The sequence below is a fragment of the Medicago sativa genome, chromosome 7, assembly GCF_051527215.1.
Source record: "Medicago sativa cultivar Bolivia chromosome 7, Bolivia_mono, whole genome shotgun sequence".
NCBI lineage: Eukaryota > Viridiplantae > Streptophyta > Magnoliopsida > Fabales > Fabaceae > Medicago > Medicago sativa.
In genome coordinates this window covers 93,063,465-93,125,116 of record NC_140755.1, presented here as the reverse complement: position 1 = coordinate 93,125,116, position 61,652 = coordinate 93,063,465, and the positions used below count along the sequence as shown (strand labels likewise).

The 61,652-nt window shown below is 34.1% G+C and overlaps 5 protein-coding genes and 1 non-coding gene across 9 annotated transcripts in view; 5 read left to right on the top strand and 1 right to left on the bottom strand.

The window, feature by feature from the left end:
• Positions 1 to 5,907: 5,907 nt before the first annotated feature.
• Positions 5,908 to 32,142, top strand: EMB3142 (nuclear pore complex protein (DUF3414)). 2 transcript variants are annotated; one of them, XM_085723126.1, is made up of 44 exons: positions 5,908 to 6,288; positions 6,370 to 6,444; positions 7,862 to 7,966; positions 8,064 to 8,174; positions 8,993 to 9,152; positions 9,300 to 9,385; positions 9,846 to 9,968; positions 10,064 to 10,291; positions 11,133 to 11,222; positions 12,187 to 12,348; positions 12,641 to 12,757; positions 12,850 to 13,056; positions 13,536 to 13,637; positions 13,767 to 13,907; positions 14,792 to 14,922; positions 17,976 to 18,095; positions 18,662 to 18,785; positions 19,108 to 19,305; positions 19,624 to 19,742; positions 19,832 to 19,994; positions 20,091 to 20,203; positions 20,281 to 20,362; positions 20,475 to 20,561; positions 20,675 to 20,752; positions 21,778 to 21,981; positions 22,623 to 22,691; positions 22,837 to 22,950; positions 23,147 to 23,293; positions 23,391 to 23,446; positions 23,559 to 23,631; positions 24,645 to 24,835; positions 24,923 to 25,049; positions 25,150 to 25,227; positions 25,696 to 25,860; positions 27,730 to 27,894; positions 27,974 to 28,111; positions 28,209 to 28,352; positions 29,388 to 29,516; positions 29,610 to 29,705; positions 29,831 to 29,968; positions 30,072 to 30,172; positions 31,224 to 31,343; positions 31,530 to 31,662; positions 31,793 to 32,142. In XM_085723126.1, exons 1-44 carry the CDS (start codon positions 6,052 to 6,054, stop codon positions 31,871 to 31,873), a joined length of 5,628 nt encoding a protein of 1,875 aa, XP_085579252.1. In that variant the 5' UTR covers positions 5,908 to 6,051; the 3' UTR covers positions 31,874 to 32,142. The 2 variants fall into 2 exon arrangements, with proteins under 2 accessions (XP_085579252.1, XP_085579251.1); XM_085723125.1 differs by having other exon boundaries at positions 22,623 to 22,714; positions 22,836 to 22,950.
• Positions 32,143 to 34,505: 2,363 nt separating this feature from the next.
• Positions 34,506 to 39,395, top strand: LOC146910382 (UNC93-like protein 3). Its single transcript, XM_085723127.1, has 10 exons — positions 34,506 to 34,992; positions 35,062 to 35,225; positions 36,924 to 36,987; positions 37,078 to 37,191; positions 37,306 to 37,350; positions 37,455 to 37,717; positions 37,992 to 38,082; positions 38,298 to 38,410; positions 38,526 to 38,649; positions 38,858 to 39,395. Exons 1-10 carry the CDS (start codon positions 34,828 to 34,830, stop codon positions 39,047 to 39,049), a joined length of 1,335 nt encoding a protein of 444 aa, XP_085579253.1. The 5' UTR covers positions 34,506 to 34,827; the 3' UTR covers positions 39,050 to 39,395.
• A 565-nt stretch (positions 39,396 to 39,960) lies between these two features.
• On the top strand, positions 39,961 to 40,770 carry LOC146910381 (uncharacterized). Its single transcript, XM_085723128.1, has one exon. It carries the CDS (start codon positions 40,102 to 40,104, stop codon positions 40,453 to 40,455), a length of 354 nt encoding a protein of 117 aa, XP_085579254.1. The 5' UTR covers positions 39,961 to 40,101; the 3' UTR covers positions 40,456 to 40,770.
• A 2,288-nt stretch (positions 40,771 to 43,058) lies between these two features.
• Positions 43,059 to 50,860, bottom strand: LOC146910380 (short-chain dehydrogenase TIC 32 B, chloroplastic-like). 2 transcript variants are annotated; one of them, XM_085723123.1, is made up of 8 exons: positions 50,476 to 50,860; positions 45,917 to 46,148; positions 45,216 to 45,295; positions 44,698 to 44,854; positions 44,520 to 44,598; positions 44,237 to 44,321; positions 43,530 to 43,576; positions 43,059 to 43,394 (listed from the first exon to the last, which is right to left on the bottom strand). In XM_085723123.1, exons 1-8 carry the CDS (start codon positions 50,594 to 50,596, stop codon positions 43,221 to 43,223), a joined length of 975 nt encoding a protein of 324 aa, XP_085579249.1. In that variant the 5' UTR covers positions 50,597 to 50,860; the 3' UTR covers positions 43,059 to 43,220. The 2 variants fall into 2 exon arrangements, with proteins under 2 accessions (XP_085579249.1, XP_085579250.1); XM_085723124.1 differs by having other exon boundaries at positions 43,164 to 43,394; positions 44,233 to 44,321.
• Positions 50,861 to 51,622: 762 nt separating this feature from the next.
• TRNAC-GCA (transfer RNA cysteine (anticodon GCA)) lies at positions 51,623 to 51,694 on the top strand. The gene has a single exon. It is a non-coding gene; the product is annotated as a tRNA-Cys (tRNA).
• Positions 51,695 to 58,327: 6,633 nt separating this feature from the next.
• The window catches only part of LOC146910378 (putative ADP-ribosylation factor GTPase-activating protein AGD6), a 4,448-nt gene continuing 1,123 nt past the window's right edge, over positions 58,328 to 61,652 (top strand). For both annotated transcript variants that reach the window (XM_085723122.1, XM_085723120.1), the window contains exons 1-3: positions 58,328 to 59,237; positions 59,352 to 59,408; positions 60,966 to 61,446. In XM_085723122.1, coding sequence (XP_085579248.1) covers positions 58,443 to 59,237; positions 59,352 to 59,408; positions 60,966 to 61,445 — 1,332 coding nt within the window. In that variant the 5' untranslated portion in view covers positions 58,328 to 58,442 and the 3' untranslated portion in view covers position 61,446. The remainder of the gene's footprint in view (positions 59,238 to 59,351; positions 59,409 to 60,965; positions 61,447 to 61,652) is intronic.

Here is a 61,652-nt window from a genome sequence, read left to right as displayed (position 1 = left end):
TTTTATGTAACCAACAGAGAGAGAGAAAGAAAAAAAAAAAACTCTAAAATGCGCGTTGTGTGTAAATTGTTTTAAAAAAACAACACATAAACTTGAATTTTATTCGAAGGTGTGACTTGTTCTTGTGCACATGTAGTATGTCAATCAGATACCGAATCAAATTGGCATGCCTTTCAAATTTGTGCGGACAACATTGCATGTTGGAGAAGGTTTTGATGATGTTCACAATCGATTTTGAAGTAGATTTTCCTTAGAACAAATTACAAATGTGTTTCTTTGTGATAACGGCTTGAAGCAGTAGAAAAATATAACAACAAACTGTGGGATGATCAGTGGACTCGTTGGAGCAGGTCGAATGCCACACAATGAATTGGTTGCTTGCGTGACAGTGCATGTGAACGAGTATGCAGCAACCTGACAAGATTCATAGACATCAATTGGATGGCGAGTGTTCCTCCAGCTGGGTTTCAGGAAGTGTAATCTTTATGCGACAAAGTTCGTTGAATATAAGTGTGTTGGCAAAGGTACATGCTTGAGGGACCATGAAGGTTCTTTTAATTTGGCTCGACTGGTTCGGTGTTCCACGGACTTGAAGGCGGTAACTACAGCCGAAGCTTGGGACTGTTTTGAGTTAACAAATGGATTGTCACTTTGGAGTATACATAACATGTACTCTTTCATATGGATTGTAAACTAGTGGCAGATGATGTGTACAAAAACAATTCAAATCGTAAGAAGTATGGATCTATTGTTGGGGAATGTAAATCTTGAGTTTGTACAATAGCTTTTAGGTTGTTTTTGCTAGGCGATCGGACCAATGTTATTGCTCGTTCTCTTGCAAAGACTATTTTTAACACTATTCGCAATACTTTTCGTACTATTAATGATTGCATAAATTCTATTGATATGAGACTATTTGAGTAAATAAATTGAATTTTAGGAGCCATTGTTAGTTGCAACAATATGTATCTAGATATTGTGTTTCACACTCTCTTTCCATTTGATGATGCTGAAGAATCCCTTAATCCCAACATAATAAACATATAATCGACTATGGCCCATTTCTTTGACTTGTATAGGATCACATGTACAAGAGTCATTGTGGGGTGGAATAGAGTAGAGGATGTTGAGGTTGACAACGATCACTGTTAATATAAAATCTCAATGAAATTCCAAAAGGCCAAGTATTTGTGGGGCTAATATTTGCCACAATGAATTTTGATTTTTAACGATTTGACTTTGTATTTATAGGCCGAGGACACACCATTGGAGAACGAGCTCTGACGATGAGGGTGAGGCACTCCCGGGGAACTACATGTCAGTGGAGGCTATGATGAAATCTCTACGCGAGACAAGAATTTGGTCGATGAATTGAAGATCAAATTGTGGTTGTTTTCTTGGTAGGGTTGTTGCATGTTGGTGACTCACATGAAGGTTTGTGGATGAGGAAAGAAAATACAAATATGACTCAGTAGAAATGATTGATAAATTTTATGTAGAAAATGTTATTTTTTATTTTTTCAATATGTTGAATGCACAATTTTTAAGGTAAAATTTATATTTTAAACTTCTTAATAAGTGCCTCAGAGACACCTGTTAGCATTTCCCTGCAAATATTCACTATCTTTGATTTCAATAAAAAAATTAGTGTAATTTTTATGAAAATACAAACAATGTAAATCAATTTTATGCTAATATTGTCTACAAATATTAGCATTTCCCTACAAATATTCACTATCTATGATTTATATAAAAATTAAGTGGCATGAGCTCAAGTGGTAAAAGTTTGACTCTTTGCATGGTTCAAATCTCATTTAAGACTTATAAAATGATAATTAGTGCACTCAATTTTTTTTTGAAGGAAGACAATCATTGCATTTCATTAGCTAAAATTTGCCAAAAACATGTAGGTACATCATCAATAACATGGGGGCTAGGATTAGACAGGGCTGCTTAAGCTAACTCGTGAGCTACCTTATTTGCTTGCCTCTTGCTGAACTCAACATGAGAGTTCTGAAATCCATATACTAGCAGATGTTTACAAACAGTGATAATACATCCAAACTCACTACTAGGGATGGGAATAGGCTAGGCCGAGCTAGGCTTTGCAAGGCCTAAGCCTTGCCTGCCATATTTTTTTAAAGCCTAAGCCTGGCATGCGGCCTGTCATAGGCCAACTTTTGAGGCCTGAGCCTGACCTTCTGAAAGCCTGATACGGCCTACTAGCCTGTTTAAAAGCCTATATCTTATGAACATCTTTAAATAAGCAATGTGATCTAAGTATAAATGGACTAGCGAACTAATAATTCAATTATATTATACTCTCTTTTGATAATTAACACGAAGTTTTAGGGAATTCAACTATATACTGTATCATATTTCTATTCTAGTTTATAATGATACATTTGTATATGTAAAAAATTAATGTATACTAATAAAGCTTAAATTATTGAAAAAGTTTACAAATTTATATTTTAATTCAAAGTACAAAATATAATATAATAATAAATAATATTATTCATATTACTTAAATAGGCCGGCCTAATAGGCTTAAGAGGCTTTTTGAGAAGCCTGTGGCCTGGCCTTTTAAGCTAAATAGGCTTAAAAAAAAGCCTAGGCCTTCTTTATTTGAGAAAAAAGTCTGGCCTGGCCTGGCCTGTCGTAGGCTAGGTCGTAGGCCCCTGTAGGCCGGCCTGGCCAATTCCCATCCCTACTCACTACTATCATCTAAACTAGAATTGACACAATCAACAATCCTTTTACAATCAAGAACAAAATCTACATTATCAAACTAGCTCCTCATCGTTCAACCCTCCTCCGTCGTTCTCGTCGGCGACTTTGCAAGGGACATGGTGGGTTGGCTTTCGGTTTCATGACGATTTGATCTGAGTTTTTGCTTAGATCCGGAGCTGTTTTGGTTCTCTTTCGCTTCATCTCAACGCTTTTTTGGTGTTGTCGTTGGGTGTTTGTTGATTCGGAGCTCCGTCGCTGCTGTTTCGCTGTTTGTCTTGTTCGTTTCTTTTTCTTTTTTTGTTATCTTTTTGCTGAGAGTTTGGGTGGCTTGGCTGGTTTTGGATTTTGTACGGGTATGTCGGGTGGTTTCGAGCTTGTGCCGTCAAGTGGTTTTGAGTTTGTGCCGTCGTTGGAGGTCTTCTGTCGTTTGTGTTTTTGGGCCGGTCTTTGCGTGTTTTCTTTCTTTTTGCAGGTTGCCGGACTTGTTCGTGTTTGTTGAATCGTCTTCGATGTTGTTTGTTTGTGTTGTATCCAGCTGTTTGTTGTGTTGTGGTTGTGTGTTACAGTTGTGTTTTGTCAAGGACTAGGGTTGAGGATGTTTTAGGTCTCCCTCAACCCTTTGGTGGTTCACTGCTATGCATTTTGGTTTGTTTTGTTTGTGTTTGTTTCGCTTTGTTTGTGTTTTAGGTGTTGTGTTCTGTCTCGGGTCTAGGGTCGAGGCTGTTTAGATCTCCCCCAACCTCTTGGTGGTTCTCTGTGTTTGTTTTGTTGTGTTCGTGTTTTAGGTGTTGTGTTCTGTCAAGGGTCTAGGGTCGAGGCTCTCTAGATCTCCCTCAGCCTTTTGGTGGTTCACTTTCTTCTCAGGGTCGATTTTTGTGTGTTATCGGGGCTGTGTTTTATCGGTGTTGTCGTATTGTTCCTTCGGAGCCTTGCCGCTGGAGGCCTCATGCTCTTGGATTAGGTTTTGGTTGCTAGGTTGTTGTTGCTCGAAAGAGCTAGGTGTGCAGATGTTTCTTGTTGACGGAGTAGTCTTTTGTTGCACCCTAAGCCTTCCTGACTGCTCAGTTGTCAGCGGGTGCAGGTCTTTCACGATTTATCCTCCTTCTTCGTAACTCCTGGATCGTTCATTGTCGTAATGATCGTGGTGGCTTGTGGTTGTCTAGCTGAGGGTTGAGGTGTGCGCCGGTCTATTCAGGTGGTGGTGATGCAGGTTGATTTTGTGGCTTGTTTTGATATGTTTGTGTTCGAGCTGGTTCGCTTTGCGCTTCTGTTCCGCCTTTTCTCTGTCTTTGGAATTTGGCATCAGGTTATTGGTGGGTCGATTTTTTGGACAGGTTAAGGTGTTTGCTCTGGTGGTTCGTGAATTGAGGGGTGCCTTTTTGGCTTGTGTCAGAAGTCTTGTGGGTCGATCGCTTTTGATTCGAGGTCGGGAGCAAGTTTGTGTCTCAGGTCCTTTTAGGCTGTTGTGATGTCTCCTCCGATAGACCGGAACTTGAGTGGCGGTCGAAGCTGAACGTTTGAAGCAAAATCACTATCGGGTGCCTAATTGGTCACTGTTGGCGGTGTTGGTTCTTTGAGGAGTTGCTGTTAGGGGACTCAGCATTTTGAGGGTGCTAGTGGTTTTTCTTTGGGGTTTTTTTGGTGTTTTTATTTTCTCTTTTTGGCGTAATGCTTGGGATTTAATCCCCTTATATATATATAATATATTTTGCCATTAAAAAAAAAAACTGTTGATTAGAGAGTCAATCCAAAGTTGTGTGTAGCCCAACAGCTTCCCCCACATCTATATCACAAAGAAGGGCAAACCATTATGTTCTTGCAAGAACAAAAGCACCATCATCATCTCTAAGAGCATCCACAATGGTGAGGTCTTCACCATTTAAGACCTAGTACCTAATAGGTACTCTCATTGTTGGAAATTTTTTTAGGGTCTTCTAAGACCCAGAGTCTAAGTTAAGACCCCATCTTTTCGTGGTCCCAACACACTTTTTTTATTAAAATAATATGTTAGTGGTGGAATGTAAATGAAGAAGAGTTAGTTGTAGGACCCATTTAGACTTTTTGCAAGAAGGTCTCCATTTGAGTGAATGAGTACATATTAGGTAATGTTATTAAAGAATAATAAAAAAGTTATGTATACAAGTGGGACCCGTTTAAGACATTCAAATTGAGGGTCTCCATTGTGGATGTTTTAAGACACATGCCCAAACCAACCCTGTTAAGAGAAGTGGAAAATGATACATCAATGTTGCATTTATACCTGCCATATATCTAGAGCAACATGTTTTTCCATGTTATACAACAATTTTAAAATGTTGTACCAAAATAATGAAATTTCACGAGATAATAGTACAATATTGCTAGCCTTTAATCCAATTCTTTATTAAAATTAAGGTCAAATAATGGTTTTTCCAATTTACCACTTTTAATTGTTTCTTCATTTATTTTTTTAAATCTCAACTTTGCAATTTTATAATTATTTGCTTTTAGACTTTCATTACATCAAATTTTTAAATTAAAAATAACTTTACCTCTTAAAAATTACAAGAATTTTGATTTATCCCCTGTCATACTATCTATTTCGAACCGTCATATTTCACATAGGTCTAAAAACAAATAATCTATAAACTACAAAGTTTCTGAAAATAATAATTTATAAGGATAAACCAAAATTCATTTGAAAATACCAATGTTTTTCCAGAACTAAAATTTTGGCCACCACCAAAAAGAACTAAAATTTTGGCTTTTTTTTTTTTGTCAAGAAAATTTTTGGCTTTTACTCTTGTGAAGAAAAATAATGGCTAAAGTGCACTTTTCCCCCTTAACTTTCAAAAAGTTGCGATTTTGGCCCCCTAAGTATGAAAACTACAATTTTGGCCCCCATGCTTAGGGAAATATGCTCTTTTAACCCCCTAACATAAGGGAAATGTCTTTTGACCCCTTATCTTTTCAAAATGTTGCGATTATGGCCCCTTATCTTTTAACCCCCTTATCTTTTTTTGGACACGTGTCGTCTTCTCATCAGTTTTCAAAGTTAGGGGACCAAAATTGTAGTTTTCAAAGTTAGGGGGCCAAAATCGCAACTTTTTAAAAGATAGGGGGAAAAGTGCACTTTAGCCAAAAATAATTTGTTTTGATATTATTAAACCCTAAAACCCTAATTTCCCTGCCACTATCCCTCACCATTTTCAACTTCACTTCATTCGCGCCCTGGTGCCCCAAAATCGAAATCGCTTACATTCAACGCAGAGAAAGAGATTATTTATAATACACTGTTATAAGGTTTTAGGGTTTAATTTCATCATCACCGTTACAAAAATGGTTTCTCCGAAGCATCTTCTATCCACCTTGGAATCAGCGCTTCTCGGTTCCTCACCTCCAACGCCGTCGCAAAGAATCGAAGTGTTGCACGCGATTCGAAGTTCTCTTCAATCCTTCCAATCGCTTCTTTCCTATCCCCCTCCGAATTCCTCCGATCGAGCTCAAGTTCAGTCCAAGTCAATTCGGCTTCAAGATTCTACTCTTATCACACTTGATGATAATGATGTGCAGATTGTGAGTTTTTCTGTTAAGTGTCTTTTCACTTTCATTGATTCTCTGTTCGTTTTTTGAATATTTGCTTTTTTTGAATCGTAGGCACTCAAATTGAGTGATGATTTGCATCTAAATGAAGTCGATTGCGTTCGATTGCTAGTATCCGCCAATCAAGAGGTATATTTCTGCTGTTTTATTAACACAACAATGACACACTGACATTGCCACGTCAACTATGAATCTTTTAGAAAATGATATAATTCAGTGTAATTACATGAGTCGGTGTTAGACAACTTTGGAACACACTTTCAATCAGATGTGTTGGGGCTACAAAGCTGCTATTTCTTTATTTTTAAATAAATATGTCTGCTCACATACTCACTACCACTGCCAATAAAGCCCACATCGTGTTGTTGTAAACATTATTTCTATATTTTATGTTGGTACTTGATTACATGATAATTCAAATACTTCAGTTTTATCTATTTATAATTTTGAAGTACCGTTCAAGTTGAAGGGAAAATTTGTTAGACCAACAATGTTGTATGGGATAGAGTATTGGGTTGTCAAGAACCAACACGGAAATAAATTCAGTGTTGTAGAGACGAGGATGTTGTGTGGGATGTGTGGTACGACTAGACGGGATAAGATTAGAAAAGACAACATTAGAGAGAGTTGGGTTGCATCTATAGTAGAAAATATGGTGGAAACTAGGCTTAGGTGATCTGGGCATGTAGGGAGAAGATTTGTAGATTATTTAGTAAGGAAAGTAGTTTAGATGGCAGATAGTCAAATCACCAGGGACATAGGAAGACCTCGAAAGCCTAATAAGAGAAACTATTAACAAAGATCTAGAGATTAACGCGTTTGATAGAAATATGATATATGATAGAAACATTATGACGTCATTTGATCCATGTAGCAAACCCCACTTAGTGTGATAAGACTTGGTTGTTGTATAATTTTAACATGTAATATGTAAAAAAATTAATTTTGAATTTTTTTTCTTAAAAATAGAAGTGTTAATGCAAGTGAGGTGAAGTTTTTAGAATGAGAAAATATTCTGAACTGAATCTGTAACTGTATTCTAAATAGAGTTAAATCTGAAGATCTAACAAAAATACATGCTCAACAGGGAGCTTAAACACAAAGATACTTTATAGAAGCCCAGTGCCTTAGTCTAAATTCCCCCGTCAAATTCAGAATGTAGGAATCAATAAAAACTAAAAGCTATTAAGTTGTGTAACTTGTAAGCATGTCTAGGTTTAAACACAAACACAAAACATGGTGTTATAAAGCTCTTGCTAAGGCAAGGTCTAGGTAAGGGTATGACCTATTCCGGTTCTTCCGTAGGTACCCTTATATTGCCTCTGCAAGAGGCTTGAACCTGTGCTCTCTTATTGAAATTTCAACTTTGTACCAAGTCTTTTCTTGGTGACACAACCAATATAAACCGAACTGCCCTAACGGACATTCACTACTTATGCAGTACACAATTGTATAATATAATCCATTAACGGATTTATACCTAGAAGGGTATTGTCAATACATAAAAAATTATTTATTCAGATATTTATTGTTGCTTTTTTTGTAGTGGGGTTTAATGGGTAGGGAACAGCTGGAAATTCTACGGCTTGCAGCAGGACTCTGGTATACAGAAAGAAGATATCTGATAACATCCCTCCATCTTCTGTTGAGGGTATATTTTTGCTATCCCAGCTGTTATTGAAGTTCATTTGGGCATTAATTTGGCTCTGTATCTTTTGGTTAATAGCTATACGTTGTTTTCCATTTAGGCCGTGGTGCTTGATCAGGGACTTGAAGATGATATATTGGTTGACATACAAAAATATCTAGAAGATATTGTAAATTCTGGACTTCGACAGCGGTTGATTTCTCTAATCAAGGTCTGCATTGTGACATAGATGAGTTTTTATTTTTCTCCAAAGCTGATATCTTCTACATATAAATTCTATTCCCCCACCCCTCTTTGAGTCTTTTTGGGTGCCATCTACATGTTTTCTTCAGCCCACACTTAATTCAAACAAAACTATTGGGAAAAACCCAAGTCCCACATTGGATAGACAAGACTCTTATTAAGAGTTTATAAAGAAGAGACACTCCTCACCTTACAAGCCGTTTTTGTAAGGATGAGTTTGGCCCGAAACATGGTATTAGAGCCTATTGATCGGGCCACCCGCCATTTATATACACGCACCAAGCTGCTGGGCGTGAGGGGGTATATGGGGAAAAACCCAAATCCCACATTGGATAGATAGGGCTCTTGATATAAAGAGGAGGCACTCCTCACCTTACAAGCCGGTTTTGTAAGGATGAGTTAGGCCTGATTTCAACAAAAACACACCAAAAACTCAAGTACTTAGAAGTTTGGTCTGCACAAAAAGACGTGCAGCAGCACATGCTGTATTTAAACAAAACACACAAGAAAATTAACTTAATTGTTGGTACCCAATTAAAGAAATATTCTGCACCCACACTTTTTTTATTACTACTCGATTAAAATAAAACAAGAATGGGAAGCGTTTCATGCACCCATCCCTCCTTTATTCTTGAAATTTTATTCCAACTCTTGAAGATTGGGTCTAAACTGTCCCTTCAAGGTTCACATCAATTTATTATTTAGTGGAAGGACTTATCTTTTTTGCACCTTGTAACTAACTAAATTTTTTTCTTTCTTTCTGAGAAATTGCTTTTCTGGATGTAGGAACTCAACAGAGAAGAGCCTTCTGGTGTGGGAGGTCCTCAGTGTGAACGCCATGTTATTGATTCAAGAGGTTCTCTTGTGGAGAGGCAGGCAGTGGTCTCTAGAGAAAGACTTATTTTGGGACATTGTCTTGTCCTTTCTGTTCTTATTGTTCGAACAAGTAAGTTTAGTAGCCTTTCATGTTTTGATTGATTTATGAAAGTTATGTGGTTGCTATTGTACTACTTGGTTTACTGTTGTAATCTGCGACCGATTATGCTTTCTGAATATTTTGATCGAGATCAAAAGCGAAATATGTTGTTTTCAGGTCCTAAGGATGTAAAAGACTTATTCTCAGTTTTGAAAGATAGTGCTTCTGAAGTTAGTCAGAGCAATACTGCCATAAAACATCAGGTTCTTTTGCATACTCTTTTGCTGGATTTTTTAGTTTTCATATGTTTTTAGTGAAGTGTTACAGATTTGGTTTTTAAATCGTTACTTCCTAATGGTTAAAACAATCAAACATATACTGTGTAAGACGTAATGTGAGCAGTGAATTTTATTCTTATTCTTTTTTTTTTGGTTTATACCATATGGTGAAGTGAACTTTTTGACATGATGGGCTCTTCATGATGGATTTAATAGTATTGGTCTTTGGTGTTAACATTTCATTTCATTAAAGCATTAGCTTAGGAGAAATGTGTAAGTAGAGGCTTACTCTTGCAGTTAAACCTTAAACATAAACCCACTCTGTGACAGTTGTTATCTCAGTTCTCGGAATCCATTTAATCTGAACTTGATATATTGGCTTGTGCCTTCTGCCCCTAAAATTTGTGTTGATTGCTCACAATTTCACACTCACATGCTTTTGCAGATTACCTTTAGCCTTCTATTTGCCCTTGTGATTGCATTTGTTTCAGATGGTTTGAGTACAGTGCCTGACAAAGCATCTGTCCTTTCTTCTAATACATCCTTCAGACATGAATTTCATGAACTTGTAAGATGAAAGATATTACTGTTTTCTGTGTACTTGTAGTTTATCAAATATATGGTATCGATTTGGAAAGTTACTGACTTCCTTTCATGCTTTAGGTAATGGCCACTGGAAATGATCCAGTTGTTGAGGGATTCACTGGTGGCATAAGGCTTGCTTGGGTGGTACATTTGATGTTAATACAAGACGGTGTTGCAGCAAGGGAAACTGTTTCAAGTGCTTCATCAAATGAAATGAGTTATCTTAGTCAATGCTTAGAAGCCGTTTTTTCAAATAATGTTTTTCAGTTTTTACTGGAGAAAGTTCTTCGAACTGCTGCCTTTCAGGTTCATTTGCCATGTTACATTTTTCTTTGATTTTTTTTTTTTGACAAGAAATTCATTGGAAAAGCTATTTTTGTTATAACGACTTCGGAGTACTCCCTGAGGTAAAAAAAAAGGGAAAATAAATTAGCAAATGCAGCTTTGTATTCCCTTTGCATATCTGTTCATTGAGTATGTAACATGCTTGAAAGTTAATGTGTAGGAGTTAGTTACAGTTCCTATGATAAGCTGTAGCTAGTCTATTGTGACTAATTGTTGTTAGTTACAACTGCTTACACAGAGATAATGCTATCCTATGTGCAGTGTACTATAAGCTAGGCGTATCCTTAATAACGCGCTTTAACTTCCAAAAGACTTGCATTTTATTGATAAAAAGAACATAGAACACATGGCATTTTCTCGAGTAAAGGGTGTATTGGATGAATTATATATAATTTAGGAAAAATTGTTTAGTCTTTCTGTCTCATTTGCCTGTTAGTGCTTAATATGTTCTTAGTATAAACAAATTTCAATTATTTTATTGTAAAAATCTTGTTTCTTTTTTGCTTGTAATTTTGTTTGTGTAAAGAAACAAATGAGACAATTGATATTTCATTATGTACCCACTATGAAAAGTTGTCTTGGACAAGATTATTTTTCTTAGCTAAAATAAAATGTGCAATATCAGTTTTACTCGATAAAACAATTGATTTTCTTAAGCAATATTTTGGTAATAATTTTTTATTTATGTCATCTAGATTTGCATGTGCAATATCAGTTTTAGTAGATTCATTCTGATATTGTGTTATTTATAGTGTAGCTTGTCGTGATTATACTTCATAGCTGCTTGTTGTTTACATTACAGACTGAAGATGAAGATATGATCTATATGTACAATGCTTATTTGCACAAGCTGATCACGTGCTTCTTGTCTAACCCTCTAGCTAGAGACAAGGTCAGTTAATATTTGATCACCTACATATAAAACTAGCGGATTTGGTTGGTTAAATGCACACCTCTAGCTAGTATTTGGTTTAGCCGTTTAGGTTGGCAAACTATTATTTTACTTACTGCGCTTAGCCTCTTATCTCTTCTATTATATAGATGTCATTTCTCCAAGTTATTGCATGAGATGATATGATGGGAGGTTTATGTTCTATTTCTAAATTCCATATTTTGTTGCTTGGTTCTCTGTAATCTTTATATGTTGGCTGAAAGTCAGTGGCTTTTTTGTTTTGCTGAATATACAGACAATGTAATGGCTAATTGGTTCGTTTTTTAAACTTCTCTTCAGGTTTAGAATGCAATGATAACAGTTTTGTACTTTTATATTGTTTTGTTAATAGTTAGGATTTTAGGATAAGAGGAATGCTAGCAACACACATTTTAACACACACTTTCCAACGCACTCTCTTTGATTGGTTGAAATCCACATGGGACCCACCAAATTAATATGGGACACCCTATCAAAGAGAGAGTGTTAAAATGTGTGTTGCTAGCATTTCTCTTTAGGATAAAATAAACGGATAAGGACGACATTTCGTAACTCTTGGAAATTATATGGTTGATGGACATCAAATGCTACTCTTAGCTCTTTATTTTGTCACTCTTTGATGCATTGATTACCAAATGTTCGATTCTGTTTCTAATTTTTAAAATGACATGCATTATTTTTTTCTCTAGGTACTTGATATCTTCACCTGCAAATTATTGTATATCATTCATTTCTATTGGTATTGTAAAATCAGCTTTTTCAGTTACATTGGTTCTATTCCGAAGTAGTGAAATTACAAATACTCATTGCAAAATCATTTTGGTTGTAAAATTGTTTCACAAGTATTATTATTTCTAACATGGAATATCCTTAGAAATCAAAATGTTTTGTCTTCTACCTCTGTTTATGTATGTACTTTTTGCAGATAAAAGAATCCAAGGAGAAGGTTATGAGTGTGCTTAGTCCATACCGAGTTGTTGGATCACATGATTTTGCACAGAACAGTAGCTCAATTTCTCAACAAGGCACCGAAGCAGGCCCTTTACCGTTTAATTCAATCTTGGACTTCGTGAGCGAAATTTATCTGGTCAGTTCGACAAAATGGAAAAAAACACATGCAATATTTCTAGTCTTATATAAGCAATCAATACAGGTTTTAAATAGATCTTAACATTCAAATGGTTGGATCCTTGTGTCAAATATTAACTTTTATTCTGTATATTTACCTTTTTGGGAAAAAACTATGTCAAAAGCTATATGGTTGATCATTTTTTCATTGCCTTATATTTTTAACCATTTAAATTGCTTTTAAACAATTTGGTTGGCGCTCAAGGCTTTTGCTTGCAATCTTGACCTTGAATTTTGTCACAAGTCATCAGAAAGAACCAGAGCTTTTGTTGGGAAATGATGTGCTGTGGACATTTGTAAATTTTGCTGGAGAGGACCATACAAATTTTCAAACGCTTGTGGCTTTCTTGAATATGCTGAGCACCTTGGTATTGAAGTCTCCGATCATCTTAAATTTGATACCTGAATATTGCTCTGTAGTCATTTTTATATCTTGGGTTTTTGGGACACTCCTTTTCAGGCTTCCAGTCAAGAAGGTGCTTCAAAGGTTCATGAGTTGCTGCAAGGTAAAGCATTTCGCTCGATTGGCTGGAGCACTTTGTTTGAATGCTTAACAATTTATGATGAGAAATTCAAACAGTCTCTTCAAACTGCTGGAGCAATGTTGCCTGAAATTCAGGAGGGGGATGCAAAAGCACTTGTGGCATATTTAAATGTTCTGAAGAAGGTTTAACATGACATATTTTAATATATCGGCTTTGGATTGCTTCTGTATCACAACCATGCTTAAACTTCTCTTTGCTAAAATAAAATGTGTATCACAACTATTATGTGAAGGTGTTAAATAAAACATTTTGGTCTACCTCACTCACAATTTAGTTCTTGTTTTAAGTTCAATCATGGTTTAATACCTAAATTAGTCAATCTTGTTTGATGTTAATCCTTTTGCATATCTGATTGGCGACATCATGAAACAAGTTTGATTAATTCAAGGTATGAGTACATAGTTTGAATTGGGTACTGAATTGTGATTTAGGTGCATTTTAAAGTACCAAAATGAAATTTGACTCTAAGTTTTTTTTTTTTTTTTTGTTGATTAGTTCAAGGTATGAGTACATAGTTTGAATTGGGTACTAAATTGTTATTTAGGTGCATTTTAAAGTACCAAAATGAAATATATTCAGAGTATGTTTCTTGTGTATACAGGTTGTGGAAAATGGGAACCCTATAGAAAGGAAAAACTGGTTTCCTGATATTGAACCACTGTTTAAACTCCTTAGTTATGAAAATGTACCCCCTTATCTTAAGGTATGATGCCACAACATTCTTATTGGAAATTACAAGTATAATGTGATTCTTGATTTTTCTTTTGTGCTAGAATTCCAATTGAAATGTTTGCATTGTTCTTTTTAAATAACGCATGTTATGTTAATGTAGGGTGCTCTAAGGAATGCAATAGCCACATTTATTCACGTCTCTCCAGTGTTGAAGGATAGCATCTGGACCTTTCTTGAGCAATATGATCTGCCAGTTGTTGTTGGGCCCGAAGCCCAGGGCAGTCCATCCATGGGTACTCAGGTTGTTTTATTTGTCTTATAAATCACGTCTTTTTTCATATAAATTATTTCCGCCAAAACTTTCAAGAACCAACTCTACTGGAATCTTAAGCTGTTAGATGCAAGCCCAGGAATGATTTATAATTCATATGGCCATCACCACCCCTCATATGAAAGGCTTTGGACTTCAACAATTGAACACTTGCAAGCTATGAAGTACGGATACGGACACAGACACGACACAGGCACCGACACGCTGACACCACTAATAATTTGAAAAATCACATAATTCAATGTAATTATATGTGTCGGACATGAAACGTGTCCGACACAGGGACACGGCTAATCCGAGGAGTGTCCGTGCTTCATAGCAAGTCAAGAATAGACCCTTCTTAAAGTCTAGGTTGTTGGGTTCAATCAAATAGATAATTTGGAGTTTGTTTAGGTATGCTAATTTGTATAAAATGTATGTGTATATTTGTAATATGCTTTTCACTATATTTCTTGTATTGATATCTTTTTCTTGCTTTTTACATTGACTGTGTAGATCAAAATTTAAAGAAAGAAAACATGGTTTCTATGAAATAAAAAAGAGAATGAAAAAGTGTTGAAATGTTAGCTTAAAAGAATGATAAAGCATATATATATATATATATATATATATATATATATATATATATATATTGATTTGATTATCTGCTACTAGCTAAATAAAGAATATTGATTCTAGTTTGTAGTACAATCTAATCTATAACGACAAACAGTAGAAATAACTGGTTTCCTTCATATTCCTTTTTCTCGCATGCTTCATCCACTATTTTCGTCCTTGTGCTTCTGCTTTCTCTGCCTTAGCAATCATGTACATTCCCTTTCTCTTAATTCTAAGTGAACTTGTATTTATGACAGGTTTATGATATGCAATTTGAATTAAATGAAATTGAGGCAAGAAGAGAACAATACCCTTCAACTATATCTTTCCTTAATTTGATAAATGCTCTTATTGCGGAAGAAAGAGATTTGACTGATAGAGGGCGAAGGTTCTGTATCTCCTGTCTTTGTTGAAATTTTATTTATTTATTTTTGGCTTAAATATGTAGTTAGGTTGTAGTTAGGTGAGTTTTTGGTTTTAATCCCTGTCAAATTTTCTCATTGTTTTATTCCTCACTGTTTCAAAATGGAAGCTTTTAGTACTCGATGTCAATTGAGCTCAGGTAAGTGACAACATGCTAATGGTGAGCCACACCATGGCTGCTATTTGATATAACCAGGCTGGTGTCAGAATATAATCATGTAGTATTAAAGGCATGTTAGTTTAGGAGGTCGCATAGTCCTTCTAAACTCCGTGCTTAATTCGGTCCCAATTTTTTATTTGTCCTTTTTGAAGATGCCGGTGAAGGTTGTTAAGAAGGTTGTTGGCTTGCAAAGAAGTTTCCTTTGGGGAGGGGTGACGAGTGGAGGGAGAAAGACTTGTTGGGTAAGGTGGAGTAAAATTTGCCAACCTAAAGAAAAAGGGGGTTTAGGAGTAAAAGATATTAGGAAGATGAACATGAGTCTTTTAGCTAAGTGGAGGTGGCGGTTGTTATGTGAAGATGGGTCACTTTGGAAGTTGGTATTGGAGAGTAAATATGGACCAAGAGTGGGGCGGCGAGTGGAGTTGGAAGGGGAGGGGTGGCCGGCATTCTCATCTTGTTGGTGGCGTGACTTGATGGCATTGGGTTTGGTGGGTGGTGTAAGGTGGTTTGATAGAGAGGTAGTTAGAAAGGTCATTAACGGGAGGGGAACTCTCTTTTGGAAGGAAAATTGGGTGAATAATGAGCCCCTTTGTGTGACTTTTCCGAGACTTTATGCTCTTGCTTTGACTCAAGATTGTTGTGTGGGGGATTTGTGGAGAGGGGGTGGGGCCGATGGTTGGGAATTTCTTTGGCGGAGAGAGTTGTTTGAGTGGGAAAGAGAATTGGTGCATAATCTTAAGGTGGTTTTGGAGGGGGTGGTGTTGGGAGTGGAACCGGATAGGTGGGTGTGGAAGCCGGGTGAGGGGGGTGTTTTCTCCGTCAAATCTTGTTATGCTTGTTTACAAAAATTGGATTTAACGGAGGAAGAGGTGTCGAGGGAGGAGGGGGCGCTCTTCCGTGAGTTGTGGAAGTGTAGGGCACCATCAAAGGCATTGGCTTTCTCTTGGAAGTTGATTCTTGACCGTATTCCAACAAAGGTCAATCTTGCAAAGAGAAGACTTTTAGCTATTCAAGATTCAAAGAGGTGTGTTTTTTGTGGTTTGGTTGATGAAACTAGTGTCCATTTGTTCCTCCATTGTAGTGTTATTTCACAAGTTTGGAGGAGGGTCATGAATTGGATGCAAATCAATTTGATAACCCCTCCTAATTTGTCTACTCACTTCATTGGTTGGTCAAGCGCTTTGAACCCCAAGAAATTAAAGAAAGGGGTGTTAGTGATTTGGAATGCGGTCATTTGTATTATTTGGAAGATGAGGAATGGTCGAATTTTTAATAATGTAATTCCGGGGATTGATGAAATGGTGGAACAAGTCAAGGTCACATCCTGGCATTGGTGTATGACTAGGGTGAAAATACCGACTTGTTTATTTTATGAGTGGTGTTGGAACCCAAGAGAGTGTCTATCTAGATAAGGTAGGTGGTGCCTACAGGTGTTGGGCGGTTTGGTTGAATTTTTGTGGGGATAGGGTGCTGCTGCATTTTTTTTCCCTGGCTGTTGCCGTGTTGCTATATTTGGGCTGGCTGGTTTGTGTTGGTGTTATGTAAGAGCAGCTTTGGTTGAGTTTTTGGATGGTAGGGGTGCTGACGCTTGAGTATGCAAGTAGTGTTGTTTCTTGTATATCCCTGCGTCATTACCTTTTTGGGTTGGTCCTTTGTTTTATGGGTGGTTTTTTAAGGGGTTTTTGTTCGAGCCACCGTTTTATGGCAACCGATTTCCCCTTGTATGTATTTTTTTTCCACCCAAGCTTATTAGTGCTTCTCGCGCGGACTTGTTGGTTAATAAATTATTGCCGATTCAAAAAAAAAAAGTATTAAAGGCATGTTTTTTTTTTTTTTTTTTGAATGAATTAAAGTCATGGCATGAGTTGACCTGAAGCTTGTCATTTTCTACTCTTTGCCATTGGCTCCTATAACTAGGTTGTAGAGAGGAGATGGAAACAGAAAGAGGAAAAACATCCATACGACACATTAAAAAATTCAAGTAAGCAACACATCAAAAGCATGAAAACTTCCCAGCTCACATCCCATAATTGAAAATTAAATGAAGTATATAGAGAAAAAAACTGCAATCTGATAACATTCTAGACCCCTGTAGAAGCCATTGTTATCAAGTGGCAGCCATATCAGCATGGGCTTGATGGCATGGATAACAGAGACATGACAACTGGCCCTTAATATCCCATCAAACTCTACCACCCTCTTCACCTTCAAGCTCTAGTGAATAGGAGGAAATTATCATATAAGTTTTAGTGAAGAACAACTTTGTAGTATGATATTATGAACAACACGAGTTCAAGTTCCAAGAAGGGATTAAAGCCTTTATTATTGCTCAATATGCAACGAATGCTGGTACTACTTGGTATGTAGGACATACTTAGCTTGAGCTAGGGCGTAGATCTAGCTTGTTGTCGAAATGGTCACTCATATATTTGATGAGGAAATTTACACATTGATCATTTGAGTTAACAGTAGACAGAAGCAATTTTCTCACTTATAAAATGTCAATCAATCTTTATATACTTGGGTCGTGTATTTAATATTTTATTGGATGCGATGTGGAGAGCAGCCTTATTACAGACTAAGCTTACAGTTCTGATTTTACAAATTTTAACTCTCCAGTGAGCTTTTTCTCCAGATATGTTGTTTCACATGTAGTGAAATCCAAAACTTGATATTTTGCTTCAGCACCTAGTTAAGTCTAGGATTAAACACGGTACCTTAAAATAACGAGACCAATTCTATGAAAAAGTTGATAGGGACTAAACAAAAACTCACCTAAATTTAAGTACTAAAAATATATGATTTTATTTTTAGCCAATGCAGTCTAACTTCTAAAATAACTGTTTATTATTTTCCAGATTTATTGGCATCTTTAGGTTCATCTATGATCATGTTTTTGGGCCATATCCTCAAAGAGCATATGCAGATCCCTGCGAAAAATGGCAGTTGGTTGGTGCTTGCCTTAAACATTTTCACATGTGAGTGGTTCTGTTTCTGTGATTTAGAAATAACTGACTTTACACGTCTGTTGTGTTTGTTGATGTTTTTGTGGAACATTGGATTGTTAGATTTTTGCAATCAGAGTGCTGACATTATTTTCTATATAATAAATTGATTGATGTTGGTTTTAGTAATTCAAACCATGAATTTATTTTGCCCAAATGGGTAGTTAGCACATCGGCTGCCCAAGCCTTTTGTGTGGATTGTTGTGTTAGGAAAAGTAAGAAGAGGGCAGGTAAGAATGTTGACATGGCAGATAGAGAGAAGGGGACGGGTCATTTGTGTGATTGTTTTAGATTATGCTGGGATTTGAAGGCAATAGAGGGGGAGTCTTGAGAAATAAATGACGGTTGTTGTGGATGGAGAGCAATGGTTCTTTGTAGGAGCCTACCTATGTGACTGTAGGAGTATAATCTACTGTAATCTCCCCATTTCAGATATAATACAACATTTTCCCCCCTATGCTGTGTTACTTTTATATGTTGGATTCATGTTCGTATCAATGGATATGTTGGATCAGGATTTACGTAACTTAAATGTGCAGGATACTAACCATGTACGATGTTAAGGAAGAAGACTATGAGGGTGTAGTTGACCAGTCCCGACTTTCAACAACAAAAGAAACATCATCACTTCAGACACAGCTTCCTGTTTTAGAGTTGCTGAAGGTATGTTTTTGTAATATTCTTGTTCAGGATTTCGAAGGATGTTAGCATGTGTTGTTTATGATGTAAATATGTGTCTCCAGTACTTACTATCCTTGATTTGGTATTTCTAAGCTGCAGCTTATTATAGATCTTGTGACATTATGAGACTTATGGATCAGTACTTATAACTATGCTTAATGCTTAATAGCCACTATAAGTGAAACATTTTCATCATCTTATTATGAATTGTATTGCTTTCAATATCATGTTTACTTGGATTGCTGGATAAACTATTTTGATGAATTGTATTATGGGTCTGAATGTTAATGTTTACCTGTTTCAGGATTTCATGAGTGGAAAGACTGTCTTCCGGAACATCATGAGTATTCTTCTGCCTGGGGTGAATTCCATCATTGCTGAACGCAGTAGTCAAATATATGGGCAGTATTTAGAGAATGCGGTGCAGCTTTCTTTGGAAATTATAATACTTGTCCTTGAAAAAGATTTACTTCTTTCTGATTATTGGCGTCCTCTGTACCAGGTATCTGTTTTAGTTTCTAGAACAACTAGTCAACATATTATATTCAAATTATATATTTGAACTTGCTTATTTTATCTACTTGTTTTGTTTTCGAGTTTCAACTACGTTTTCTGCTTATTGATGTGTTTGTGAGCTATTAGTTGCCTTAAAATGATTTTAGCATAGTTTTTGGGCAGAAGTGTGTGTGAGGAATAGTATTGCTCTAAAGTTATGACTTCTGAGTCTAGTATAGCGCGCGTCACTGTTTAATTATACTGTATTCTTTAGTATCGACGTACTACTTAATTGTTGTACTCTCCTTATTGATGATCTGCGCAGCCATTGGATATTATACTCTCGCATGATCACAATCAAATAGTGGCTCTGTTGGAGTATGTCAGATATGATTTTCAGCCAAAAGTTCAGCAATCATCTATCAAAATCATGAGTATTTTAAGGTAATTCAATACCTTCCATTTTCTTATTCTCAATTTAACAGAATATCATTCTGAGTCTGCAATTGATATATTGTACTTTCTGGGTGCAGCTCTCGTATGGTTGGGCTTGTTCAGCTATTGTTAAAATCTAATGCCTCAAACAGTTTGATAGAAGATTATGCAGCCTGTCTTGAGGCACGGTCAGAAGAGTCTCAGAATGTTGAAAATAACAACAATAATAATAATAACGATCCTGGCATTCTTATTCTGCAAGTTCGTCTTCACCCCTTCCATTTATTCGTGTCCCGTCTTCTTTTCTTTTAATTCATTTTAAAATGCTGTTTATATATACCTTCTACATGCTTTCAGCTCCTAATTGACAACATCAGCAGACCAGCTCCAAATATCACTCATTTACTACTTAGATTTGATCTAGATACGCCTGTTGAGCGGACAGTTTTACAACCTAAATTTTATTACAGGTATTGTACATTGTCTGTTGCTATTTAATATCTTGATTCTATCAAATATAACCGTGCTCTTAAAATGTTATGTGCAGTTGCATGAAGGTTATTCTTGATATTCTGGAGAAGCTTTCAAAGCCAGATGTAAATGCGTTACTTCATGAATTTGGTTTTCAGGTTAGCTGTAGTTGATCTGTTGGGTAACCTATCTCAAATACTAGTGAATGGAGTTAGAATTTTGCAGTTTTACTGATTTCTAAATTGAATATTGACTTTTTGTGTGATGCAGCTTCTCTATGAGTTGTGCATTGATGCGTTTACTTCTGTTCCTACAATGGATCTGTTGTCAAATAAAAAGTACCGATTCTTTGTTAAGGTAAACAAATTTTAACGAGTTTGACCATCTTTATGCAATTGTCATTGATTGTGGTTGGTGTTAATTATCCTAGAGATATTTCTCTGTAACTTTTCCCTTGCTACATAATGCAGCACCTTGACACAATTGGTATTGCTCCACTTCCTAAACGTAATAACAACCAGCCGCTTCGTATCAGTTCCCTTCATCAGGTACTCTTCTCCTACATCATCTTGTATACCCACACACTATAAAACCCATACCCTATATAGAGTTAGTTACTGTTAAAATTAAGTAAACCTGGTAATATTCCTAGACTGTACAACTTTCTAGATTACCTGTTAATATTCATTGACGATACAATTTCCTAAACTAGTGCTAATCAATTAGGCATTAAATGAATTTATTAGTAATGCCATTATAAATATAAGTTGTGCGATCTGAGTCAAATCCATATTATTAACATCTCCCCCTCCCCTTACAAACTAACAACTAACATTTGCCTATAAAAAAAAATACTTATTGGGGATAGAGGTAGAATATTTGATACGGAATTGGCAAGATCTCCAGTGGCAGATCTTCTTAGGGATAGGAAATGTCCATGGCCACCCCAAAATTTTATTCTTCTTAATAGGTAGGTATATACATTATAGTAGTTAGTTACGTATATACTTATATATTATTTATTTTGCTTATTACCTTGAATGAATGTTTTGCAAGTCCTAGGTTATTGGTTCGAGTCCTTGTCCGTGACTTCTTTTTTGTATTTCTAGTGTACTTCATTTTACATTTCACAAAAATGGTATAGACAGGATTCTAACACGAACACATGGGGAACAACTTAAGCTACCATAAGCACCGCACCAACCAATGATTTATAATATGTAACAGAAAATGTGTAATATATATTTTATTCGTTGTTGACCCCTCAATTAATTTAGTCAAGCTCCACCGCTCAACATGAGTCCTTTGGGATTTTGAAGTACATATATTACATAGGCCCACAATGAATTCCAACACTTGTTGTAAATCAACTTTTATTAGAATAATTGGAGTGGCAAGCTTGAACAATAGATCAATTGCGTGAAGACTTTAATGCATATCATGAACCAACTAGCCTAAAAGCTTAAGTTATTAGACAAAGACACATGAATTATTTTATTATATTTTGAACAATTATTACATATTATAGTTGAATTTACATGGGTGTTTTGTTTCTTTGCTTTGCCTTTCACAGAGAGCATGGCTTTTAAAGCTTTTAGCAGTTGAGCTACATGCTGGTGATGTTAGCAGCTCCAATCATAGAGAAGCTTGTCAGACAATCCTTTCTAATCTTTTTGGACAAGGTACCACTGGAATTGATGGAGAGCAGGCTATATATCCATTTTCACTTCAAGATAATTCTGGAAATGGTGATTTTAGAACTGTCAGTAAGAGTAAGGTACTGATAGTCATTTATTGCTTCATGGTTGCTTTGCTATTATGGTCTTACACATGCATATATTGGATTTTATATTGTTTATTATAAGTTAAATGCAATATCATTAATTAAGAACTCAGTTGATAAAATCACTAGCAAATATCTGCTTGTTGACTTATAGAAATTCCCTGGTTAAAGTGATAACCAATTTCATTGCTGGTTTGTTTTGGTTATGGGTGATGGCCATTATGCTTATTAGCTATTTGTCTACAATCTCATGTTAGCGCCCCCTTGACAATCATCGTTGCCTCAATCGCACCATAAGTGAGCGAATTTATGAGGGTTAGATGATGAATAAGTGGGCAGGCGGGGCAAACGACAAAGTGAAATTTAAACATCTTGGTAGAGCCAACTTTGTGCGCACTTATTGAACACGTCAGAGGGTTGGCACCATGATGCATGCTTTTTATAGATGACATAATAATAGTTGAAGAGTCTGAGAAGAAATAAGTGGGAAACTTGAAAGTAGGGATATACTTTGGAAGCACCAATTTTCATTTCAGTAAAACAGTGCATTGAATGTGAGTTATGTAGGAGGTGCATAATACTAGTATGCAACTGATTATATCCTCTTAATCAGTTTTGTTTCCTTTTAAACTCAGGTATTAGACTTGCTTGAAATCATCCAGTTTAGATGTCCAGATCCCACTACTAAGTTGTCACATACTACGGTCAGTACGAAGTATAACTTGCTATATATATATATATATATATATATATATATATATATATATATATATATATATATATATATCCCTCCCTCCCTCGACTATTTTCATCATTTTCTTACCTGCTTTTGGTTGGATATATTTTTAGGCAGAAGACATACTGGGAAATCCAGGAAATTCTGGAAAGGGTGGTGTCTACTATTATTCTGAGAGAGGTGACCGACTGATTGACCTTGCTTCCTTCCATGACAAACTTTGGCAGGTTGGTTACTTACTAGTATTGATAATACAGTGCCAATTTAGGTGGGCTAATTTAGCTTCTTCAAAAAAAAAAGTATTGTTAATACAGTGTTCTCTACTGGAATAAAAGTTTTACAGTTTTTCCTTTTTGAGTTGATGTTGTATTTATAATTTTTTTAATAATTTTTGTTTCTGAAATATAATCTGCATATCTTCAGGTGAGTAATCTTGGCAATGAAGTTGAGCTAAATGATGTACGAGAGACAATTCAACAATTGCTGAGATGGGGATGGAAATACAATAAAAATCTTGAAGAGCAAGCTTCACAACTACATATGTTGACTGCCTGGTCTCAGATTGTTGAGGTGCAATTCTTTCTTTCCATCTACTGATTTTTTTTTTTTGTTGACAAATACTCATGTTTTATGATTTAAATCCTCTAAATTGTGTTAATTTTGAAAGGTGTCTGCATCTAGAAGATTAGCGATGCTTGAAGATCGGTCTGAAATTCTCTTTCAGTGAGTTACTGTACTGTATTAGTGAAAATAAAATGAGTTACAACTTGTCATGTGTCTGTTCTCATTATTTTTGGGTTCGTTGTAACTGTTACATAATTCATTGCATGTTCAGGATCCTTGACGCGTCTCTCAGTGCATCTGCTTCTCCAGACTGTTCACTGAAGATGGCATTCATATTATCACAGGTAAACATTTAGATATATAATTTATCATGTGAAATGTCGACTAAGTCTAAAACTATCCAATTTGTTTGATTCCATTGTAGAACTAATGTATCAAGGTATTGACTAAATCCCAAAGTGTTGAGATTAAATAGTGTATCAAACATTCAGTATTTAAATAGAACTAATGTATCAAACATTCAGATTGCTAACCAAAGTGTTGAGATATTGAAAAGTCGGACTGTTTAGTTTTATCTTCACTATTTATTGTATAGATTGTATTGATTAATCTTCCCTATTAATTGGGGATTAAATAGGAGACTCCTGCCTATATAAATGTACATTTCTCCCCACATAATATGAGATAATAAACATATTTTCAGTCTTAAGATGGTATACACATGGATCTGAAATCCTAGTTGTCTTTGGGTTCAGCCGCTGTCAATGCTAGCCCTATATTTTTATTTTTTCTCAGTTCAGTCGTTGGGTGTCCAAAGGGCAGCGTCCTGGCCCAAAGCAGTCACCGGGCCTGCGACCGCCGTCGCTGCAATCCGAACACTTAAGACAAAGATTAAGTGTTTATTTTTTTAATTTCTTGATTATGCCTGGGTATATCCCTGCTTTGCTGCCCTTCTGATTAGGGGTGGTGAAACGGGTCGAGCCCAGCGGACCGACCGGTTTAACATGGTATTTTAGGCGTGGAGAGTTGAAGTTTTGAACTCAACCATTCAAGTTGGTCTGCCCTATTTAACGTGCTGGAAAATGGGCCGGGTTGGCCCGTTTGGTCAATCTGGAAAAACTAATTTTGTTATTTTTTATGGGTCTATTACTTTTGTCTTCTGTTGTGGTCCATTAATCTCATAAATAGGTTAGGATTAGGGCTTGTATATGTTGTAATAATTTGTGATGAACTGATAGATCAGCAGAATTATTCCTAGAAGTTGTTATTTGTTTGTTTGTCTCTTTTCAATTTATTCTGTTTTATATGCAATATTGCCAGTTATGATTCATTTTTACGTACATGGAGTGTCCCTCAGGTAGCATTGACGTGCATGGCTAAACTGCGAGATGAAAGGTTTATGTTCCCCGGAAATCTAAGCTCTGACAGTATAACATGCCTTGATCTCATTGTGGTTAAACAATTATCAAATGGTGCTTGCTTGACCATATTGTTTAAGCTTATCATGGCAATTCTTAGAAACGAATCATCAGAAGCTCTTAGGAGACGGTATGTCACACGTTCTGTAATTGATTTTTATTGTGTAGCTGTGTATTGTTTTTGCCGGCAAACTTACTTTTGCATGTCTTTGTACAGACAATATGCCTTGCTTCTTAGCTATTTCCAGTATTGTTTGAATGTGGTTGATCCTGAGGTTCCAACCTCAGTTCTTCAATTCTTGCTTCTCAGTGAACAAGATAACGAATATATTGATCTCCCGAAGGTATAGTTTCTTAACATTTACAAATAACATAAAATATTTTAATCTGGCGATGGATTAACTCGTCAGTCATCATAATTGCATTTTTCTCTATATCCCCCAGATTGACAAAGAACAGGCAGAGCTGGCTCGTGCAAATTTTTCTACTTTGAGGAAAGAGGCTCAGAGCATATTGGATTTGGTTATTTGCTAACTCTTACTATTCCTTTTACATGCATTACTAATCAGCATGCAGTATTTTATATGCTTATGCCTAATATTATTTTCTTTTTAATATGGGATTAAATAGGGTGTTTTCTCAAAAATTTCTGTCCATGGACAGAATACAACTATTTATTTGGGAAGTGGTAGGTTGTAACTTGTAAGAGTTGTTTACTACTGGTCAGAATAGCAATCACATGCTTTCGTTCTTCTGATTTAATTGAGACAAAAAAAATTCAATTCTTCATTAGATCTATCTTATCCACAAGATGTTATGGTTTTGTTGTTTTGAGGTGCTATCCATGTTATTGTTTGGTTTGCTTTTCATTAATTATCAGATTCATTTTAATGCATTTATTTTTATATTTTTATGAATTTTTTTAGGAATATATTTTTATGAATATTGGTAAGTCAATTAATTACGTTTTTAAATAATGTGAAATTGAAGGTCATAAAGGATGCAACCCATGGCAGTGAATCTGGAAAAACAATATCACTCTATGTTCTTGACGCATTGATTTGTATAGATCACGAGCGATATTTCTTGAGCCAACTTCAAAGCAGGGGATTTTTACGGTCTTGCCTTACTGCCATAAGCAATATTTCGAATCAGGTGTTTGTTCTGACCCTCACAAACAATTCCTTATATTTTGAAATTACCTTTTCTTTTTTCGAATCACTGTTGTGAATAGTTTGTAATGTCATACAACAGATTTTTCATCTCGTTTAATCTTTTATGTTTCTTTCGGTTCTGATGGTACTTGAAACGGGAATTGTAGATGAAGAGGAATGCATGCATCTATTTCTCTTGATTTCAAAGTATAGAAATTGATAAAAAGATATAGGCTCTATTAAATTTATCCTGATTGAGGAGTTACAAGGAAATAAGATCTGAAATAAAATGCAAACTACAACCCGTGTTTCATTTGATAAATTAATTCACTCAAATTTGCTTGTTCACTTAATAATTACCTTTTCCCACTTGAAGGTTGTTGTTACCACTCTTGCCTTTTACAATTCCTTAATTCTCACTCACGTCTTAGTAAACTAATCAAAATCAATAGTCTTCGTTGAGCCCAAATATGTAACCAACAAAATTAAATGAGGCACTAAAACTTTCAATCAAGATACAATGATTGAAAATCTGATTATTTTTTTCTGCACTATTTGGTCTCTATCATTTTTATCTTCTCAGTTCTCTGTGTTGATAGTTCTGTTCAGATTATTTGTTAACTATTTTTTATGCTTATGATGAACATGAATCAGTGGTAAAACGCGTGATTAGAATTGGAGCTGTAATACAAAATATATGAACCCTGTAAAGAACAAACGAGACCCTGCTATAGTGTTGCTTGATTGTGCAGCAAGCAGTCATTCAATTGATATCAAAGTAGAAATATGAATGAAAAAAAGGATATCTTTTTATGAACATAAAACTTTCCTTGCTCAATGTGAAATCAGCAGTCAGCAATAGAAATACATAATAGGAATAATACTTCTTCCGCCGCTTTTCATGTTTTATATACCTACTGTATAGCTCCTTTTGCTCTGCTGTCTCCCCACATCAACTTCTGTTAGTTTGTTATTCTGTTACGGCTATCAATTCAATTCCACGGTCTCTTCGTCAAATACACCTTCATAACTATATATCCCCTATTACTTTAGTTTGAGGTGAAGTGTTAGAATATATTAAAAATAACTCATAATGGCCTCATTGTATCTTAGAGCAGTCTAGATTTTGAGATTTTTCCTTAGTATTGGTTTCCTTATTATATTGGGTTTAGTGATTATTTTTCCTTATTTAAAGGATAAGAAGTCTAATATTAGATTTCAAGGATACGGATTTTTTTTTGTCCCATCAACTAAAATATGTAAATATTTAGAGAGTTCATAACTAAGTATTGATTTCAACTTCTGATTCTCATTGAATGAACAATTCAGCTTTATATAGAAAGCTGGTAGTTACCTGCTATAACAGGTTAACCTATACTAACTGAGACATGTCAGTCACTTGACAGCTATTGCTAGCTGTCAAGTGCCAGCTTTACAAAGCTGGAACGAGACTAATCTTACTAGAACTGGGCTTTGCTAACTTCTTCTATTATACAATATAATGGTAATATTTCAAGTATTCTTTCCCCCACGCGTTTACTTGGTTCCCTCTTGATTTTTCATAAGCTTTAAACATGTAGTTACCAGTAGCATACTTGGTTACCAGTTAAATATATAGTAAATAATTATATTTATAATGTAAATATATTTTAGCTTACTCTCTAAGTTACTTAGGATATATTATTACGTTGAATATTCAGTCTGTAAATATATCATAGCTTAGTCCCTAAACCACTTTACTTCTATATAATAAATCTTCCGTTGTGCTATTCAAACACACGGTATTTCATCATATGTCTCTCTTTTCTCTCTTATTCAACAATATGTTTTATCTTTATAATACTGATTTAATTTATTTGTTTGATTGAAGGATGGTGGTCTTTCATTGGACTCTTTGCAGAGGGCATGTACCTTTGAGGCTGAACTTGCTGTACTACTAAGAATCAGTCACAAATATGGGAAATCTGGAGCACAGGTACTATTTACCATGGGTATATTGGAGCATCTTTCATCTGGCAGGGCAACCAATTCGCAGGTAATTGATTATTTTCCTTGAGACTGTCGCATTTGATTTTCATTTCACCTAACCTTTACTGAAGCTAATGAATTTACAGGGAGGATTAAGGTGGGCTGAGACAAGACTTAGAAGAGATATGGCTGTGGATGTTGATAGACAACGGATGATTATAACTCCGGTCTTGAGATTAGTCTATTCATTAACTTCCTTAGTTGATACATCAGATTATATGGAGGTTGCTTGTGTTCCTTTTTCAATTTTTTAATTACGGTATCTTCTATGAAATTTTCTTGTTCATTGACGATTATTTTCTGTTTTTTCAAAAAATACAGGTGAAAAACAAAATTGTCCGTGAAGTGATTGATTTTGTAAAAGGGCATCAATCACTCTTTGCTCAAGTTCTCCGTTTAGAAATTGCTGAAGCAGATGAGTTAAGAATGGAGCAGATCAATCTTGTAGTTGGTATTCTAAGCAAGGTATTGTTTAGTTAAGTTTTTTTTTTGTTTTGAAAATATATTTGATAAGTATCTAAGCTCTGGGAGAACCCACACTTAAAACTAGCCATTAAGGGGAAGAACCAAACCACTTAAATACTCCTCCGATTATCGTATATTATTTCATGTGGGGCTTGCTTGGGCACCCAAATATATTTGAGTCCTTGAGAGTCGACATCTTGGCAGCTACGATGCTTTACTTGGCCTTTCTGAGCCACTGACAACCAGGCTATGATCCCAATTGATAAATATCTGAGAACTTGGCGAGTCATCCTTTAAGGGGAAACAACCAGCAACTCAAATACTCCGCTGAGTATCTCATATTACTCAATGTGGGATTTGGATATCTTATAATTTCCAAGTCCCTATCAACTTTCAACCGGCTTTGGCAAGCTAGCTTCTCTATTTTCTGTAGGTCTAGGTGCGGACAGCTGATATTTTATTTTCAATAGCTAATATGACGTCAAATGCTTTGAAAATAATCCAATGTGTGGTTAAGCAGTGCTGAACTTGTGGTTTACTGCGGTTCAATATCACACATACACACTCTTAGGGAGGGACAAAGAGCCTTTAGTTGTGACCTAAGCACCCGAAATAGGTTAGTCTCTTGTTAGGTCCAAAAGACCTATGCTTGTGTGGATACTCTTGGAGACATTGGGATGGGAAATGCCTAATTATGGGATTTCCTACAACAACAACAAAACAAAAAAACGTGTTGGGAATTTACATTTCATGAGCTGCAACGGGATGACAAAGGTCCTAATTATGGGGTTTCCTACAAAAAAATGCTTTGTGAATTTACATTTCACGAGCTTCAACATTATTTTTCAATCTGTGCACCATGGTATTGTATTGCTACTTCCAATGCATAAAGACTTCTGAGACGTCCATAGCATATGAAGAGAATAATGTGTTGGTTTTGTACAACGGCTTTTATGTATGCTGCATGCTCTTTGCTACTAATTACACTTGGGTCTTTTTTGTTTGTTGTTTTACATTTTGGTTTTTATGTGATAGGTTTGGCCATATGAAGAGAGTGATGAATATGGCTTTGTTCAAGGGCTTTTTGGTTTGATGAATGTTCTTTTCTCTCGTGACTCAAACTCAAAGGTTCTAGGTTTTCCTCGATCAAGAGTGTCCCCTGAGGTGAGCTTGCAGTTTTCTGAATTCACATTTATGAAAAAGAGATGTTCTGGCGTTATGCATATATAATAATAATCCTAATCTTCTGATGTTCAGAATCAGAGAAGTTCAGAACTACAGATATTTAAGTTGTGCTTCAGCCTGAGCTCTTATTTATATTTTCTAGTCACAAAGAAATCCTTGAGATTACAGGTATATTTTGCATATATAGAAGGTAGTTTAATAATGATTTTGACCTCTTTCCCTCTTCATCTTGTCTAACTGTATTTTTCTTTTTGTTTTTAAACTAATATTTTTCTTGTTAAATGATATCTCAGTCTTCCGATAACTCCACCGGTTACCCTACTTCTGTTGAATTTCAACAACCTTCATTGAGCTTGCTTAATTCTCTACTCAGTTCAGCTACAACTGCACTTGAAAGAGCAGCTGAGGAGAAATCCTTATTACTGAACAAGGTGAAAATTGAAAACTGATTTGTCCGTCTTTCTAGTGCTTTGGTTTACATTGTCAGATATTTAATATTGATTTTTAAGTAAACATAACACATGCGTTTTGCAGATTCGAGACATAAATGAACTGTCAAGGCAGGAGGTGGATGAAATCATCAGTATGTGTGTCCGGCAAGAATCTGCTTCATCTTCTGATAACATACAAAGAAGGTTTGATCATAAAACTGTGCTTTTCTAGTAATCCAAAAATAAACATTCTGGTAGCTGAAATTGAACAGGTGTTGGCCTATCAAACGATGAGAGTTAATTTAGTGTCTTATGATCATGATTCAAAGAAATATTGGCCTTAAAACTCAAATGTGCAAAATGAATTGTTGAAGTTGATGTTTTTGGTTATGTGAATTTGAACTAAATGTTTTGTGTGTTCAATTCATGTAAAATTGTAAGTGATATGTTTTTCTAATTAAAATTTAAAAAACTGCCGTAATACTACAGCTAACTTGGTTTGCATTTGAATAGTTGATTATTGTGTGGTTCTTTTCACGAACATAACTTTAACTTTTAACCTTGATAATTTGATATGTAGACTGCTGAAGCTGTCAGTCTTTTCTCAAGGTCCTGGACCTCATGATAATTTTAATATGTTCTTTTAGTTTAAATGTTAATATATAGCTTTTTTTCAATAATACTTGACTTTTATATACACTAAAGTTCTCCGCATGATTATTCTCCCGAGTTAATTGGTTCATCTGGTTGTTACATCTAAATTGTTAAATATAGAACCATTTGAGGTGGGAAAATGGATTCTGATGTAGTAGCTGAGCTTTGAAACTCATGTGGTTAGAAATTTGATTCTGCTGTCATTTTCTAGATAACTTAATGGGTCAGATCTTATCTACACTGTATGCCCAAAGGGCTCTTGATATAAACTTCTGATTCAAATAATGGGGTCTAGCTACTATAGTCTTCAGAGTGTCCATTCTAAAGAAAAACTTGCAACCATTACATTTGCAATTTTGTGACGTTCTCAGCTCCCACTTCATCGAAAATTAATTGCCAAGTTTTAGAATGGATTAGATGCTATCAGTTCGTCTATCACAGGGTCTCAATGGTCAATTCATTTGTTTGAAGGCTTCAATTTTAGAGCCCAATGACCATCTGCTTCGTATATATGCTATTAATTGTATTATGGTGTTCCCTGAATTCCTCACACCTTCCCTTTCCGTAAGATCCACTCTAATTTTTAAAATATGTTTTACAGGAGATACATAGCAATGGTAGAGATGTGTCGAGTTGTTTCTTGTACGGATCAGCTAATTGTTTTATTGCTCCCACTCTCGGAACATGTGCTAAATATCATCCTCGTCCACCTTCAGGATTGGTAAGGCATTAAGTTTCAGGAGATAAAGAACGTTGTGTTGTAAATGAAGCTAAAAATCCATATAAAATATTGTGTTCTTTTTATGGCTAATTGAACCCTATATTATAATGTAAACAATTAGATGTTGTCGTAGAAAGTAACCCTTGTTGTATCGCTCTCTAGGCTAATTTTTGTATCTTATGGCAGCTCTGACGCATTTGAATCTACCATGACCACGAAAACAATTACATATGGTGCAAAGTGTGATCCACAACAGGACTTGGCGTTGTTATGTGGACAGTTAGTTCCAACCCTTGAAAGACTTGAATTGCTGAGTGAGGTATGAGCCTCATAGTAACTATTGAGTGATCCTACTTAATATTCTGGTAGATTTATTTTTGTTGCTGAAATTCCTGTCATTAAAGGAATGTATTTTCACGATCTTACATCATGTTTGCTTGTTTTCTCAGGAAAAATTAGGGCATACTCTCAAAGTATTCTGCCGACTAGCAACTTCTGCCAAAGAGATTGCGATCCAGAAGATGATTTAGTATATTTAAAGTATCCTTACAAATCTAATTGCTTACCTCCATGTACATTGTAAATTATATCAAATATTCCCAGATTTTAGATCAATCAGTAAGATATTAACTTAACAGTTGTAGTGCATATGTGAGTGAGATTTTGTAGTGTATTGGGGAAAAGTCTTGTTTAAATGTTGTATCATCAACCTATAATGTAAAGGAAGTAATCATCATATATTGGAAAGTTACAGTGCTAGCAGCAATAATTATATTAGTATGGTGTTCTCGCAGCAAAATGTTATAGCACTCACAAACAGTAATTGTAATTGTAGTTACGTTTAGTCAATAACGTTTGTTGGTCGTTAGTATATACATTTATGTTGATAAGAGACCAAAATATGAAGAGCAATATCTGAATTCTATTTCTAGTTAAACAGGAAATTAAAAAACTTTAAAAATGCAACTTATTACGTGGATTTATTCATTAAAGTACTATTTCGTTGCATTTTTCCGACGTGTTGTTTCATGACAGTATATGTCATTGTCTAGTAAATAACATGCTGTTCGAAATTACTTTCACTTTTGTCGCCGACCATCAAGTGGATAGCAATGTATTTTATGCCAAATTACACTAACTGTTCCTTGGGTCTAAGGTTTGTAAAATATTGGTTTTTTGGTATTGGTCTTTTATCAGGTTCAAGTTTACGGACAATACTTGAGTGCCATTAATGGCACCAAAGTGCCATGTAATTCCGTTAGTGTTTACATAGACATTTACGGTTGTTGTGGCTGTTTCAAATCATCAAATCCCATTTTTTTAATAATTTAAAAAATAAATTCATTGTTCTTCATATACAACTTCATCTTCAACAATATTCTTTTACCGAAAAAAGTCTTCAACAATATTCATGTTCTTCAAGTTCTTTAACATATTCATCTTCATCATCTTTAAAAAGAATTGAAGTTTTAAAAAGAATTGAAGTTTTGTAAGAGAAAAATGTCGTCCTATCAACCATTTGTCGATGGTGTTGATGGTGCCAGGCATCGGGACTCTATCTTGAGCCATGACACCGCCCATCCACGCTTTACTAGTGTTCTAAAATTTGATTAATTACATTTAATTTTTCTTATTTAATTTGTTGAACAAAATAATATTTGTTATAAAATAAAGATCTAAATTATCTAGTACATTATATTGCTTTAAACAAAAAATTCAATGATGCCTAATAATTTAGATCATTGGATGGATTAAATCCAGAATTATTCAAAACTCTTCTTCCTCTAAGACGCCACTCACACAAACGGAACAAAACAATATAAGAGTAAACAATAAAAAGTAAAAAAAGAGTATGTCTCTTAATTTAGTGCAACATTAGATGATCGTAGACTTCGTCCCATGAGCTTAACTCAGTTGGCAACAATAATGCATAATATATGCAAGGTCTTGGGTTCGAATCTGAGACACCACAAACAAAAAAATGATTTTAGACTTCCTTCAAAAAAATATTAGATGATTGTAGACAATTATTTAATGTTTTGTGGTCACTTTGCATTTATACGGAAATAAATCCTCTCAATTGAAATTCTTTCAATTCTTTTATTGTTGCATCTCAACCCTCAAATTCAATCTTAATTCCCTCAAAAAAATTCAATCTTAATTATTTATACTTTTATTTTTTGTGGTCACTTTGCATTTATACGGAAATAAATCCTCTCAATTGAAATTCTTTCAATTCTTTTATTGTTGCATCTCAACCGTCAAATCAATCTTTTTTTTTTGACAAAAACCGTCAAATTCAATCTTAATTCCCTCAAAAAAATTCAATCTTAATTATTTATACTTTTATTTTTTATTTTCTCTCTCATATTTGATGGTTAATATTCAACAATTGAGCAGAGTATATACACCTTGAGAGAGAAATAGATATAGAGAGTGTGATGTGATATTTTATCCAAAAAAAAATGTTTGATATAGTAGATGTGATAGATTGATGATATGATAAGAAGAGAAATATAAATAAAATAAAGTGTTAAACGACTATAAAATTTATAAATTTTCAAATATGATTGTTGCAATTAGTTTCCTCTTTTTTTAATGACATTTATATTTAGAGTTTTTTTTTGCGGTGACCGGAGTTTGAACTCTGGACCTTGCATATATTTATGCATTGTCCCTAACAGCTGAGCTAAGCTTACGAGGACATTTATATTTAGAGTTTATGAGAAGACAAACTATGGCGTGAGTTCGAAAAGAAAAAAAAAAACTCACGCCATAGTTATCCCCAATACATGCCCTTATGTTTAGCCGTATCCACTTATTTATTGATATTTCGACGATATTCAACACATTATTAATTACAAAGGAAATGAGGTGTGCAGCGTCGTAAAGTAGTTTTTATACATTTATGTTCAATGAAATGCAATTATATTTGGTATTTATTATATATTTTTAATATACAATTGTTAGATAATTGTTAGATGCATGTGTAAAATAACTTTACACTGATTAGTGTATAGTTTTAAACTCTTATAATTAAATTACAGTTACAAAATGAGTTAGTGTGACAATATCACGATTTTTTATTGGTTGTGAGTGTAAAATTATTTTACACCAACAACGCATTACCTGTTAAGAATACTCATCTCATTAAAAACCATTGTAGCTCAATAACAAGCTCACGAGCCACCAAATTGTTTATACAAAAGTTTCTAGAGAACAAAAATTTACCCAATCGATTAATTATAATCGTTAGACACGACAAAAGGACACATATATCTATTACAGAAATTCACATTAAAATTGTACTGGTATTCATCTTTAGAAGGTGCCTAGTTGAAAGCATGACAACAATATTCTTTCCTTCAACTTCAAGATACACAAAACACAATTGTTCATTAGTTGTCACGTAAGCAAAAAAAAAAAAAAAAATAGTAACCATGACACTCTCCTGTGTTATATTGAGTTTATAGATAGATAATAAATGGAAACAACAAAGTGTGTAACTATTCCCAGCAACAAAGAATCACAGCTTGAACTTCAACTACCTAAGAATCACACAAGAGATGTTCATATTTTGAGCATAGCGTTTCTATTGATATTTCTAGCTTATGGAGCTTCTCAAAATTTACAAAGCACTCTCAACACTGTCAGTTTTTTTTTTTTTTATTAGTAAATTTGATTGTGATGGTTTTTGAGTTATTCATTATTTTTTCAGGAGGAGAACTTGGGTACAACTTCACTAGGAATATTGTATTTGTCTTTCACATTTTTCTCTGTGTTTGCTTCTTTGGTGGTCCGGATTCTCGGATCCAAGAATGCTTTGATTATTGGAACATCTGGTTATTGGTTTTACGTTGCTGCAAATTTAAAGCCTAGTTGGTAAGAACTGCATGCAACATATGGTTTTTTTTTTTTTTTACCATGATAGCGGTACAAAGTTTTCACTGCCACTTATTAATGACTAATCTCTGTCGAAAAGAATTCTCCTCTCTCAACCGAATTTTCTCCATACACATGATCCAGGAATCGAAGTCATGACCACTTGAACCAATCCATTGTCGGTTAATCTTAATCATGACTTTTTTAATTGTGGCCTTGGTAGAAGAAAGAAGTTTGTTTCTCAATACCATATGGAAAATTTTGGATTTTTTCCATGGGGTTATTTTGGATATTTAATAGAACGTAAACATCATTTATGGAGAAGAGGTTTGGTAAATGATATCCATCAACAATGTTCATTTCTTTACGTTTATTTCTCATTTTCTCTCCCTCTCATGTTTGATGGTTAAGGTTTAACAATTAAAAAAGGAAAATGTTAGATATCAAGAATGGATTTTCTTGATGAATTCAAGAATGACATGGCAGAATAATCACCCTTAGATTTTAATCTTATTTATTAAAGTTTCATAAAAAAAATATATATAACACCCACCACCCCATGATTTCCGGCCAGGCTGAGATTTTATTGGCTAACATTAATTTCAGGACAATTTCTTGATAAAATCTTTCTTGATAAATAACATTGCTCAAAAAGGCTCATTAAAAAACTTTAAAAGGATTTCAATTGAGAGATCAATACATTCCCATCAAGAATATTGTGTTTTGTGCTTTAATGAAATTGAAACAATAAATCATTTGTTTTTTAATTGTGTAAAGACCAAGGAAATTTGGAAATTGATTTTGGAATTGTTGAATTGTAATGCTTCTGTTGGGGTGCCAAAGTGGTTCGCAGTTTTCTTCTTTATGATTAGTTCTGTAGAGGAAAAAATGTATAGAAAGTGTCTCACTTAATTTGACTCATAAAGATTTTGTGTATTTGATTGGAACGCAAAATGGAAAAGTGGTGTGGCCAAACATTTAGGAGGTGGTGAACCATGTTAAACATGTCCCGGTCTTGATTCATTTGTAGGAAGGATACAGACAAAACCTTTGTCTTTTTGTTGTCATGGACTAATTCACTCTCTTGTCTTTAAAGTGTATTAATTTATTTCATTGTAATAGGTTTTGAGTACCCTTTATAAAAAAATATATGGTGGAAACCGGGAAAGCATTTCGAGAAGAGTAACATAAGATTTTAAAAACAAAATTCAGTATATAATCCAATGACGGGACTGGTGCCACCGTCCACCAATGGGCCCCATTTAAAGTTACAACAAGTTCTCAATAGCCTAGTCCTAAAAAATTGGCATGGAGAGAATTTGAGAGAAGCACACTTCAATATCTCAAAAGCCTACACCACCATACAAACCCATGTGGGTTATAACATAAGATAATTAGTTGAATATATTTTGGTGCAACATATGCTCCTTATTTCACAGTTTGATTAATTCTTGTTGAATTATATGTGCAACATAGATGATATTGGTATTTATCCCCAAGAGAAACCATATCCCAAGTCAGTAACAACTATAGGGACGACAAAATCAACCTCATACTTTTTAGTTTAAAGGTTGACCATCATGTTCATGCCCTTTTCATAGTTATGTTTTATGCATAAGCATAACTTATGTTTTACTTCATGATTTTAATGTCTAATTAACACTAACTTACTATGCACATCGATCCTTTACCATGCAGGTATACACTGGTTCCGGCCTCTTTGTATCTCGGGTTTTGTGCTTCTATATTATGGGTTGGACAGGTGTTTACATGTAACATGTTAATGTTCCATAGTTCCTTCAAATTGCCATTAGTCTTCCATTTCTTAATTCATCTTAGTTTGATCTGTCAGGGAACATATTTAACTTCCACAGCTCGCAGTTATGCCGCCGATAACAATCTCCACGAAGGCGCAATAATTGGCGACTTCAATGGAGAATTCTGGGCTCTATTTGCACTCCATCAGGTCATCAAATTATATTTTCACTCAAGACATTGTTTTTTGTTTCTTTGAATGAAAACTGTTTATTTTAGAAGTCAAAAAATTGATTTTCTTTTCTTTCTAATACATGTTTTGTAGGTTATTGGAAATCTTATTACATTTGCTCTACTCAGAAAAAATCAAGTATGTGGTGGTTAATCTTCACATTTTGCCAATATTCTTATAATCATCTATTTGCTTAATCCGATCTTGTTAGAAATTAAGAATTGTTGGTGTTTATCATACAGGTGGGAAGTATCAAAGGCACAACCTTATTGTTTGTTGTATTCCTTTCTGTTATGACCTTTGGTGCAATACTAATGTGCTTTCTTCGTAAAAGGAGTAGCAATAAAACAAGAGAATACAAAAATTTAGGTACTGATGTTGATGCAAGTGAATCATCATCCCTGAAGTCTCTATGTAGATCACTCAAGAGCTCATTCTCTGATGCAAATTTGGTGTTGATCATACCTCTTATTGCATATTCAGGTCTACAAGCAGCATTTGTATGGTAATTTCTTATGAACCATAAAAGCATTTGTCTTAACAATCTATTATTAATAACTACTGTACTGGTGTCATTTATTTTTGTCTAGTTTGTACGATTCGGCTATGTACCACAAACATTTCATATTGAATGTGTGTCTAGTATGTACACTACGCATGTGGTTACATTCAATTACTTTTATTTTTTCAAATTATTGTTATCGTCTACGTGTCAATGTTGTGTCTGATGTATGCGTGAGTTCTTCATAACTATTTGGTAATGAAACACTTTTTTATAGGGCGGAATTTACCAAGTATGTTGTAACTCCTGCAATTGGAGTTTCTGGTGTTGGTATTGTAATGGCAGCTTATGGGGCTTTTGATGGAATAGTAAGTATGCAATGCAGAATTGCAAAACCTTGCCCTTTGTGGTAGTTCAAAACTTACTTGATTGCTTCATGCTTCTCTTTTAAAAACTTTGTTGACATTAATCATAGTAATCATTTCTAAAGTCACATGTACGATTGATAATTTTTTTTGGCAGTATGAAACTTTTAATAACGACAATGTATCAAATTTAAACTCTTAATTCTTAAATATTGCAGTGTTCTCTGACTGCTGGCCGTCTCACCTCTGGTCTCAAATCTACAACGTCAATAGTCTCTGTTGGTGCTTTTGGTCAGGCGATTGTACTAATCTTACTTCTGCTAGATTTCAGGTCAGAGTAGTATTCCTTTTGTAATGTTTAGTTAAAGTTTATGGATATAATATCATTTATTTTCCTTTGTGTAATTTCATTTGACATATAGTACTCATTGCCACTCCTAATGCAGCATAGCTAAAGGATTGCTTGGTACTTCATATATAATCTTTATGGCTGCTCTATTGGGCATTGGTGATGGGATTTTAGCAACACAACTCAGTGTTTTGCTAGCAATGCTATTTAAGCATGACACGGTATACAAATGCTATTATTACTTTACAAAACTCTAATCATGTCCAATTAACACTGACTTACATAGAGCCATTATGGTTTTGGCAAAAACTACGCTTTAAAAACTTTCAACAAAGTTACGGTGTATTCGTGATTTCATCAAACTCACATTAATTTCAAATATGCATTGACCTATCTTTTATGTGAAGTTTATGTTACTTTGTGGTGTAGGAAGGGGCTTTTGCACAGTTGAAGATATGGCAAAGTGCTACGATTGCTATGGTGTTCTTTTTGGCACCTCACATCTCGTTCCATACATTCGTCGTGATCATGTTGGTTTCCCTATGTTTGTCATTATGTAGTTTTCTATGGTTGACTTTCAAGGTGGGGAAAACACCATCATCATCCTCCACTAGTGAGTGAATTTCAATGTTGCTGCAACTTCAAACATGCTAGATTTTCATATGCATATCTGCCCTCAATAGAAAACATCCAATTTCATCCATGTCTTTATTTTATGGTCACATTTCACGTTGAATGAGGTGTCAAAATTGTGACAATTTTTTTACTGTCTTCATTCATAAATATACAAGTAAAATGTGAAATGTATTTGGTGCGACTTTGAACTAACTACATTTGACTTTTCGTTAATAGTTAAAGACCGAAAAAAGTAAGTTGTAGTTTTATAAGTGAACATTTCGATGCTCTAAATTTTCTTAGTTGTGGTATTCGACCGTTAATCATTTCATATAAGTAACTTTTTATATTTAGTTATTTTGCCTTAAGGGTATTCTATCCATCAAAACTACATGTTTACTAAAAGAATTATCCTAATTTACAAGGCTCAAAGTTCTTACAAACATTTAAAATTATAAGTTTATGAACCGTAATGTCAAAACACCCACTTTGCTATCCAAAACTTTCTTTTGGATGAGAAAATTTAAATCTTTTTCAGTTTAACTTGAGGTTTTAAGTTTGAATTCATCTTTCAATTTTTTTAAAAAAGATTTTGTGATTCTACCTGACTCGAACGACAAAAATCTTAATAGTTGCAAGATGTGAATACCCATTTTTTATATATAAAAAATAGAATCATTCCACCAATTAGCATTTAACATGTTTGCACGTATAGGATACTTTGAAATTTTTAATTAATGGTGTGGAGTAGCTCTTACTCTTAAGTCTAAATTAACAACAACTAACCAAACCAAACCCACCCATAAATCACGCCCGAAATTCCACCCCACAAAACTTGGTCAACAAAGCCATCAATATGATTATCAAAGTCGTGCTCCACTTAAATATCCCATTGGTCCTTTTGTATCCAATTTTCCATACCAAAATCACCAACACCCTCAAAAACTCAAAAGTAGTTAGATTAGGTAGTTTCGCACCTATTTCAGACCAGTTTTTAACAACATAAATACACACCACAAAAAACACCAACAACTAAACATTTTATTCATCTCCTCACAATGTCTTTATGGCTCTCTAACTTCTTCCGTTTACACTTCACAACACCGTGGCCTATACTTACCTATGCAACCACTTGGATAGCACTATTAACCTTAACGGTGGCAGTAGCGTCAATTGCGCCGCAGGTGACGTTTGTTTCAGCCATATCTCCTTCCTCTTCGTTCTCTCAGAAGTGTAGAAATGATGGGTTCATTAGAATGCCATTGGATGTTCCTGGAGAGATTCTATGTTTTCCTTCTCATTTGTTTGTGAAGTCTAAGCTTGATCTAATTGTTCCACCAATCTTTGCTGCGTTGATTGTAGCAGCTTCTACTTGTGTGGTGAGAGCTGTGGGATTGTTTGTGGGAGCATGATTGACCAGAGAAAATGAAAGTGATTGAATATAACCTACATGTATCAGAATTGTGTTAGTGTGTGTCTAACACACTTTTTGTCAAGACAATATGTTTTCCATCTCGGAGCTACATATCTTAGTCTCAGTGAGCTTCGGAATCCAATTCACTGAAATTTTGTTGCAAAATTAATGAAACTGAGAATTTTCCCTAAACTAGTTGATTATGTCAACATGGGTATCATTGGCCTTTGTAAATCCAATCAATGAAATTTATGTAATATTGTAAATAGATTACAAAATTATAAAGTGGTTTTCAAAGTTCTCATTGCTGAAATCCCTCTTTTATGTGTTCTATTCTCTTTAAAGTTTGAACTACTCCATCGTTGGCCATTCTCATTTGTATAGTAATAATATAAGGAAGAGAAATGATATTTTGATAACAATTTTTTGACAACTTTTGGACAACTTTCTCTCTCATACTCACATGATGTTGTTATTCTCTCTCTTCCTTTTTCTCTCTCCATTGTTTTTGACCAATAAGAAGTGAGAAAAACAAGGTTGTCAACAAAGTTGTCATCAAATGGATGTCAAAATATCATTACTCTATAAGGAAATAGTCAATTTGGTTCTTGAATGAGTGACGAGTAGTCATAATAGTCACCTCAATGTATCGAAATAGCAAAACAGTCCCTGATTGTGCACTTTGTTAGACAATATAGTCCTTGATATTAAAATATTGGCTTAATTACACTTTTGGCCCCCTAAGTATCCAAAAGTTGTGATTTTGGCCCCCTAAAAAAACAACTCTTTTCAGGCCCCCTAAGTTTACTTTTGGTTGCAATTTTGGCCCTCCAAGCCAATTTTGACTTGTTCAACGCTGAATGAGGTGCCACGTGGACTTTTTCTTTTATTAAACTTTAATGCCAAGCTGGCTTTTATGAAGGAAAAATTTTAAAAAAAATGGAAAATGGAAAATGCCTGGCTTTTTTTTTCTTCACTTCCACCACCTCCTCCCTCCTCCAATCCTCCTCCATCGCCCCTCTCCTTCTCTTCACCATGGCCTCCGTCCTCTCCCACGTCGCATCCACCCGAACACCATCCTCCCCTTCCAACCACCGTAACAAAAGCCGCCGTCGTAATCGTAACCCAAACGCCTCCGATTACTCCGTTGCTTCCTTCCGTGCTCTCTCACCATCTCTTTTCTCTGTCTAATCCATCTTATGTACTCATCACTTCACACACAGACACAATGCTCAATCACCGAGTCAAATCCTCAATCTCAAAAACCATGGCTCCAGGTCCAGTTATTGACGCACCAGCCACTGAATTCGAAGTTGAACAACAAATCCCCTCTGTTGACGAAACTACTCTCAAGAAGAAACACCAACCCGAGGTCACCGGCTCTGCCGCCGCCATCGTTGATTGCCCCCACCGCAGCGATCTCCCTCTTCCTCTCCACATACATCCTCACACAACTCGCTGTCGCAAACTTCACTGTCGGCACCGTATTGTCCTTCAAATAGCTTATTTATTACTCATCTAAATCAAATTATGAGAAGCTTGTAAAAGCTCAATGATGATTTAATTGATTTACAAATAAGTGTGATTCAATTCAAAGATAGTTTGAGCTTTGATATTCAGTGGTTATCTTGATTTATTGCGGTTATGTTTGTGACGACGAGACTGAATGACGGCGTCGGCGAGAGTGTGAGGCTGCGATGGAGCTGATCATAAGAAGATTTTCTAGGATGTTTGTGTTAAAGCACCTGGTGGAACAGATGATGCTACTGGGATTTTTGTGTTAGGAATAAATAATTTTAATTTTTTTTTGTTTTTTAATTATAAAAAATAATTTATTTTGTTTTTTAATACAAATAAAAAAAATTAATTACAATTTTTTTGTTTTTTTATTACAAAAATTAAAAAAAAAATATTTTTTATTTTTTTAATTACAAAATAAATAAAAAATATTTAAAAAAATACAAAAATGCGTCCACGTCAGCGTTGACTAGATCAAAATTGGGCTAGGGGGTCAAAATTGCAACAGAAAGTAAACTTAAGGGGTCTGAAAAGAGTTATTTTTTTTAGGGGGTCAAAATCACAACTTTTGGATACTTAGGGGGCCAAAAGTGTAATTAAGCCTAAAATATTTCGTTAATATTGTCATATTGGTCTTTTAATAGACTTATTTATTGTCATATTAGTCCTTATACGTACTTAGTTATGGTCACTTTAGTCCTTATATCAAAAGAGTTATTGTGAGTATTAAGAGGTTATTTAAGCGTTAGGGACTATTTTGACTAACAAAGTGGACAATCAGGGACTATTTTGGAATTTTGATACATTGAAGGACTATTTTGACTACTTGCTACACATTCAACGACCAAAGTGACTATTGCCCCAATAATAGAAACCTCTAGGGTTGGGTTGGTGAACGTTGGCTTTAGACCTAGGAGTGTGTTTTTTTCGGCATCTTGGTTGAATTTTTAAGGTGTCAATAATTTATGTGTTAGGTCAGTCCATACGAAGTTTTGCTGTGAGATTGGTCCTCTAATTAGTCTATTCTTAAATCGATTATTGACTTTTCAGACAGAAATGCTATACTAAAAAGTAAAATAAATATGATCAGAAATTCCACATCACAATAACACACGTGTTTGGAAACATCCTCATAGAACAATAACTTTAACCGTAAATAAACGGGCAAGCATAGTATATAACACAGTATGACATATAATAATAAGTTATGATAAAGTGGTGAACCAAACAGCAAAGTGTGGTCAATCAAGCTTTTGAAATTGAATTGATCAATTTGTTGCTGAAATCCCAAAGTTTCTTTGCTAACTGTTTATTTTTTGCATATGCACTTGGCTTGAATTCATTGCAATCCACAAAGTACTTCCCAGTTACACCTTTCAAGCTTGGGTGGAGTGCAACATAACATGTCGTGGCAGCTCCCTGCAAATTAAAAGCACCCAAAAAAAATATATATATATATGAGTGATTACATGTTTCTTTGGGTTTTTGGACCTATCAAATGTGACATTTTGCATCAGTATAGGAATCCTAAAAGAATTAAGTTAGATAAAATGCCTGTGGAACGTTCTTCCATATGTAAAAGCTGAAGATCTTCAACAAGTCTGCATAAACAATCGAGTATATAAATCAATCTGATCCAATATAAATTCAAATGTAGATTATAAGCTAAAAACATTGAGGGTTAATGGATTAAATTGAATTCGATTCCAATTTTATAAACAAATCAAACTAGTTCAATACATGAATACATACATAACTTTTTTTTTTATGAATTCATTTAGCAATCATATTTCTATATTTTTAATACTTTTATCCAATTTTCTCTTTAAAAAAAATACATATATACAATTACCATATAACTTATGTTTATTTATTATAAGTAACATCTCTGTGTCAAGATAAATATTTTAGTGAGCATTGGCAAAAAAATAAAATATTAGTGAGCATTTATGAGATAGAAGGTTAAGTTGGTGGCTAGAATTTGATTCCATCCACAACAAGATACCGGTGAGCATTTTAGACAGTGAAGAAAAAAAATCTTAATTTTGTTAGACCACAAATTTTCCTTGATTTATAACCACACACAAAATCTAATTTAATCCAATGCAATTGGATTAGATTTAACTTGCATTTGGAGCCATATTACTTAACACAAAGTATATATATCATTGTGAATGAAATCATAGAGTAGCATTAGACAAAAGGTAACTAATAATAGCAATGTTATATTTGTCTTTTGTGTTTAAGGAGAATTAACATACGCATTGTGTAAGAAGAATATCTCATGAGAGGAGTCATTATCACTCCTGGGTGGACAGAGTTGGCTGTGATATTCACTCCCTCTTCCTGTTGACAAATGTGACACACCAAATTAATATGCATGCTCCATAACTAGTCCACTAGTTAGGATATGATTGTTATTATCACTAGAGGGTCCTTCTTTTCCCAAAATTAATTACTAACAATTTCTTAAAATATCCATATCTCTCATTTATATACTTATGCTATAATAATATAAGGTCAAAGAAGCACTAGTTGGGTTACCTGCAGGCGACGAGAGAGTTCATTTGCATGTAATATGTTGGCTAACTTGGACTGTCCATAGGCCTTCTTGCTAGAATAACTGATAAAGTTATAGCAATTAGCAACACAAAAATTTAATATAACCATATGAAGCAAGAAATTAACTTTAGTCAATAAGAATTAATCAAAGCAAAAGTACCCTTTTTTATCATTGATGATCTCAAATCTAATTCCCTTTCTAAAGTAAGTGTATCTATGAGCAATTGATGATAGATTTATGATCCTCCCCTCTATTCCAGTTGCTTTTGCAGTTTGTTTCATTTTGTCAAGAAGAAGACTTGTCAAGAGGAAATGGCCTAAGAAGTTAAAAAGGGATTAGATAGAGGTAACAATTAAGTAATAGGGTACAAAACTAAAACTTACTATACAGCAAGGTCCAGCACAATACACTAATGATTAATGGACACTCACTTTATACACCACCACAACACTTGGTTAATCACATTTAAAAATGTTGTTAATTCAGTTGAATATGTGGTTAATTCAAATAGTTTAATGAATCACAATTTTCAACATGAATTGAATTAACCATCTACTCAACTGAATTAATCATATTTTTGCACGTCGTTGACTAAGTGCTGCAAATGTAAGAAAAAGTGGGTGTCCATAAAACATTTTTTAACAAAATAATGTTGTGAATGATAAATGAGACATTACCAAGATGGTTTGTTGCAAATTGCATCTCAATTCCCTCCTCTGAGAGTTTGAAGGGGCAGAACATTATTCCAGCATTGTTTCTGCCAATATTTCAATCCAAAACTTAATTGTCAAATTCAAATGTAAAGTACCAAAACATTGAAATATATTAAGTCAGATGATATTCATCTTCTAAAAAATGTAACTCACTTCAGAGTATAAAATCAACAATATCAATAATTTATGAATAAATCAATAACCGGTATGATATGACATTTACATGCACACAAGTTTAATGGTGTGTTCAAAATTGAAATATCGACTATTGATTTATTTTATTTTAATTTTGTCAAGTAGTCTAGTACCTAGAAATTTATCAGAATAAATTTGAATGCATTGTCTTTTTTTTTTTTGTTTTTATAGTGTTCGGGGTTCGAACTGCAGACCTTGTATATATATTATGAATTGTCTCTACCAACTGAGTTAAGCTCACATGAACATTTGAATGCATTGTTTCTATCAATTGAGTTGCGCTAATGCAGACAGTATGATTTTCTCATTAATAGTTGAGATTATTTATTTTATTTTATTTTGTACTCATCTTAGATATATAAATTTATGGTTTTTTTTTGGTGACCAGATATATAAATTTATGGTTTGAAATAAATAAAGTAGTAGTTTACTAAATAAATAAATAAATAAAAAGAGTTATAGAAACAAACATTAAGATGTTGAGAGGAAGATCAAGAGCAATGAAGTTGTCCACGAATGATCGGACAGACTTTGTTGAGCATAGGTCAAGTTTCATTATGTCCACTCGTGCACATTTGTTTTCCTGTGTTATTTTTTGTTTGGCTTCCTCTGCAGATTCAATGTTTCTTGCAGCAATGATAACATGGACCTTCCTAAGAGCCAACACTCTTGTTGTCTCCAACCCTATACCACTTGCTCCTCCTGCATTAATTTTTTTTTTTTTTTAGTATTTAGTAAAACAGAACAATAATTTATGTTACCAAGTGTTGGGACTCATGAGAGAGTCTTAAAACATTTGAGTGAGTTATCGTATTAAACTAGGCAATCATTCAAGTGAATTAGACACAAATGTTTCACTCAAAACTTTAAAACATTAGACATATATATGAATTTTCTCATTTATATGTAGTCCAACGTCTATTTTTTTATATCTGAGGTGGAACTTCTAACTTACTGGGAACTTCTAACTCACTAATAAACACAAAAGGTAGCGTGTTGTGTCGATGACATAGATTGAAGTAGCTAAGAACAAACATGGGTTGATGAAGACATTTGTAAGATTGATTCATTCCAAATTGAGATCTAAGTGATTTAGCAAAACATCGTGTACAATTATCAACCTAAAATGACCACTTTCTCCATTCGATTGTATTCTCTCCAACAAAACTGAAAATTTGTTGACTTTAAGTATGATACTTATAACATTGTGGTTGACCAATGTCACCAGTGTCACCAACCACAATGTCACCCAAGTGCTACCTGAATAGGACATGTATGCATTCTCCGCTTCGGTTTGGTCTGCCTTTTTAAATAATTATATAAATATCATTTATGTTTATTTATTTACATCACTTTATTTTTGTCTTTCAAGTGTTGTTCAATAAACAATTAAAACAAAAAAGTTGTTTTTGTGAATGTCTTTAAAAATATAAAATAGGCTTAATTGAATTTTTGATCCCCTAACTAATTTGTTGTTTTCATTTTAGTCCCATAAGTTCTAAAATCAACGTTTTGGTCCCTTTGTTTTTGCTCCGTCAGTCAATATGGTCCCGCGCTGTTAACTTTAACCTCAAATATCTATGGTGGACCAACATTAAAAGTGGTCCACCATAGATCCTATTAATTATATTAATTTAAACCGTTTGATTTTTATTTTAAAAGAGGACCATTGGATTACGCATGTCTATTTTATCTTACGGTGAGTCAACAACAGCGAATTAATTTTCCATTTCTTCATCTTCTTCCTTCCTCTTCTTCATCATTTTTTTTTTTTTTCCTCACAAATCTTCTTCATCATTTTCAACATCAACATCATCTTCATCATTTACATAAAAAAATCCAGAAACTAATTATAAAAATCACACTTCTATTCTCATCTATTTTCCTTCTTTCCTACAAAATCTACAATTTCTGAACTCAGATTGTTAGGTGATTTTTTTAGAGGCGAGAAGATTTTAGAAGCGAAATACCAGGAAACAACCATACGAATGATTCTGGTTAAGCTAAATCCACCACCGGCTTGTTGTCTTCCTTGCGGTGCTGCATCAGCGTCTCCGCCTTCAACTACTGCCGTTGGCGGCGCCATGGAATCGAAGATTTGAAACCGAAGATTTGAAACGGTGATGGAAGATAGGCTAGTAGTTACCATTTCCTTCACCATGCACAAATCCAAATTCTCACTCTTCTCTCTGCGTCAATATCGCTTCTCACCCATTATATTTTTTTTTTATTTTTTTTATATAAATTCATTTTGTGGAGTAGAACCAAGTAAAAGGGTTTTCTTTTCATCAAAATTGGGAATCGATTATGCAACAAAAGCTTTCAATTTCGTTTTTTAGTGTTTGGTTTTGTGATTGCAATTTTGACATGGTGAGATTGGGATCCGATGGGGTTTGTGAACTATGGAGAAGAGCTGTTGAAATTGAAAGTGTATGCATTGAATTCGGATGGAGAAGTGAAGAAGAGAAACAAAGAAGATGAACGATGAAGAGATTCTTTGAGCTTGAATTTGGATATGAGATTCTTAGTTGTTGTTGGGTTGTGAAGATGGGTATGTTCAGAGGATTTTTGGTTCTGTCAAACCCATTGTGATTTGGTGGTGGTGGTGGTTGTGGCAGCGATGAGGAGGATGATGGTGGCGGTGGCTGAATCTGGTGGTGGTGGCTGGAAGTAGGTGGTGGTGGTGGTGTTTGTGAGAGAGAAGAAGAGTTTTTTTACGTGAGTGAGAAGCAGGTGGTGGAATATGGGTTTTTTTTTTGTATGTTTTTATTAAAAAAAAAAATAATTAACGGATGTTTGACGGAACAGTGATTTATTTGACGGAAAGGATGTTTTTGAAAACTGATTTAAAAGTTGAAGGACCAAAACGTTGATTTTAGGAGTTATAGGACCAAAATGAAAACAAAGAATTTATTTAGGGGACGAAAAGTCTAATTAAGCCTATAAAATAAGTGGAAATAATATGTTTGTTTTGTAAGTGGAAATAAGTGGAAACACATAAATAAAATAAAGAGCATTGTTGTATATTATGAAGAGAAATTAATGATATTTATACAACCATTTTATAATAACTTTTTATCTCATACTCACATTATCTTTTTGTTTTTTCTCTCTTTTGCTTTTATATTTATGTCAATACCTACTTTTCTTTGTATATTTCGATTGTCAAATAAGTTGTCTCATAAATAAACTCAAATCAAACAATTAATTTTCCAAATTCTTAGTACAGTACTAGTTTTTATTATTTTGTTTCATGTCACATGTGAACATATCTTTCCTATACGACATGCTCAAACTTGTGCCATATATCTCGTGTTGTCTTGTCTTGCATTTGGGACTATAAAGTGGGGCGCATTGTAACAATACTCCAAAGTGTAAGTACTGTACATCATAAAGGCAATTGATTATTCTTGAGAGTTGAGACATCCAAATTTTGTATTTTTCTGCTCTTTCCTTGTAACTCTATTTTTCATTTAAAGAAAAATTAAAATATTAGTCTCATTTACCTTTGGAAAATGTTAACCAGTGCCGGGGCACTGGTTAAGGGTCAAATATAGTAGGATTTGCATTGAGAGATGTGTAATCAGTGCATTAAAAGCTGAAAAAGTATGTTTTTTATTTAAAATTTTCTCTTTTGGCTTCCTTAACCAGTGCCCCTGGGGCACTGGTTAACAAGACCCTTTACCTTTTTATGATAATCAAAGTAGATTCTTATTTTTAATATTTTAATATATATATATATATATATATATATATATATATATATATATAGACACACACATACTTTTATTACTTTTAAAAGTCAACGATATATGTTTTACCTCACAACAGAGTAAATTAGTTTTTTTAATTGTATATATGATGTTCGTAAATGAAACGTTCATCTTTTGGAAGTAATTGGATAAAGAATAAAATACTTTTGTTCAACCATATTTTTGTCCGGTAGCTTAGTCAATGAACTTTTACTTAATGAGGTGATAGGCGAAATTCATGGGAAATATTTGGGTGACATTGACCAACCACAATATCACAAATGTATAAAATGACAAAAAATCATGGTTAATAATATGATAAAAAGAAAGAGAAAAATAAAGATAAAATATAGTAATGTTGAATATGTATCAAAAACTTATGAGTGTTCAAATATAGATACTCATTCCTCTCAAAAAAATATATAGATACTCATGCAAAATTACTTTGCTTTCCTTTGAAAAAAGTGTCTTGCCATACTAAATTTTTCTTGTTGCGGAAGCCAAAGTCTTGACCAAACAAGTAATAAAGGTTAGTGAGATAATGATCTTCTAAAATTTTATCAATTCCGATCCGGACGGTCTACTAATCTTCAAATATAAGTGAGATCTAAAACAAATTTTATTATATATGAATTTATTTTGTCTTCATACGAGGTATTTTTATTTATGAAATTTAATATAATTTTTTTTTTGCTAATAGACCTAAAGTGAGGGTTTTAATGGTGTTATCTTTGAGTCGGCCGTGAATTTAACAGGGGCTTTTTAGGTGAAGCCTTCTTAAAAATATACAACAAGATATTTCGACATCTCAAATTTTCAAATATATATCTGTTGAGATGTCCATTACACATTATTCAAATCTAACATATCATCCTTTGTACTACTTCATGAAAGACTAAAACCAAATTAAAATGATTTGTGGACATCCAAACACCCTATAAATGTCTTGAGAGAGTGATGAAAAGAAAGAAGAAGAAGAAAAATAGTGACCAATAACTTTGAAAAGAAAGAAGAAAATGATTTGTACTAACTTCAGAATTCACAACAACAAAAAATTGCTCATAATACGTTAATATGGTCACGTAATAAATTTTAAAAATATGCATAAACTTACGATAGATATGGTTGACCAAAAAGATTATGTGGTTGACCAAAAAAACTTACTATAGATATATTGAATCGTTTCTTACATTTGAGCCAGATTTAATTGATAGCATGTATATATAAATTCAAATGATGAAAGTGATCTATAGGGAGATTCAAATCTGTAACACTACCTGTGATAATTGCGGTAAGGTTGCTAGCATCAATTCCTTCAGTAACCTGCTCTGCAGTTGAAGCTGATCCAAACCCACTTGGACCAGCCATCCCTGTTATCAACGATATTACACCCACCATTGTACAAAGTTAGCCCTAAAATTTGGTATGGTAGCCTTTCCTCTCTGAGTTGTGACACACAGAGTAACCACTATATATGAATAAGAATATATATAGTATGTTTGAGAAATTAGAAAGAAAACAAAAAGTTAGAGAATAGGATAGATTTGAGGTGGGGGCGTAGGAAGGTATAAGCGGTAGAATATATGGGACCAAGTACTTGATTAGGTAAGTAAGGAAATGAAGAACATAAATGTAACTTGATTGAGGTAAGTATAAGGAAAGGTAAAACATAAATTTTAGCAGTTTTGGGAGGTTGAGCTATTGAAGGTTGCCAGGTTGTAAATTTCCTTTAGCTCCAATTTGGATCATGTACATTTAATGCACAACCCATACATTGAATTAATTTCATTATTATCCAAAATTAGACTTAGCAAAAAGATGAAATATTTTCTTTCAGAAAAAAAAGATGAAATATTTAAAATGATTTTTTATGAGAAGCTATTTAAATCAAAGTTGTTATTTTTTGAAAAATAAATATCTTTTTTTTAAGGAAAAAAAAAAAGAAGATGAAAGAAACACTTTAAAAAAGAAGATGAAAGAAGTTGTTTACTCATATCGACGACTTATGAACTGTGAGGTTGACAAACAATAGGTAGATTGTTTCTTTGTGAGTGTTCATCTTGTGAGAGGTTTCTATTGGGTTTTAGATAATTTTAAAGGGAGAAATATTTCTAGGAATTGGGTTGGTTCACCACTTCACCTTAAAACAAATCATATTTTACATTTTATCACCTTAGTAATATTTTTAAAAAATTATTTAATCATATTTATCACCCTATTGTTGTTCTTCAATTTTTAATTAGTGAAACACAAAAAGGAACTACGATAGCAGCTGGAATTGTTGTTCTTCAATTTTTAATTAGTGAAACCCAAAAAGGAACTACGATAGCAGCTGGATGGGCAACAGTGCAACACCGCAATAGAAATCCAAGGGCACGATGAAAATAATTAGTAGTTATTTATGTGCATAAACTATTCAACAACGGGTCCATAGCTCAGTGGTAGAGCATTTGACTGCAGATCAAGAGGTCACCGGTTCGAACCCGGTTGGGCCCTTTTTTTTTATCATTTTGTCCACCCCTTTCGTATTTTTTTCTTATTTTGTCCTGTCTCTCCAAATTTAGTTCATCTAATTAAACGATTAGCGATCATACAGAACCTAATTAATACAGATAGGCCAACTGAATCTTAATGGCTTGTAGTTGATTGATACTAAGTAGGAAGTACTTGTGTGCCCACTGCCCACCAGACAAATAGTTCACCAATTAAATTTCCCATAAGCCATAACTTCGTATTTTGGCTATGTCTTTTCATATGAGTAAGTATACTCGTTGTCAATTTCCTTTCAACTAACCAATGCAGTTGTGAGTCTTCTCGGAGCTACTCTTCCATGGTCACAAAACCAAATCAATAGTGTTTGGACACACACATAAAAAGATGATTCTTAAAATATTCAATCATTTTTTTATCAATTTCCTCTTTACTATTAAAAAAATATTTCTTTATGTGTGTGTGACCAAACACTTTTTATTTAGTCACGTGGTCATATTAGAATTTCTCGTCTTCTGGACCTCCTTTACACGACATGTTACATGAGGCATTCAAATAAGTGTTATATCAACAAATGTTTTAAATGTTTATTTTGAAAGTGTTATATTAACGAATGTTTTAAATGTTTATTTTGAAGGAATCAATTATAAGAGATTTTATTTTAAAAATACAAGTCAAACACATGTAAAAGTAATAATTACACACCTTTTTATGCAAAAGTTATCATTTTTTGTTGTTTAAATAATGTTCTAAGACCATTTGTTAATATTTTTTTCAAATAAAAGTAAGTTTATATCAGGATCCTAATTCGACGGAATACTAGTCGACGAAGATCCCTGTTTGATTAATTATTTTTTTAATTATGCTTAAATCTTTCAATTCTTTAATGATTTTTTACATACATTTTAAGAAACTCTTAAAAAAATTAGAATTTTTAAACATGTAATGAATTAAATATAAATTTTTCAAAAAGCTAAAATTTCAAGATAAAACTGGTGAAAATTTTTACTGAAAAATTAAATTTTGAGTTGATTTTTTGCAGAAGGACTTTTTATAATGATATGAACAAATCTTTAAAAATCATTCAAAATTTAAAGTTTAAGCATAATTAAACAAATTTCAATTTAATAGAGACTAAAACAACATGCTAAATTTCTTTATAGGGACTAAAACATATAAAAAAAATTATAAGAACTAAAAACGAAATTAACTATATTCATAGGGATAAAAACTTATTTAACCCTTTAAATTTTGAAGTCTACCCCAAATCAGAAACAAACTCAAATTTTTCAGAACTTTTTTTTGGATAAGTAACTTTTCTGAATTTTAAGTATACCTTTCATCGTCTTTTAAATTCTCCCTAATTTTATATCAAAGTATTTTATCTTTTCAATCAATTAATTATTCAAAGCAACAACTTTAATTCATGATTCCTTAAAAAAAAACTTTAATTCATGATATTTCTTTTAAATATCGTTTTCAAGTCCTCGTGAGTTTAACTCAGTTGGTAGGAACAATGCATAATATATGCAAGATCTGGGGTTCAAACCCTGACCATCACAAAAAAAAAAACACACGTTTTCAAGTCATTTCTTTTTAGACAGTGTAATTTACATTTTGAGTCATTACCCCTGATCACCACAAAAAAAAATCGTTTTCAAGTCATTTAAAAGTAATAATCACACACCTTTTTATGCAAAAGTTATCATTCTTAAAAAACAAGGCTCGTAGTTTTATGAGTTATGCTAACCGGTGCCCTTAAGGCAATGGTTAAGGAGACCAAAAAAAGAAAGTTTTAAGTTGAAAATACCACTTTTTAGACTTTTGAGGAGTTAAATGCACAAGTTCCAATGCGAGATTACTATATTTGCTTCCTTAACCATTGCCCTGAGGGCACTGGTTAGCATTGTTGGAACAAAATGTGTTTAACAATAAACCTTTAGAGTTTTGATGATAACAAAGTATTAAAAATTGACAATTGGAATTGCTAATATTTGTTCAAGTGTACAGGATCATAGACAAAAATTTATATCATACAAAGGTTCTGAATGAGCAAAGGAATCAACAAGATTGAAGCTTAGAAGCTCTTGAAAGGCAAAGTGCTCCTGAAGACTAGAAGCTCCTGAAGACTAGTGCTCCTGAAGACTAGAGGTCCTGAAGTGCCACGCCATCAGAAGCTGCCTTATCAGAAGCTATTTTCACCAGAAGCTGAAGATCAACTGAATTTGCAGAATTCAAGGATTCAAGAGTTGTTTCATGGATTGAAACTCGTCTAAAGATGGCAGAAGACTAGTGGAACTTTGCAGTGGTCATTTCAAAAGTATTTGAAGCCATTTGCTTGCAAAAGGAACAAGAGCGCTGACATTGTACTATGTACGAACTGTACAACCACCTTCTCCACTACTCTGTTTTGTGTCTCCGCTACAAAACAAGATAACAGCTCTGAATATACAACCAAGCCTGCAGAATTGTTCCCTCTCCACTGGAATGGATTTGAAATTGATCCGTCATAGGACAATAACTAAATCAGGCAAGGAATCATTGGTGAAAGATCAAGCTTCAACAACGACTCTTTTTGGATGTGCTGGCACTTACAACGTTCATTTCACACCTCTATAAATAGGAGTGAATACTTGAAGAATGAACAAGACTCCACAATAGTTTAAAAGCGCCAAAACTCTGTCAAATTATTCAGCATCCAAAAGTTCACTTAGAATTTCTGTTCTTAAAGTCATATCTTAGAAATTGTAGAGTCTTAAAGAGTTGTATCTGATTTGTATTGTGAACACCACTGATTGTATATCAAGTGTTCAACCTCAAACAATTTTCTTTGTAATTTTGTTTAGTTAGAAGTCTCTTGCAGTTGTGCTTGAGCACAAAAGTCTCTTGATTGTGTTCTTGAGCATAGGAAGACTCTTGCAAAGTGTGCTTGAGCAAAGGAAGTCTCTTGCTGTGTGCTTGAGCAATTGTAATCAAATATTACATTTTTAGTGAACTCTCCTTGGAAGTGCAAGGGGGGCAGGACTACTTTCGGTTTGTGGAAGGAACCTGTATAATTGCTTGTGTCTTTCTTCTTTCCTTTCTCTTTGTCTTTATTCCGCTGCATACGCTTCTGATCACCCAATTCAGAAGTTGTTCTTCAAGTTTCTGAACTTAAGTGTTCTGAGTTTTAGAGAAAACGAAGAAACGTCCAACACAATCCAACCCCCTCCTTCTTGTGTTTTTCTCCCCTTCAAGCATTTCCCTAGTTTTATTTACTGGGAAATGCTTAATTGGAAAATGCTAACTCGTATTCTTAGGGCACATGTTAAAGGAATATAAAATAGAAATTTTGTTTAGGAAATTGTGCTAATTTATTTTTTTAAAGATTAAAAATTAATGTTTTGTAACAAATATTTGCCGTTTATAGAATACTTAACATTTGCTCTAAGAACACAAGATAGCATGATTCATTTTAGCTGGTTAACCAATGCCCCTGAAGCACTGGTTAACATCCTCCTTAATTTTATTATACTCGTATTTTCAAACAATTTTTTTTAAGCAAAAGAGAAAATATATTAAATAAAAACGAAGATGCAGAGACTGGGGGGACATTAGACCTGACCCAGGTAAAACCCAAATGGGAATACATCAAGATAAATCAAACCAGGTGGACCGACCCTAATCTATCCTAACACAAAATCACTTATCACGGGTGCAATCCAGCGAACCCACGTAGGGGCGCGAAACCAAGTTCCAAAAAATAGGAAAAATGAACTTTGCAAAAGAACAGTTAAGGTTTTCAAACAAATAGTCCAAGTACATTCTCACTTACTACTCCGGTCTTTAATATAAAAGAAATTCACTTTTAAAATTTATTCAATAAATAATGTATTTAGTCTATTATTAAATACTATATACATCATTTATTTAAATTAATCTAAAAAGTAAATTTTCCTTACAACAGAGATCGATAGAGTATTTATTTATTTTTTTAGAAAAAGAGTATTTTTCTTGTTCATTATGATAATTTATTCGAACTTTCAATTAGTTTAAGTCAAACAAGATTGAATTCATTGGAAAGTGCTATATATCAACGTTTTTTTTTTTTTTTTTGTGTTTGGGATTCGAACATCAGACTTTGCATATATTATGCACTGTCCTTATCAATTGAGCTAAGCTCACAGGAACTATCAACGCTTGTTTAGCTGTTGGCTATATTGTCTTGGCTAATGATTAATTGATAAATAGTCGTTTGGATCATCGTTTGATCCTTGAATATGTAATAAGTAAATACAATAATCTTTTAATGTACCTTGTCAAAAAAATAATCTTTTAATGTACTCCCCCTGTTTCACAATACTTGTCGCTTTTGAAGAATTTACACATATCAAGAAATCAAATTAATTTTGTTATTTCTTATGAAATTATTTGTGTTTTTTCTATATTACCCTTGCTCATTTTTTTTTTTGACAAATACCCTTGATCATTTATTATTTCATTCTATTATTTTTCTTTCTATAATAAATAGGTAAGAGTATTAATGGCAAAACCATAATTAATGTTGCATTGAAACTTGAAAGTGACAAGTAAAGTAAAATAAAATTATTTTTCCAAAAGCGACGTGTATTATGAAACGAATGGAGTATCAATCATCCATGTTTTTTTTTTTTTTTTTACAAAATCCCTGCTGTGACTTTAACATACTTTGGGGGTGCCGTCTACGGTAGGAGAGGGCAATAGGTCCCCTACCGAAGGAGATCATATAAAAGGGATTTTTTTTTTTTTTACAACTAAATTGACATGTGTTTGTAGGTGGTTGGCACAATAGATACTAGTGTTGCATTTTTTTAAGAAATGATACATCATCCTATCATTATTATAAGCAAAAATCTACATAAAAATTTATATTTTAAATTTATTTATTAAATGATGTATGAGGTTTGTAATACAGACTACAAACATCATTTAATGAATGTATCTAAAACGTTGATTTTTGCTTATAATAGTGACGAGATGGTGTATTTGCACAACAACTTTATGATAACTTTTTGACAACCTTCTCTCATACTCACGTTATACTCTTATTCTTACTCTTTCTTTTTCTCTCTCATCATCCTCTCACTATTATAAGCAAAAATTTATATAAAAAATTTAGGTTAAAATATGTTTTTGGTCCCTGCAAATATAGCGAGTTTGGGTCTTGGTCCCTGGTAAAATAAAATTTTGAAATTCATCTCTGCAAAATTTTTTGTTTTTTAAAATAGTCCTTGACCCCACTTTATTGATCATTTGGCGCATTTTTGCCGACGTGACATTAGCGGACTATGCCACTTTGTCCACTTGGCATCCACATGGCATTTATTTCAATTAACTAATTTAATAAACATTTTTAAAAAACAGAAAAAATAATTTTGCAATTAATATAAAACAATTAAATTTTAATTAATTAAGAAAACAATAAAACTGAAGCAAAGGGGAAAATCTTTACGGCTTCCCCATATTCCCCCTTTCCTTCCTTTGCTTCTTCTTCAATGGAACACATTCATCCTATGATCCTTCATCATCATTCTTCTTCCTCTGCGTGTCAATCATTGAAAGATTGTAAATTTTATTCTCATCTTGGATTTGCAGGAATAAGTTTTTAGAATCATTGAAACAAAACCCCTTTCATAAGATCTAGGCTTACTCCGGCGGCGGACACGACGTTCATTGTGTTGGACAGAACCAGATCCGGGTTTTATTTTAATTGCAAAATTATTTTTTCTGTTTTTTAAAAATGTTTATTAAATTAGTTAATTGAAATAAATGCCATGTGGATGCCAAGTGGACAAAGTGGCACATTCAGCTAATGTCACGTCCGCAAAAATGCGCCAAATCATCAATAAAGTGGGGTCAGGGACTATTTAAAAAAAAATTGCAGGGATGAATTTCAAAATTTTATTTTACCAGGAACCAAAACCCAAACTCGCTATATTTGCAGTGACCAAAAACATATTTTAACCTAAATTTTTATATAGATTTTTGCTTATAATAGTGAGAGGATGATGAGAGAGAAAACGAAAGAGTGAGAATAAGAGTATAACGTGAGTATGAGAGAATGTTGTCAAAAAGTTATCATAAAGTTGTTGTGCAAATACACCATCTCGTCACTATTATAAGCAAAAATCAACGTTTTAGATACATTTATTAAATGATGTTTGTAGTCTGTATTATAAACCTCATACATCATTTAATAAATAAATTTAAAATGTAAATTTTTATGTAGATTTTTGCTTATAATAATGATAGGATGATGTATCATTTCTAAAAAAAAATGCAACACTAGTATCTATTGTGCCAACCACCTACAAACACATGTCAATTTAGTTGTAAAAAAAAAAAAAAAACCTTTTATATGATCTCCTACGGTAGGGGACCTATTGCCCTCTCCTACCGTAGACGGCACCATACTTTGGGATAAAAGTTTTTCAAAAAAAAAAAGTACTGGTTGGGATAAATGTTTTTTTTTCACTACCAAAAAAATATTTTTATCAATTACGTACAACAAATTTTTTTATTTTTTTTTACACTTGTTATTTTCAAAAAAATTAAAAAAATGAGAGAAACAAAGAAGTCGGAACATAGAGGATCCAAGTCAGCAAGCAATAACTCCCTTTCATTCTAACGGTGTCGGTGAGTCATTCACCTCTCTTTCCCATTCCCAAAACACAAAAACTCATCCACATTTTTTTCTTCAATCAAATTACTCATTTAAAATAAAATCCACCGCATCATGGCGGCGACACGGCGGCTCCGTGAACTCCAATCCGAACCCTCAAACAAGATCTGCGTCGACTGTTCCCAAAAGAATCCCCAATGGGCCTCCGTTTCTTACGGCGTTTTCATGTGTCTCGAATGCTCCGGCAAACACCGTGGCCTCGGCGTTCACATCTCCTTCGTCCGATCCGTTACAATGGATTCATGGTCCGATCTCCAGATCAAGAAAATGGAAGCAGGCGGTAACCGCAATCTCAACACGTTCCTTTCTCAATACGGAATCTCTAAGGAAACTGATATCATCACCAAGTATAATTCAAATGCTGCTTCGGTCTACCGCGATCGCATTCAAGCGATCGCGGAAGGTCGTTCGTGGCGTGATCCACCTGTTGTTAAGGAGAATGCTAGTACTCGTGCTGGAAAAGGAAAGCCACCTCTGGCTGCTACGTCGAATGGTGGTGGTTGGGATGATAATTGGGATAATGATGATGGTGATAGTTATGGTTATGGATCGCGTGGTGGTGGTGATATTAGGAGGAATCAGAGTACTGGTGATGTAATTGGATTTGTTGGAAGTGGAGTTACACCTTCGTCCAGGTCGAAATCGACCGAGGATATTTATACGAGGACACAGTTGGAGGCTTCTGCTGCGAATAAGGAAGGTTTTTTCGCGAAGAAGATGGCGGAGAATGAATCGAGACCGGAGGGTCTTCCTCCGTCGCAGGGTGGGAAGTATGTTGGATTTGGATCTAGTCCTGGGCCTGCTCAAAGGATTTCTCCTCAGAATGATTATCTGTCTGTTGTTTCTGAGGTTATAATTTGAATTCTGTTTTGTTTATAATTTGAATTCTGTTTTCTTTTCGTGTTTTATGGGAAATGGTTTATTGTTTGTTGAGATATGTTTCTCTGTTTTGTTTGTTTTTAGGGAATTGGTAAATTGTCCATGGTTGCTCAATCTGCTACTAAAGAGATCACTGCCAAGGTAATTTGTATAATTAATGTATTCTTTGTGAATTGTGATCCTATTTTTTCTATAAAAAGTGTTACATATTTTGTGTTTTTTGTTTAGCTTGTCTCTAATTTGAATTTATACATATTTGTATACCCCCTCCAGATTCTGGGGAAGGGGCCCTGGTAATCTTGAGTTTGGTCGGTAGGTATGTAAAGTCTGATGTATGAATCCGTTCTGTTAGAGATTGAATTCGGGTAATCCTGATCGATTTGCCCTGAACTGAAGCTCATTAATAACGCGAGAGCAACACATGTTTTGGATATATTTTACCTTGAAGCTCATTAATAACGCGAGAGCAACACATGTTTCGGATCCCGATCAGTTCCTCATGTTTTTGCTGTTAATGTTGAGGTCTATTACAGTTTAACATAGTTTAGCTTTGAAGAAAGTCCCTCTATTATTTCTGTATTGTTCAACTAATTGGCGTATGAAGTGTGTCATGCGTGAATAAATTATTTAATGGAATGTAATTTCTATGCCCCCTTCAAGTTTTTTCTTGATTTTGAGGATAGAGGACGATGAGGAACAAAGGCTGTACTGATTACTGTCTCAGTTATATTTAAGGAGAGCATAAACCAATTCTCAAACTCTTTAAGGTGGATTTTTTGCAAGTCTTTTGGCAATCTTATTGGTAATTGAATTTTATGTTTATGTTCGGTAACATATTTTGTAACATGTTTTAAGTTGTGAGATTAAATTATGTTAGCATCTTGAGAAAGGACCTGCAGCATGCTTCTGAAAGTTGAATACATATTTTATTAAAAACATGATTTTGTTCTTATATTTACGACATATATGAAATTAAATCCTTTCCAGTTGTCACCTTCTACCCTTTGTTTTAACTATGACCGAAAAGCAAGGATATATTTGTCGCTAAAATACAAAATTTCCACAAATTCCCACCATCTTTACTGTTGAGCAGCTTTTGTTTGAAAGTTATTACTATTTATATATTGCTGTTTTGACTCAGTTTATAGTTGCACCGTGTTTTAGATTTGAAAATGGAAAACTGTGTTGATTTGTCTGCTAATCTGGTCAATAGCTGGGTTTTGGCTATTTGATGCCTGCTGCTGCTGCTGCTGCTGTTGGTTCTAGTAAATTTAGCACCATAATTAGAGCCTTGCTTGAGGTGAACTAGGGATGAAATTTGTGATGATAACTAAGATTTGACCGAATGGAAATTGGACCTAAGGAATGTATGTGGAATGCTCAGGTCTGTGATTGGGTGTTAGATTTGCTAAATGGTAATTAGATGTACGTTGTTGGAAATGATAAATAGCACTTTCCGCCTTGCCATTTAGCTTCCTGAAATCTTATTTTGTTGAGGGTTTTCACTTCTCACACTATCATTCGGCGTTATTTTTGTTCAGAGATGGATTAAGAAAATTTAGAGCTTTTAGGCATAGGAATTGGGCATATTTTGAAATCTCATTCTATCGTATTTCTCCATTCATATGGAATTTCAATGCTTATCACGCTTCTTCTAGCAGTTATTCTTCGCTTGATTGACTATATTTTTCCTTTCAGGTAAAGGACGGTGGTTATGATCACAAGGTCAATGAAACTGTCAATATTGTCACTCAGAAGACATCAGAGATTGGACAAAGGACATGGGGTATAATGAAAGGGGTCATGGCGTTGGCCTCTCAAAAGGTTGAGGAGTTCACCAAAGATTACCCGAATGGGAATTCTGATAACTGGCCACCAAATGAAAATGATAGACATGATTTCAATCAAGAGAATAAAGGCTGGAATTCTTCTACTTCTACCAGAGAAGGACAACCTTCATCAGGTGGACAAACTGATACCTATCACTCAAACTCTTGGGATGATTGGGACAACCAAGATACAAGGAAGGAAGTACCAGCGAAAGGATCAGCTCCTCATAATAATGATGATTGGGCTGGTTGGGATGATGCCAAAGATGATGATGATGAATTTGATGATAAATCTTTTGGTCATAATGGGACGTCAGGTTCTGGCTGGACAGGAGGAGGCTTTCACTAAGGTTTGTAAACTATGCAATGCTGAACTTAGACAAAAGAAAAAGAAATAATAATAAAAAATAACATTTTGTCCAACGGGGCGGACACAGAAATCATACTATCCGTGCCCATGGATATCAATTTATATCCCTAAATCCAATCTAATTATTTTTCTTATTTGACCATCAGGACAGTTTAGTTTTAATTTAACAGTCAAATTTGATTCAAT

What these genes read in the sequence shown, in the direction of transcription:
- LOC146910382 (XM_085723127.1), top strand. Translation starts at nt 34,828, where the DNA reads ATGGAAACAACAAAGTGTGTAACTATTCCCAGCAACAAAGAATCACAG. An exon ending in CTCTATTTGCACTCCATCAG is followed by an intron (nt 37,192 to 37,305) that starts GTCATCAAATTA and finishes CATGTTTTGTAG; the next exon opens with GTTATTGGAAATCTTATTAC. An exon ending in TGCTATTTAAGCATGACACG is followed by an intron (nt 38,650 to 38,857) that starts GTATACAAATGC and finishes TTTGTGGTGTAG; the next exon opens with GAAGGGGCTTTTGCACAGTT.
- EMB3142 (XM_085723125.1), top strand. Translation starts at nt 6,052, where the DNA reads ATGGTTTCTCCGAAGCATCTTCTATCCACCTTGGAATCAGCGCTTCTC. An exon ending in TCAGAAGCTCTTAGGAGACG is followed by an intron (nt 24,836 to 24,922) that starts GTATGTCACACG and finishes GTCTTTGTACAG; the next exon opens with ACAATATGCCTTGCTTCTTA. An exon ending in GCAGGGCAACCAATTCGCAG is followed by an intron (nt 27,895 to 27,973) that starts GTAATTGATTAT and finishes ATGAATTTACAG; the next exon opens with GGAGGATTAAGGTGGGCTGA.
- LOC146910380 (XM_085723123.1), bottom strand. Translation starts at nt 50,596, where the DNA reads ATGGTGGGTGTAATATCGTTGATAACAGGGATGGCTGGTCCAAGTGGG. An exon ending in ATTTGCAACAAACCATCTTG is followed by an intron (nt 44,855 to 45,215) that starts GTAATGTCTCAT and finishes TTAACTTCTTAG; the next exon opens with GCCATTTCCTCTTGACAAGT. An exon ending in AACTCTCTCGTCGCCTGCAG is followed by an intron (nt 44,322 to 44,519) that starts GTAACCCAACTA and finishes ATTTGTCAACAG; the next exon opens with GAAGAGGGAGTGAATATCAC.
- LOC146910381 (XM_085723128.1), top strand. Translation starts at nt 40,102, where the DNA reads ATGTCTTTATGGCTCTCTAACTTCTTCCGTTTACACTTCACAACACCG.